Below are 72,089 nucleotides of genomic sequence, written 5' to 3'. Positions count from 1 at the left end.
GGAAAGTGTTTAAGAAAAAACGTTCAAAATGATGGTGATAATTCATTCACGGTGCATCAAAAACCATCATAGTTTGTCTTGTCTTATGATTTAGAAAAAATTCCAATTGCATCAATCCGATTTTAAATTCAAATAATTTAATGATCATCCTTATATTTTTCTGCCAAATTTCGGTCTCTTTCATATGTATAGAGATTTGTTCTTAAACCGTACTTTGATAATGTGGATACAATACAATTGTCACCGACAACTCTTCTTGACCCACCTCATTTCCAATGCTCGATGCACAAAGACCCTCTTAATCGGGTGGTCGTTTAAAAAATAAATAAAATGTTCATGCTTTGTAACTTAACAGTAGGCGTTAAGGAGGAAGGGTGGGGAATCAAATTCAAAGTGTTAAAAAAAGTTCCGAGATGGATTCAAAAATGTTTTTTTATTTGTAACCAAAGCTCAAACAACATTAGTTCAAACTTTGAGGTAGTAGCAAAATATGTAAGAGTCACTTCACTTGGACGACCTTGTGCCAACATTTTTTGTAACACTATGTCCATTGTATGGCGTTGTCTGCAGCAATATATCGAGCTCAAGCATACTGTAATATTAACTAAGATCGAATTTCAAACAAAAAAATGTATGGTTGTTTTCATAGACGTTAAATATTTGCTATATGCCAAGATCTCGTCTTAATCAAAATATTTATATTCAAAAATTAAGTTTTGTACCTAATATTTTTGCCATAGCTGTACATACATAAATAGGTTCTCTTTAATTCGTCTCATTTACCGAAAACGATCGAGTTAACCAAAATCAATCCACCTCGTAATTCGCGACGAAGATAACCTTCACTTTTCACCACAAAGACAGCCACCAACTTCGCATTTCAAAAATTAAGTTTCCACCACAGTACCTAATCCACCAAAATTAGAAGAATTTCAATCCATAGGTTTTCAAGAACCAAACCAACAACAGCAAACTAGATTTTGAACACGATTGGTAATGTTTGTCTTCGTAATCGTCGTGACATGGTAAAAATTTGGCACCTAGAGAGCAATTCTTGAGCTCGAATATTTCTTTATCTAGACCACCTACCTACATACTTTCTTAAGGTGGCGCTACAGTCCTGTGGGAACTAGGGCCTCACTAAACAAACTTCTCCATCCAGCTCGGTCCCTAGCTATATGTCCCCAGTTTCAAGCTCCAAGTTGGTCGAGGTCAATTTCCGCTTGTGCGCGCCATCTGATCCGCGGTCTTGCTTTATCCAGTCGGTATGGATTCGAAGACTTTCCAGGCCAGATCATTAGATTCCATGCGCTCTACGTGACCAAGACATCTTAGTCGTTGGACTTTTACTCTTCTGGCTGAGTCTACGCCGCGCCGCCGTTGTACAGCCCGTTTAGCTCGTCGTTCCATTTTCTCTTCTACTACTCTTTTCACTCGAAACGACCCAAGATGCATTCATCCGCTTTTTTGTATTTCATGCTTCTGCACATATAGGTCTTATATAGCGACACTTTGGTTCTTCAAGAGAGGGATTTGCTACTCAATTGCTTTCTTAGCCTAAAGAAACAGTGGTAAGCAGAAGTTATTCTTCGTTTTATTTCAGCAAAGTCATTGTTTTCTGCGTTAATAGCCGTCGTCCTTGACTACCTCAAAGTTACGTCTGTCGATGGTGTGGTAAGTCCTTTCTTGATGATAACAAGCACTTTGTTTTGCCCTCATTAACCGTTAAACCCGCCTCTGCCTCAATACTCACAAAAGCCCAATTGACATAACACTGAGTTCTTCCGATTATGTCATCAGCATATGCCAGTAATTGGACAGACTTTTGAAAGATAATGCCTCAAATATTGACGTGGGAGCTCTGGACTATTCCTTTAAGAACGATGTTAACAAAAATCGCATATCAGCGCATCATCTTGTCTAAAGCCTTTTTTGGCATCAAAAGGTTCACTGTTTCCAACCTTTATGGAGCAGCGTGAATTTTCCATGGTCGTCCTGCACAAACGGTCGAGTTTGGCAGGGATGCCAGGACTAGAAATGGCTCTATACAGATCTTCCCAGTAAATGCTGTCATATGCGGCTTTGAAATTTATGAAAAGATGGTGGGTGTCGATTTGACGTTCTGAGGTTTTTTTTCCAGGATCTGTTGTTATTTGAATATTTGACGACTATGGACTTTCCTGGTCTAAAACCCCACTGATAAGGACCTATCAGGTTGTTGACGATGGGCTTTAGACGTTCACTTATATAGTTGGTGCAGTTTTGAGGGTCTCCCTTTGCATAGTCTAGACCACCTAAAAAATAAATTTAAAAAGAGGCTGGGATTCAACCCACACTGATAACTTCCATTCCAAATTTGCGTAATTTTATTTTTTATGAAAAAACGGACTGTTGGATTTTTTTAGGCTTTTAATTTTTTGTACAAAAACTGTCAATCCGATTTTTTTCAAAATTTTACTGAATGTTAACAATAATATTTGTTGAAAGATAAAAGTAGTTTAAAGCCAATATCTACAATTTTTGAAAAGATATTTTAGTCGAAAATCAATTTTTATCACCTTTTATTAACTTTTTTTAAGTTTTTATTTTTTGTAAAAAAACTGTCAATTCGATTTTTCTCAAAATTGTACCAGATGTCCAAAACATTATTCTTCGTTAGACAAAATTGTTTTGGAGATGAAATCATAGGTGACACATTTTTTTTCAGTTTGTTTGATTTATAAAAAAAAAACCGTTAAATTGATTTTTTTCAAAAAATATATTTCTTTTATATCACGTTACAATATATTATACAATATTTAATTCAAGTCTCTAACGTTTTTTTTTTAAGATATTTAGGGTTAACCAAAATGTTCAGCTTTTTTTCAAACTGCTATGGTAAAAAAACCACCTACGCAATTTTCTTGAGAGCCCTTTCTGCATCTTTCTGCCTTATTATCTGTATAACAAAATTAATTTGAAATCGATAATCTCTTCTTGTTATTGAGCTATGGACGACGAAAAAACGTTGCGAACGTACGGACGTACGAACGTACGTACACACGCACGCACAGACATCTTTCTAAAAATCTTTATTTCGACTCTAGGGACCTTGAAACGTCGAGAAATGTCAAAATTTTCAATTTCACAAATCGGACCTATTACAATAACTTCCTATGGGAAGTTAAAAATTAGGTGCCACAACAGTCCGAAACCATCTAAAGTTCAGAAATTTAAAATTGTGATATAGGAATCATTTTCTTTGAATAAAACCAATTTAAAAAAAGTCTTATGGTTTTGCAATCATTTACATTTTACTATTTACCTATTTATCATATTGAGTTGATGAGTAATAAATGTTTCACACTCTTTTAGTTAAAAGCTTTCAGATCAACATATAAAACTAAAAGGTGATCAATAGAAACTTAAGCGATATAATGGAGTTTATTGTCAACAATATGTTTAAATTTTGTGTGAAACATAAGTTGCTCACAACTTAAAATGTAAACCATTGAAAGAAACTTCCTTCCTTGATAAAATTGTTGACTGCATTGACCCACGTAAGCGTTGAAACTTTGCTTTCAACAACAATTGATAAGAAAACCTCAGCACAATGCAAATGTGAAGGTTTTAATTTTGATGTTCGAATAACAAATGAAGTAAACATTCATAAGTTCTCTAAAAGATATTCTTATTTGTCACTACAAAATATAACTCAAAAATATACTTCTATCACACATATACTTATATTACACATTACAAAGCCTTAAGTAACTTCACACTTCTTCACGCCTACACTTAATTACAAAAAAAAACACTTTGATTTCTTTCACAGATTGAGAAATAAATGACATACGCATGAGTTCAATGATGTCATTTAACTTTTTATTGAAACACAACAACTCTGTTTTATCTGAACACAGTATTTCTACAGATAAGACCACCCACTATACTCTTTTGTTTTAATTTTCAATTTAAAATCTTTTCTAAACGAAACATTGCTTTTTCATCAATAATAGAAAATGTTGTATGTGGGGATATAGCTCAGTGGTAGAGCATTCGACTGCAGATCGAGAGGTCCCCGGTTCAAACCCGGGTGTCCCCTTTAGGAAGTTAAAATTTTTTAAGTGTGCCAATTGTCGAAGAAAAACATATTATTAATTTTTAAGGTTTGTTTATACACAAGCAGATAGGTCAAGTAATGGGAAAAAGAATTATATTTAATTTTACATTTTGTATCTGTTTTTATTTTAACATTGTTTTGAATAAAAATAGAAATTATGCATTACATTTCGTAAATTAAAATAAGAAATCATTCACCTCAATTATGAAATTCATATTTAAGAATCGTATAAGTATTTGCAGTTTGCATTTACATTAACTATAAACGAACAAAAAACTAAATTTTGTTTTCTTTTTGATTTTGACTTTGCGTTGAGAGAGAGCCGTATATACAACTTACTTCTTTCATAATTTGCTTTTCAATTTCAATTTCTAATTAAAGTTCGAAAACTTTAAACGTGTGAAATCAAAAAGAAACTTTTTAGAACCATTAACATGTTGTACGCTCATGTTTTTCTAGTTTGTATAGATATAGAATCAAAAATCAACATAAAAAAGCTTAGAATTTTTGAGAGGAAAATTCTGTGGATTTTCAAAAGGACTTCAATTTGATTGATTATACACGATAGAAGCACTTTAACTACTCAATGAGAGATCAGAAATCAATTCTCTGAAAAAAGAAAATGCATGGACTTTTTACATTTAAAAGTAAGCAACAGCCAACACAACACAGTACAAAGCTCAGGGATCAAAGGAATAGTACATTTGAGCCAGTATATAGGGAATGATACGATGATACCACTCAACTAGGGGATTATTCACTTTTCGAATCTATGCAGGTTTTAGGTGTGTGATGGCAAGGTTTGAGGACACTATCATCACAAAACAATCATAACCAAAATTCACCACCCTTAAACCTTACATGCTATGTAAAGAAATAGAATATTTAATTTATTATTATTGAGAAAAAAGTCTAACATATTATTTTATAATAATAAATAATAAATTAAGGGTTTATAATTTCACTAAAATTTTAATCTTTCAGTAAAATTTGAACAGATCTAAAAATTGTCAATTCGTAAAACAAATCTAGATCTTTAAAACGGACCTATTCTATTCTATTATGGAAATGTCGGAAACAAATATTTTTTCTAGATTTATCAAACAACTAAAAGTTATTAAATTTTCAACTAAAATGCCTTTAGAAAAAGAGGCTGGGACCACGATGATATTTTCACAATAGGGAAGACATAAATTTGCCATTTATTTAAAGTCAAATTTCTACAACCATATTTTGTGTTAATGTAATAAGTGTAAAAATATAACCATTTTTATTTTACTAGATAATTTAGTAATCAACAATTTTCTACCAATTTTACCAAATATCGTAGACGCCATTTTTCAAAAATGTGATTTTTATTTTCCATAAAATCATTATGTCTAAAATTGTATTTAGTTAAATCAATTTTCATCATTGGATTTCGAGATATTTAGAGTCAACTAAGATTTTCACTTTTCATCAAAAAAAAACACGCCGTGTAACTTCTCGAATATTTCAAGAGAAAACCGTTTAAACTTGAAGTTTTAGTTGCATAGTTTTCTAAGTTCTTTACATGAAAATTTCGCTAATCCTTTTAAATGACGTTAATATAAAGTTTTGAGTAGTTTAGCATTTAATTTTAAAGCCAAGTAAATACCTACATATGTGTTAGCTCAAGCTTTATATTTTCATAAGCGTTTTTACTTTTTACTCCATACTGTAAGTTCACAAGGGTTGATCCGCTCCTGCTTACAAACATCAAAAGCCGTAACAATTAAGTATACACATAAATATGAATCTATATTTTTGAAATGACTTTGATGTACAAAAAATAAAACAAATTTTAAAAAATATAAAAATGATTTCGTTAAAGAACCAACAAACCGCAGTATAATGTATCTCTCTTATGTATCTTTGATTTTACTTTATTCAAAGAAATCAAGTACAAGTCAACAAATCAAATAAACAAACAACAAAACAACAGACATATATGTATATATGTACTTGATGAAGGGTTCTCTGAACATCTTTTCACCTGCCAAAAAATAACCAGTGTAAATTTGAATTCAGACTTTACAAATTTTTCTTTATACGTCGAACCCACACAAAACCCGGAACAAAATATCCATTGATGTACGAACCCAAACCAATTTCCTTTCACTTAAAAAAAAAAGAAACAGGAAAATCGTGTCGAAATGTGTGAAGCTTGATGTTATCGAATACGTAAAGGTGCATACAATATAATATGCATACATTAGAGTGATTCAAAAACCCAAAAATCAACCTTATAACGAAGATCAAATATCAGTTAACAACACTGGTCGACAGAATTGCGTTTTTTTTCGGAAGCACAAACAAAACAAAACTTTTTTAAGGGATTGATGTGTCTTAAATTAAAATCTTGCTTTCTAAGTTTTTATCGCATTCCAAAAGTTTCCAAAAACGGAGTTAAGAAGGCTGAGTTAAAACTCACAATATATCTTAAAAATAAATTGTATGATGGTTTTGCAAAGCACAAATCTTTCTCTTCAAGAGACAATTTAATTTTAGTATCTTATTTAGTTTATGAAAATTCTTATAACTAAAAAGTATTTATTTGACCTTATATGAAGGTTTAAACTTTTTATTAAATACTTTCATAGTTTAAAAAAAAAAAGTTTTTGAATAAGTTGTTAGTGCTGATTACGATTTAAAACTTTAATTTACACTTATTTTTAAAAATAAATTTTAAAAACTAGATATAGTAGAACTATCTACGCAATAGATTCGTTACAAGATCAAAACTTACTTTCAAACCGTTTTGCATTTTTCTTTTGAAAACTTGTTTAGCATAAATGACGAAGCATTTCTTTCAGATTTTTGTAAGACAGGTAAAATTTAACATACATTTTTCGAATATTATATGAAATTATATAAATATTTCAAATAAATATCGAATAAAGGGATAATAGATTTCAAAAACTATCACGGATTTAATTTAAAATTACTTCATAAATTTAGATATCCGCAAAAAGCCTGTGTTTTCTTCGAGTTTTAAACGTGATGCATTATTACTGAAATCAAATTTGAAATAAAGCCATTAAAACCTATTGGAAAAGTGTAATTTTATTGTCAACAAGTGTAATTGACATTTATAAATCAATCTTAGGAAATGGCATTGTAACTGTCAATTACAAATACCATTGTGAATATCTGCCTTGAATGAAAAGCATTTATCATTTTTTGTTAATTTGCAGTGGATGAGTTGTAAAAGTTTTTCTTAATAAATTCAAAAAAATATTGATCCAATGAATGGAAGAGAACCCTGAACATACTAAAGAATTTTGCTTCTAAGCTGTTCTAATAAAGGGTGTTTTTAAGAGCTGAAGATCGTTGATATGGAATAGATCAAAGCTGGTTTTTTAAATGGACATGAAAATTACTTCATTCGAAAGATCTTCTGGTCTTCTGGCATTAAAATTTAATGTGATTTTTGGCAAATGACTGACAAGGATGGCTTCGGACTAGAGCCGGAATGATGGCAACCGGGGCAGAAGTTCCGGGGCCTCCACAAACGGGGCGCCCCCACAATAGAGACTTCAGAAAATATTTGTTTTAAACTCCAACTAGTAAACACTAGTAAACATCTTTTTCTTTAATATGTATTTTTTTGGGTGTTTTACCTTTACCTATACAGCCTACAGTACTTTGTACATACATGAAAGTATGTACTATGTATCATTGATCTATATTTGTTCACTCCAATCAGGCAATCAGTGAAATACAAAATCATATGACAATGCTGCAAACATGAATGGCAAATACAACTGGATGCAGGCTCTTATTTTGGAGAAAAATCATTTATCAGCGTTCGTACCTTGTTGTGGTCATTCTTTTAATTTAGTTGGAAAGGCAGCTGTTAACTCTTGTCCATTGGCTGTTAAATTTTTTGATGCAGAATTTGAAGACGTTTTTCACACCGAATTCTGATTGGAAAAGAAAAGCATCCAGTTTTAGTCTTGAAAAAGCTCAGCAAAGCTCGTTGGTCTTGTCGAGCTGAAGCTGCTAAAGGCTATGTCATCGGCTATTCGGAAATTGAAGAAGCTCCAACTAGCATATCTTCCAATAAAGAGCAAAAAAATAACGTGAGGAATGAAGCAACGTACCTTCTACAGAAGATGAGTGGTCTCGAAACCGCTTTGTTTACAACATTTTGGAACGATATCTTGGAGCGATTCAACGCTACAAACAAGATGTTACAAGACCCGAAAATGATTATTGGATCAGCAATGCGTGCACTATAACCATTTAAATCAATCGTGGAATCCAAAGGAAATGATTTTGATAAATACGAGAAAGCAGCCAACAAAAATACCCCATACTGATGACTACAACCACGCATACGCACCAGAACGAGAAATGTGGGGTTGAATTCTCTCGATAACGCACAAGACGCAAATTTGTCACCCAAGGAAAAATACAAAATATCCGCCTTCATCCTCGTGATTAACCAGTTATCCTTTTTTTTACTGAAAGATGCCTATGAAGATGTAATTTCGAGATTTGAATTCCTGAATCACATCAAGAAGATGGATGCTGAAAATTTGCACGCTTCCGCAGAAACATTAATGAAAGTTTATCCGGGTGATTTAGCGCCTAGTCTTGGTAATGAGATAGTTTTTTCATTGACTCATACAAAAAGGAAAAGGACCATAGAATAGATCAATCACCAGAAAGATTTTACTACCAAATTCTCGAAAATCAAAATTGCGGAGCTACATTGGTTTTGATGGTAACAAATTGCATATGAGTGCGCTTATTTTCAAAAATGAAAATTATTAAAAATAGTCCCGATGGGACAAGACCATCTATCAAAGCTCTCTCTCCTGAGTATTGAAAGTGATTTACTCCGAGAACTGGATTTCAACAAGATCATCAACGATTTTTCGGCGAAAAAAGATCGAAAGGCTTCGTTCGTTAACCCTAAAATTTAATTTCAGATAATTCTTCCTTCTGTTTATATTTATGTGTTTATTTAATAGTAAAGGAATCTACTTGGATTCACAAGAAATTATTTATTGAAAAACTCGAGTTAAAAAAAAGGTTACTTTATTTTGAAAATAATAATATGGAGCCTCTGCTCCTTTATTTCCCCGAGGCTTCTGGACCTTTAAATCCGGCCCTGCTTCCAACGTAGTAGTCTTATGTAAAGGTACAATTGTTTATGACTTTTTTGGCCGTGTAACCCAAGACTTTTGTCCTCAAAGTGGTCAATCGTTTCGGGCTCATCGGCGCCGTAGACTAGCGATTTTACATAATCCCATTGAAAATAGTCAAGGGATTGAAATTCCAAGATCATGGAGTCTATTTTACGACGTTTTCTTTAGTAAAACATTTTTTGCTCGAGATGTGTGAAATGTTGTTCCGTCTTATTAAAACCAAAGCTCCTTCTATAGCTGTTACCGTTGACTGTAACGTTTTGTTCAATATCGTTTTTAAAGAAGTACGGACGAATTATTCCACCAGTCCATAAAGAACACCAAATAGTCAGTTTTTGTAGACGTATCTGCGGCGTATTAACATACACTTGAGGATTTTTATCACTCTAAAAATGGCAGTTTTATACATTGATGCTTTCAAGTAAGATTCATCGCAAAATGGTTAGTGCCCAATACGAATTTCAAACAGAACCACTGCTTTCAAAATGATTTGCACAATTAAGAGCCAGTCTATTCATGTTCAAAATCCTATTTTTGTTACGTTGATTTCAAAACTTAAATTAAAGCGTGCAGTTTACTATTGTTTGATTTTGGAGAGTGACCTTTCTTATAAAAGATTAAAATGATAGTCTATTAATTAAAAATTATAATTTGGAATAGAAGCAAATAAAACAAACTTTAGCCCACGAATTTGTTATTTACATTTTTCTTAAAAAAAATGAAAGTCTGCAAAAACACTTCTAAAAATAAATGGCAATTAATTTTCGGCTCAAATGTCTTAAGAACTGAATAAGATAAGATAATAAAACACATCTAGTTTTATTTTCGGACATTTTTCTTATGGGTTATTTTCTAACACTTTCCTATCTGGGTTAATTTGTGAAACCTAAAAAATAGTTTTCGTTATGACGGGTGTTTCAAATGATAAGGTAGTGTAAACTTTAGTTGAAAAAAAAAGAAAAAACACATTTTTGGAAAGTCAAGAAACATGAAAATAGGTGAGTTATGAACGTTTTATGTTCGGGATCTAAAAATTTGTATTTATTTTCGTCATTGGCGGTAATAAAACTCAGCTATTAGCAACAATCTCAGAATTATAAAAACTAGTTTTCATTTTGACTGGTAAATGGCTAATTTATGTTTTGAATGATAATGTAGTGTCAAGTGTAGTTGTAGGAAAAGAGACGGATAATGTTTGAAAAGTGAACAAACATATGAAAAAAAGGGACAGCTGCTTGAAAATCTTATGGCTTGAATCTACATCTTTATATTTTCACAGGGTAACATTATATGAGTTGTTGGCGAAAATACAACGGCACTATTAATAATTTGGTAAAATATTGACAAATTTTTCTGTAACATCGTTCTGGAAAGAATTGCGAAAATACTCAAACGTCAACACCAGAGGCAAAAGATATCCATCCAATTACACAGATACGCCGCTGGTGATATTGATATAACTGGAAGAACAAAACGTGGCGTAAGTGGTGCGTTTTTGAGCATTGTGTCAGAAGCGAAGAAAATGGATTTAGTGGACAATGAGGTCAACACCACGTAAATGCTGTTATCATAAAAGGACATTGAATGACGATGTCTTGAACTAAACTTCAATATGGACAGCTATAACTTTGAGGTAATTAAGTACTTTGTCTATCTAGGTTAGGCACCTTTATTAATTCAGAAAAAGACATCAGTGATAAAATTGAACGGAGAATAACTCTTGCAAATCACTGCTTTACTTCTCTCCAGCATCTAAATTCACAATCTGCAAGACTCTCATTATCTCAGTTCTCATTTGTGGCTCTGAGGCTTGGACCCTATCAAAGAGAGATGAAAATCCTTTTGGTGATTTTTGGTCCCTTCAGTTAACACCATTTTTAAAGGCTATGCAAATTCTCTAAAGCGTTTACCAAAAATCTGGTTGCACTGAAAATTGAAGGCATTCTGGATTTCATTTGAATCAGTCTAATAAATACATATCACTTTGGTGTATCTCTATTCATAAGAACCTCCACAATATCTTTTTTCATGATACACCTCCTCATACATATGGCTCATGTACCTATATATTTCCCATTTAAGGACTCTTGTTTTGCATATTTCAAGGGAAGGGTAAAAGGATACAAAATATATTCTCATTTTCACATCATACCGACCGACAGACTGACACATGACACGACCCTCATGTGTCATTTGCATTGGAATACATAACATATTTGTATGATGAGTTAACGTTTGTTGGTTTATCCTGCGGTGTGGTGTGTTTGTGTTGTGCTACACGTTCGTCGTCGGCACATGGAAGTGACTCTATATTTTAAGAGACATCCTATGAAACTTGAAGGTTTAAGGTTAAATATGATAATGAAAATAAACATCAAAAATATGTGTAATAAACGTCCATCTGTCCGTATTTTTTTTTTTAATTTATTTATTTAAATTTTATTAGAAACAAAATTGTATTTATATATAATGTCACATTAAAGTATTTAATATTAAACATGGACACTGTTAGCTTTGTTTTTGTTTTTACAATTTTAGCTGAATGCTTAAATTAACTTTTGAAAAGGTGGTGGAATTCATATATTTGTTTCTTCTTCTTAAGTTTGCTTAGAAGCTTTAAGCAAACGATACCCTTAAAAGCAGCTCAAAATCACATATTTTTGATTATTAAAATTTTTAGTCCTTTAAATTTGTTTCATTTTTTCTTGTTCATATCCAAAAAATGGTTGCATTTTTTTCTAATTTAGCAACCACTTCAAAGAGATTGAATATGGAATACTAATTTTGGAGCACTTAAGTCCTCCATACAATTTATTTGACATATCACACTCTTTATAATAGTTTATTAATTTATTGCTTATTTTTTGGAACTTTAAAAAAACAATATGACCTCCACCACCTGAACTAATATTTTGGCAATTTATTTATTTTGATTTTAGTTTTATTGATAATGATTTTTTTTAATAATAATAAGTTTCAAAATCCAAATTTTTTGGACAATAATAATTTATTTTTATATTTTTTTTTAATTTATTATTAAGACGACTATATGCATTTAATGATATGACGAATACTATTGTGCTGCTCTATTTTCAACTTCTTGCTTGTTTTTCTGGTGGTTTTTGGAGATGTTTACTAAACTCTGGATGATCACTCTTTAAAAGGTTTTTGTTTTTGAAAGCACTGGCTTTAGGTGAAATATCCTTAAACTCCTTTGTATTTTCTTATTAGCATCGCCCAAACATCAGGATAACGTGTTTGTAAGAATGTTGTTAGTTTTTGAGCATTTTGAGCTTGTTGGGGTGAGCAATTGCGACAATTGCGAAGAATTACTTCGGGAAGTGCCGCTGAAAAAAAAAAGAAAAAAATATTTGTAAATGCGTTTTAATAAATTAAATGTAAACGATCGTGTTTTTAAATTGGTATAAGAGGCTTAAAATATTTGTTTGAAATTAAATCCAAATGAAGATTTAGAAAACGAATAGACACATTGAAAAAATACTAGAATTTGTATTTAATAATTGTATGTTTACTAAATAAAAATACTGCAAAGAATGGTGCAAATTTAATTGTTTAAAATGTTTGGGACTTTTTTAACTTCCCATAGGAAGTTATTGCAATGGGTCCGATTTGTCAAATTCAAAATTTTGACATTTCTTGACGTTTCAAGGTACCTAGCGTCAAAATAAAAGATTTTTAGAAAGATGTCTGTGCATGCGTGCGTACGTACGTTCGTACGTCCGTACGTTCGCTACGTTTTTTTCGTCGTCCATAGCTCAAGAACCAGAAGAGATATCGACTTCAAATAAATTTTGTTATACAGATAATAAGGCAGAAAGATGCAGAAAGGGCTCTCAAGAAAATTGCGTTTGTGGTTTTTTTTACCATAGCAGTTTGAAAAAAAAGTGAAAATGTTGGTTAACCCTAAATATCTTACGACCCAAAAACGCTAGAGACTTGAATAAAATTTTATATAATAAACTGTGACATGATCTCAAAGAAGTATATTTTTTGAAAAAAATCCATTTAACGGTTTTTTTTCTAAATCAACAAAACTGAAAAAAAAATTTGTCACCTCCTAAATTTAACGACTAAAATATGATTTCATCTCTAAAACAATTGTGAGCAACGGAGAATAATGTTTTTGAAATCTGATAAAATTTTGAGAAAAATCGAATAGACATTTTTTTTTTATAAAAAAATAAAAATCTAAAAAAAACTTTACTATAAGTTGGTAACAATTGAATATTAATTCAAATATCTTTTCAAAACTTGAAATTCAGGCTTTGAACTTATTTTATCTTATAAGAAATATTGTTTTCAATATTCAATAAAATTTTGAAAAAAATTCAATTTTTACAAAAAATAAAAACCTAAAAAAAATTAATAAAAGTTGGTAAAATTTGATTTTCGACTCAAATATCTTTTCAAAACTTTGAGATATTGGCTTAAATTCACTTTTATCTTTCAAAACCTATTGTTGTCAACATTCAGTAAAATTTTGAATAAAATCGAATTGACAGTTTTTTTACAAAAAATTAAAAACCGAAAAAAAATTAATAAAAGTTGGTCAAAATTGATTTTGGACTCAAATAGCTTTTCAAAACTTTGAGATATTGGCTTCAAACTTATTTTATCTTATAAGAAATATTGTTTTCAACATTCGGTGAAATTTTGGGAAAAATCGAATTGACAGTTTTTTTACAAAAAATAAAAACCTAAATATATGTATAAAAGTTGGTAAAACTTGATTTTCGACTCAAATATCTTTTCAAAAATTGTAGATATTGTCTTTTATCTACTTTTATCTTTCAAAAAATACTGTTGTTAACATTCAGTAAAATTTTGAAAAAAATCGAATTGATAGTTTTTGTATAAAAAATTAAAAACCTAAATAAATTTAACAAAAGTTGGTAAAAATTGATTTTCGACTCAAATATCTTTTCAACAATTTTAGATATTGGCTTCAAACTTTTTTATTTTACAGAAAATATTGTTTTCAATATTCAATGATTTTTAAATAAAAATCCAACAGTCCGTTTTTTCATAAAAAATAAAATCTACAAAAAATAGTACGCAAATTTGGTAAAATTGATACTAGTACATATAGACAAACTTTTAAGCAGGACATATCGACAGACGGGATGGGAAGTTATCAGTGTGGGTCGCATTCCAGCCTCTTTTTAAATATTTTTTCGTACCAATTTTGTTTGTTTTATTGGGACAGATTTCGCTACAAAAGAAGTGTGAAAAACGTAGTAAGACATTTGAAATAAAATGCACAACTGAATCGAACAAACTTCCTTTATTCAAAGAGTCTGTCTAAAAAGGTTCCTACATATATCAGATTTAAAAATATACCTGCAAAATAATTTTGTCTTCAAAGATATAAATGCCATTCCATTTGTCAAAAAAACCTAATTTTTTTAATTTTTTTGTTTGCAAATCGTTAAACCGGTTTTACTTAAAATATTTTTTTTATATATACAAATTTTCCATTTTTTCTTAAAAATATTTTTGTTACTCAGTTGTTTAGTGATTGAATTGAAATTCAGTCTGGACGCATCTTCATCATATATATTATTTCTTTAGCATGTCGCCCTATTTTGAATCTTATAAGGAACTAATTTTAACAAATCAGATGTCAAAACACATAGAATTTTCCGTAGACTATGCGAATTGTATTTTATTGAATACTAATTTATAATTTGTTGAAAAAACTTATCTTGTTATTTTAATAAAAATATGAAATACTCGAAAAATATTATGTGTATTTGAATGAACTTATTCAATACACTCCATTTTTTGTCGGTAAGCTAGTTTCATCCGAAGACACAACTCATCCTAGGACAACTCATCCCGGAAATAAAAAAACCTTGCCATATAGTTCCTGTACATCGCAAGTAAATAGAGGCTAGTTTGATAACATTCCTTTGAGACCGTTTGAAACTCAAACTGAAATTTTATTGTAATTCGACAAATTGTTTTTGATAAACTTTTAAAATCATACCAAAGTTGAAAGTTAAAAAGCTGAAATTTAGGATGAGTTCTGTCGAGATAATTCAAATGTAACACCGTTTATTGTAGATTAAAATTTAAAATTTTAAAGAAAAAATTTAGTTGGCCGCAAATGTCTCCATGTTCTTACAAAAAATTAAAATATTTTACGAAATAAATTCATAGTACCAAAAAAGCGTTCTTGATATGTAGTATGAATTTTAGAAAACTCCAATACACTGTTTTTCAAACAACAAATAAAAACTTACGGAGAAGTTTTTAAACTGTTAAAAATCGATTTTTACTCAAATATCTTTAAAATAAATTAAAAATTGTTACTGGTTTTAGTTCTTAAATTTTATATCATTATATTTGGAAATTAGACAATATAATGTAATATTTCGTGATGAATGTTCGTGTCCGTTTATTGTGAACTTTAGTGTGCCTCAGGGCATCCATCTAGGCTCAATCCCATTTATTATATTTTTAAATTGCTTGGTTTTGATCATAAGAAATTGGTGTGGTTGTTTGGTTCGACACTTTTTAGACGTGTTCAGATGAAATTTTGACCATAGAAGAGTATTAGCAAAACCACTACTGTTTTGGGTAAGATAGTAAATTGTCAAATACTTAGAAAATTACTATATAGTGAATTGCAATAAGTTCATCGTTATTACATTGAACATTTGTTATTAATTTATTAGATTTAAATCTCAACAAAACCGAATAAAATATTTTATTTCTATCTTTGCTTAAAGCGCCTATAAAAATTAAGGTTCCGAATTTCTGTTTCTGTTAAATTGCAACCTTCGTGTAAACCAAAATTGAATAATCCCTTAGTTCAACGGTATCAACGTATCATACTCTATAATGGCTCATGTGTACAATCTCTTTGATCCCGGACTTTTTTTCTGTAGAAAAGTGAATGCATTTTTTTGTGAGAGAGTTGATTCCTGATACGTCGTTGAATAGTTAAAGTGCTTCAATCGTGTGTAATCAATCACATTGAAATCCTTTGAAAATTCACACAATTTTCGTTTCAAAAATTCTAAGCTTTTATGGTGGTTTTATTTATCTGCGTATATTTACGTAAAACTAAAAAAAAATGTAGGTACAACATGGAAATGGTTTTAAAAAGTTCCTTCTTGATTGCACGCGTTTGAAGTTTCAAAATTTCAATTAACCGCTTTTCTGATTAAGGCAAGAAAAAATCAGCGAAGTCATCATTTATTTATTTAATCCGTTAATTATCTAACGTTATTATAAACTTATAGCTATTTACATAATTTTGAATTTAAAATTTTAATTAACATAGAAATAAATAAATACTATAACATATTGAAAAAGCTTTCTTTAAATTGTTTATATGCTGTGAAAGTGTAGAGAGGTTTATTAGCAAAAGTCTCTGAGAATAAGGAGGTGGTGTGAATATTTGGGAAAACGGAAGAAAACCAAGACAAAAACGCATAAATCATTTTTGGATACTTTCAAGTCTGTCAATATGGACTGAATAGTATGGTGCCCATATAACACAGCCGTATTCAAGTATTGGCCTGACAAATGATACACAAAGAAGTTTTAAGACGTAGGGGTCATAAAAGTCACGAGAAAACCGTTTAATAAAACCTAGAATGGTCACAGAACGTTAATTTATTGTCAAGAATAACACCTAAATCAGAGAAAACGGAAAGCTTACAAAGGGAGAAAGAATCTCATAAATAGTTATAATCTATAATTTTTTTTGCGTGTAAAACACATAGTTTTACATTTGTCAATATTTGATAAAAGTCGGTTTGTATTGCACCATTCCCTAAAACTATGAAGATCTTCTGAAAGCTGTGAGCAGTCATTAATTAAACTAATAGATTTGAAAATCTTAATGCCATCAGCGCATATTAAAACGGAGGAGTTTTTTGTAACGGATGTTATGTCATTTATATATAAGATAAATAATAAAGGACCTAAATGGCTGCCCTGTGGAATACCAGAGTTGACGTAAAATTGGTCGGAGAGTTCATTTCTGAATATAACGCTATAACTTCTGTTCTTAAGATAAGACGAGATCCACGTCAAGAATTTGTCGTTAAACTCTAAGGCCTTAAATTTATTCACTAAAGTCTTGTGACACAATTTGTCAAAGGCTTTACTGAATTCTGTGAATACGCAATCTACTTGCTTACGATCTTCGAAGGAGTCAAAGCAGAAAGAAGTGAAATGAATTAGGTTTGTAATTGTTGATTTATTCTGGATGAAACCATGTTGATTTTCACATACAATTGAATTACAATTAAAGCATAACATCTTACAGATAATGGACTCAAATAGTTTGGGAATAACGGTAAGTTTGGCAATCGGCCGGTAATTCGTTATTTCACTCTTAGAGCGTTTTTCATGAATCGAAGTTATAAATGCACTTTTCGTTCTTTTTTTCGATAAGTTTGTTAGCATGCACCAACTTATCTGTAAGATATGGTCGGAAGAAATCATGCCCGATGAATAGAACCTAAGTATTCCTGAAAAAAAGGAGGCCCTCTATACTGCATCAACTATAGATTTAGAAGAATCAGTCTGCTTAACATCGCCTACAAAATTTTCTCTGCCGTATTAAGTGAACGTATAAAGCCCATCGTCGTTATCAGTGTGGTTTTAGACCAGGAAAGTCCACAGTCGATCAAATATTCACATTACGGGACATTCTGGAAAAAAACCAACAACACCAAATCGACACCTGCCATATTTTCATCGATTTAAAGGCTGCATATGACAGCATCTACAGGGACAAGCTGTATAGAGTCATATCTAGTTTTGGCACCCCTGCCAAACTCGTCTATTTGAGCAGGATGACCATGGACAATTCACGCTATTCCAAAAAGGTTGGAAACAACTTAACAAACCCTTTCGATGTCAAGAAAGCTTTAAGAATGTTATTCGATTTTTTTAACATCGTACTTGGAGGAATAGTGTAGAGCTCACACCCTAACACTAGAGTCACTATCTTTTAGAAGTCTGTCCAATTATCAGCATATGCTGATGACATTGACATAATCGGATGAACTGATGTCAATGGGGCTTTTGTGAGCATTAAAACAGAGGCGGCAAAATGGGTTCAAAGGTTAATGAGGGAAAAACAAAGTACATGGTGTCGTGAAGAAAGGACTTATAACAACCACGTCTCGGTCAAAACGTCACCACAGCCGAAAGTTTGTCTGGTGAGGCTCTAGTTCCCACAAAACTGTAGCGTCTGTAAGTAAGTAAGTAAATAGAAAAACACATTTTATTAAAATACCGTGAAAAAATGATCCTATCTTAGACTTCTTCCATGTATTGGAAAATTTACTGTTCTTAGGGAAAGATCATAAATGTGAAGGTAAGGTGTTAAACGAAAGCATTTCTACACTTTTGTAATACTATCGCGAAATACAATCGGGACCGAATAAGAGGTCTTTGGCACATTTCAAACTTAATGATAAATTTTATGTTTTAACAGGGTCCAGATAAGATATCTATTAAAATGAATGTTGGTTTCGAGACAGCTTTAAAAGGGATGGTATTCTTTATTACGGAGTAGCTTTTGGAAGGTAAGTTTGAGTCCAATATTGGAAGTATATGAGCGGTTCGGTTGGGATTTGGAATTTTTAAGGTGGTATTGACATTTGTTCGTTTTGAGAGGGGGTAGAATTTTTAAGCATGCACTGAGGAGCTTTATTATTTTTTTGTATGTAAAGGGTGGTTTTTTAGCAATTATCTTTTTGGCAACAGTAGTTTCAACAGCTGACGCACGTCTCGTGTTTTGTTTTACTGTCAAACATTTTTAGTTTGGTTTTAAAGTTAACTATGAATAGTCTTACAAACGAACAAATGCTTGCTCTGTTAATAAAGTTCATCGCGCGTTTCTTCCATTTTATGGTCAGTTAGTCATCCCACTGAAGAAATTATTCATGCTATTACCACCAACACGCTTACGTAGATCTCGAACTGAAGAAAATCTATTAGCCAGTGTTAACGCCTACCATCAATTATCGATTCTTCGACGTTCGCAGCAATTGGGCCTCTATTTCTCAACAACGTGGAAATACAGCTGATGCAAGAATTGAAGGCGAACGACCTTCTGCAACGTTTAATTTTTGGTGAATGAGCTCTTGGAAAGTTGATCGAAGATCCACTTTTTTACCGAAAAATTGTATTCAGCCTCTAAGCTCATTTTTGCCTCAATGGGTACGTAAAAAATCAGAATTGTCGATTTTGTAGTGAATATCAGCCACAAGCATTGCAAGAGGTACCAATGAATCCAGAAAGGTCACAGTTTGGTGCGGTTTATGGACTGTACTGACGATTCAAATAAAGATTTACATAATGCATTTTTTCTGAATTTTATATTTTTCTGTTTTGAAAAACTTTTCTATAGCTTTTAAGAAATCACCCTTTATAAATCAACTTTTTTGAATACATAAGAAAAGTGGTGCCAAAAATTTATTAATTACGAAGTAAATATTAGTTTTCTCAATGTAAAATTCCATTGAACTCATTCTGAATGAGAAACTCAATGCTTGCTTATTTTATTTTATTGGTTTCACATTTAATCAAACATTGAATTGCTGTCCATATTTATGAAAATTTCAAATCTGGTAAACTAAACCAATTCATCTCAAAAACGATCGTAATTCGAGTGACCTACCTATCATCCTATTTTCTCTTCACAAATTATATTCCTGAAAATATACCAAATATTTTAAATCTCCCATAATATGTATCTATAAAAAGTTACATATGTTTATACACACATATGTACATACATAGGTATTTAATTTGATTTTACAATTTTGAAATAAAACACAACAAATTATTCAAAAATCCCATTTATTAATAAAATAAATTTCTAACTAAATTTTCTCTCTCTCTTACAACAATTTTATATATTTGTCTTTGGAAAATTTGATTTTCGTTCCTTAATTGGTTATATTAAATGTGTAAAATTGTAAATCCATACACGGATAAAATTCCTTAAATTCAAAATTTGTTTGCACATTTATGTGCATTTAAGAGTAGTTTAATTTTATGTTGTTGTTGCTGTTTTTTGTTCGCAAGGAGTTTCCTTAAATGGCAAGTTATGGTTATTGTGTTGTGAAATAACATTTTTCCCCAAAAATAAAATACTCCTCTGTTTTTCCAACAAAATAGTTTCCTTTTTAAAATAAATTATCCTCTCTTCCTTATAGCTAGTTCTGTAGAAAGAAGGATCTCTTTTTAAGCTCAGACCTATAGAGACTATACAAGATTCGTATATATGTAAGTATATTTAACTGCCTGTCTATAAAGATTGGATGTTAAGTTAGAGAACACACCAATTTGAACCGACAAAAAGGATTTGTCTTCATTCATCTTCCTTCCGTCAAAGTTGCGTTGTCGTTGCTGTTCTGTGTATAGCCTTGATGGCAATATCTAGGATATCCTCTATGGATGGATGGATGGATAGAAGTGGAGATGAAGATGCAAATGGAGAAGAGGAAAAATAACTCAACAATTTCACTTTCATTTTTACTCAACTGAGCCCATAAAGGTTCTTCAAAAATGAAGAAAAAAACAACAAGCATGAAGACCTCTCTCTCTGTATCTAACGTAGCAGGAGGTGGTGTATTTTGTATAGAAGTGTGTTTTGCTTTTTCAAACTTGAGCTAAAACACAATTTTCAGAATAATGTTTAGCTAAGTTTCTATGCAAATTTCAACTTTATATGTAAACCAATTCCCCGGAGTAAACACTTCTAGTTAATTGAAGGATCTTGCTTATTTCTATTGTACCTACAGTACATAGTATAAGTATGAAAATACGTATACAAGGTACATCTGCTCCTGCAGAATTATTGAGTCCTGAGGATACACTACACATCACCACAATACAATGGTTTTAAGTTTACTATATAAAATATATGTTTGTAAAATTGTAGATACAATTTGTACTTTTGAAGTGGATATCCTCTTGCGGATGCAGTTTTGTTTTTATAGCTTGAAAGTTTAATTGTAATGTTTTCATTTGTTTTGAGAGGATATCTCGCCAATAAATAAATATCAAGGGTTCTATAAAAGGGATACGAATTAATTTCCTTCCTTTTGATGTAGACAATGTTGATGCGTGCATCCGTTCGTCCTCGTTCTCGTCCTTATTGTCGTCGTTGTCGGCGTCGTCGTCGTCGCTTGTTGTAAAAACAACAAACTTTCAACTTGTAGGTATATTGTTGTTGTAGATATATGCATGTATTTTCAAGTATAAGAGTACATATTCAATGCACTCAATGGCACACTTAAAAATCCTTGAAAATAGGAATAAATATGCACAAGTGAATTTTGTTTCTGAAGTTAAATTGGATGACGTTTTTTGTTTTTGTTTTTTTTTCTGTTTACAAAATAAATTTTATTGAACTTCTTTATTTGAGTTGAGCTAACAGCAGCTATAAAATTTGAAGCATTAGAACTTCAGTTTTAGCACAGCTTTGGTTTTATTACTTCAAAACTAAAACAATATCTAATTAGTTTGCTGCATAGTTTTGAATGTGTATTTTCTGTTCTGCATGACTTGGCATCATTGTTCAGTGACAGTTCATTGTTTTTAATAATGGCGTATAGAGAAATTTAAAAATCAAAAGTTTTAAGTTGAAATTTAGCTTGATTCTGTCATTTTTTTTTTAAATTATATTATACACTGGAATTTAGAAAAAAAAAACACGGCTTAAACACTTTTTTCTTTAACTTTGGTCTCACCTAACAAATCATTTCATGTAGCTCGGTTTTTAGCTCCAAGTTGGTATAAATTTGCTCTACGTGACCCAGCCATTTTATGCATTTATTTTCAATCGTGAATTTCTGTTGAAGGATTGATCTTTGCAAAAATATCAATTTATGAACAACTTAATGAAAAAACGTTATTTTTAAATAAAATAAATAAAAATTTAAATACATAATAATTTATCATCCCGGAAGATTTTACTAAAGTTTAAGTAACAAAATGGTTAGTTTCACTTCACTTTTAGTAATTATCAAAATCCATAGAACTGTTGAGTGTTTGACATTTCGAATAAATATGTCAGTTACTCAATATGGGTTTGTTTGATTTGTTTTTTTTTTTTTTTCATAAACTTTCACTTTTCGACGTGTTCAGTACACTCTTAGGAATCAAATTGACATACATTTTTACATTTTGAATAGCTAGTAAATTACTGCTCGTGAATAAGTAAGTTTTTAAAATGTTGCCTCAATTTGAATTCAAAAATTCCAAAAGAAAAAAAAAGTGATTCAACGAGTTCAATCGAAAAAATGCACTTTCATATTATTTTCATATTGTACGTACGTATTTTTCTAGTTTAACAAAAACATACGCAGATATCTAAAACTACCATAAAAAGCTTAGAATTTTTGAGAGGAAAATTCTGTGGATTTTCAAAGGACTCCAAATTGATTGATTATACTTGATAGAAGAACTTAAACTACTCAATGACCAATCAGGAATCAAATCTCAAAAAAAAAATCGTACACATTTCTCATTTGAACAAAAAAAAAACAACAAACTAGCTAAGCACAACCCCGATACGTTGATACCATCGAACTAAGGGATTAACCAATTTTAGATTCCATATGGAGGTTGCAGGTTATGTGTGATGGCCTTATATCGTTTAAGAACTTAAACATCAAGTAACAGACTGAAACAGAATTTTAAAAAAATAAATTTTGTATGCATTTTAAGCAAAAAGAGAAACAAAATAATTTGTTCGGTATCGTGTATATAAATAATAAATTAAAATCAAACGAACAATACAATAATTATGAGCTTAGCTATTTATTTTGTATTTTGCTAAGTTTCTAAAAATTCATGAATTTACTAGCTATTCTAAAATTTTTATCGCTTTGCTAACTAGGAAACCCTTCATTCTCTTCTATTAAAAATAGTTCCATCTGAACATATCTAGTAAAAGTCAGTTTAAAAGAAAAAACAAATCAAACAAAGCCAAGTATCTGTACAAAAAATTGTATTTTTATTTTTCTCCAGATGGGAACCTCCCTTGAACGGCTATATTGTTTTTTAATTTTCTCAGGAACTCATGCACCGATTTCAAGAATTAAAAATAAAAAAAAATTGTGTGGCGCAACAATCCGTTGAGAACTAGGGGTTAGTGACTTACAACTCTTGACCATTCCTGTGTGCGAGTAATGTTGACAGGAATGGAGTGGACCTTCAGTTTTTTAAGCCGAATCCGAACGGCTTTTTTGAGAAATCACTTTTTCATAATAAGAGTTACTCTTGGAGAATTTGTCAATTCCTCGCAAGAGGCAGTACCAGTGAAAAGACTTAAATGGCATAGACGGGGATCGAACCCAAGACCTCTGGCATGACAGTCCAACGCACTAACCATCACGGGTACTAGATTTCACTAATTATGCATACAAAATACGTCCTTTTATTGTCTAAAAAATACTTAATGATCAAAAATAGAAACATTTTTGTTTTGAATTCCTTAAACAGTATTACTTTTTGTTTCAAAATTCTTTATCTTGAAAACGAGTCTACATTTTTTAATGAAAATCAAATTTAAAATGTTTATTAATAGACAAATATGTTTAAACAAAAAATGGAAAAATTGTATATAATTGCAGTCTGGTGTCTAAGATATGGCTGGCAAAAAAAAACTTCCCGAACGTGCGGAAGTTCCTTTTATTTAGGTTTTAGTGACCTTTAGCCGTAAAAAAGAGTTATCATTTTCAACTCGACAAATCGCGCCGATTACAAAAACCTTAACATTCAGTTAGGACAAGAATTGAAGCTGATCGACACCCAGCAACGTTGTGTAGTTGCTGATTGAGTTTTAATGGCCACTATTGGAAGATTGATGGGGAAGACAGTTTTACTTTCAACTAGATTGCGCCAAGTTCCCAAAAAAGTTTTCTGAACATATAATTTTTCCAAAGATGTGATCATTATTGGACACCGAGATCTTCTGATTTAATAACTATTTTAGGCGGAGCATATGTAAAATATAAGGCTTAAGACGATACTCCATCTTTTTTTTTTTTTTTTTTTGTATAATTAGCAAACACTAAAAGGGTTTTTTATACCTTTAATATGCCAAAGACACAGTGTGAGCATTAGGAAAAGAGGGAAGGGTTGGATAGGAGGTGTCGGTGTACATTGGTTTTAAATTTCTGAACATTGCAATGACAGGGAAAGATAGAGCGTGGCAAGGCGTTCCACATTCGCGTAGTACGGCTAAAAAAAGAATCTCTGTACTTCATAGTACGTCCGAAGTTGGGCTCAAGGGTAAACTGATGGGCATTCCTAGAAGCGCGATTATTACGGTTAAATTGTTTAAGGGGAGGAATGCAACTGGCTATTTCACTAGAGCATAGTACGTTAAAATAACGGTAAAAAAGGGTGAGGTAAGAAACCTTGCGTCGATGTTCGAGTGATGTAAACGAGTTGATGATGTTAATGTCACCAATCATTTTAAAAGCTCTTTTTTGAATACTGTCCAAGAGGCTTAAATAAGTTACTGGAGCACCAGCCCAGAGATGAGAGTTATATTCAAGTTTCGGAAGTATATAGGTTTTGTAGATTGTAGCCAGATCAGACGGAGAAAAAAATGTCTTGCAACGTCTCAAAAAACCTAGACATCTTGCGGCATTTTTGGCAACATCGCGTATGTGATCGCTCCACAATAGGTGGTTGCTGATGCACATTCCGAGGATGTCAAGATTTTCTGTTTCGTTGATGCAAGTGCCACTCATAGATAGTGGCAAAGACGGTTTATCTCGCTTTAACGATGCAAGACAGCATTGCGTTTTCGAAGCATTAAATTCCACACGATTTTTTATTCCCCATTGTACAATACTGTGTAGGTCGGAATTTAATGAGCTAATCATATTTTGCCGTTGCAGTTTCACATCCGAAGAGGAGGGTTGTGAGTCTGGAAACGAATATGAAAAGCTAAGAGTGCTATCGTCAGCGAAACAATGTATTGGATTAGAAGTAGCAGACAGGAGATCATTTATAAAATTGAGGAAGAGGGTCGGAGACAAAACGGAGCCCTGGGGCACACCAGCGTTTATTTTATGAGTTTCAGACTTGAATCCGTCTAAAACAACTTGTATTGAACGGTTCGAAAGAAAATTTCTAATCCAACGAAGAAGAGATTCGTCGATACCGAAAGCACGCATTTTCGATAAGAGAGCAAGATGCCAAACTTTATCAAATGCCTTTGAAATATCAAGTGCAATAATCTTACTTTCTCCAAAACGATGTAAAGATCTGTTCCACTGTTCGGTGAGATGAACCATGAGATCACCAGTGGACCTATTGCTACGAAAGCCGTATTGCCAGTCATTAAGAAGCTTCCGTTCCTCAAGATATTTCTTAAGCTGATAATTAATCAGCGTTTCCATGACCTTAGAAAGAAGGGACGTTAGTGCTATCGGTCGGTAATTTGTGGGAAAAGAAGATTCGCCTTTTTTTGGAATTGGCTGAACAAATGCAGTTTTCCAACTACTCGGAACGAGCCCAGAAGAATAGGATAGATGGAAAAGCTTACGCAGTGGTTTTGCTAGCGTGGAAGAACACCTCTTCAGAATAATAGCGGGGATACCATCTGGGCCAGCGGATTTATGAATGTTGAGATCTTTAAGAACTCTCGCCACAGTTCGAGTACGAAAAAAGATTGGTCCCATAGAATCATTTACGCGTTCAAGAACTGGGGGAGTCATGACACTATCTGGTAAGGTGGAATTTTCGGCGAACTGCCTTGCAAATAAGTTGGCTTTATCAATAGAGCTAACTAAAGGAGTGTCATTGACAACAAGCGTAGGAATCGAGGAAGAGGAAGAATTCCTCATGTTTTTTACAAAAACATGATTGATCGGTTCAAGGTCTTAAAGATCGAATACGTAACACTATTCAGGTTATTTAGCCACACATTTGTCACTATTGTAATATTAAAATGAAACCTCTTATTGGAAACTCTATAGAAACTTGAAAAAGTTTAGCTTTTCTTGTTAAGTATTACTTATTTGAATTATGATATTTCATTTAATTGGTTAAGGTAACATGATTTGTTTTGTTCCAAAAATGTTCAGACGAAAAAAGTCACATCAATTTTGCATAACACTAAAACAAGTTCAATATAATTTATTGAATTCAAAAACATCCTTTGATATCAAATATATTTGTCTACTCTTTTGATTTTAAATCTTTATGTCAAATAATACATCTGATCCAAGTTTCTATAAGATAACACTATTTTAAAGGTGGTTTTATAACTGTTCTTCTAAACAAAACATACATCAAAAAGGTCATCATTTTTTAAGGATTGTTTCATTTTTTTTTTCAATTTTACTAGGTTGGAAATTAAAGAATACCCTGAAGTTTCGTATCATATGTTTTGATCTCCCATCCAAACCCCCTGCCCACAGGTTTTAAAAATCCATTTTACAAAAGGCAATAGGGATATTTTGGGGGACTTTTGACGTGTTGCTGTTTCCTGTTTCGATTCCAATCAAAAATTTCATGAATCAATTATTTTGATGTTCCGGTTACATTTTTGCTAGAGTTCGCAGACTATTTATGATTTGTATCCAATAACGTTCTTTTTAGACTCTTGGGTCCTGGAAACGTCGAGAAATGTCAAATACTTCTAAATGGAGAGTTCATAAATACAAATTTAAGTAGCTTTCCAATGGTAACAACTTAATTGTTTTAGCAAATATTGAATTCAAGCTCCAATTATGGTGCAGAGTCCATCTGTTAAATATTAATTGAAGTTCTGGTCTATATTTCACTCCCAAGTTAATTTATTCCACTTCAAATAAAGTGCATTATGTAGCACAATTAAATCATCATCAATCAAGCAATCAATTTTCACCACAATTTGATCTAATTGTAGATAGTTATTGGTACACCTGCATAATATCTAACCTCAAAACTCACTCAACCTTTTACGTTGGTAGAAGGTGTGTCATGTCAAAGTGTGATCAAACAATAACTAATTGCAACTAAATATAAAGTAAACTTTCCTACACCAACACAATCGATGTAAAATTGTACGGTCTGTGGCTTAGTCTATACTCAACTTGCACATGTATATAAAATATCTAGTAGTTGTTGTCCTTGAGCCTTGACTCTCTTAAAAGGAAACTTCAACTCAGGTTAACCAATCTTACAGGGGCTAAGTTATTTATATACATATTTTAGATATATAAGGTAAATCAGTTTATATGCACCTGGGAGTGTGTAGTGTAGTACACGCCATCTGAAAATTTGTCTGCTTATGATGGCTCGTGTGGTAACGTGACTTGATATTACACCACCTCAACAAAAAGTATCCTTAAAACGCACATAAACTTTTCGCCCTTCCTTATGCTTCCTTAAACTTTGGTTATGACAAGAAATGTAAATATGTTTAGTTTACCTTTTATAAGTGCACCACATAACATCACAGCATAGCACACTTTAAGCCCCTTATAGTATTTTTGGAGCTTATAACTTCTGGGACTATACACAAAACACTTGTTAGAAAAGATACAACGTTGAGTGTTATGGTGATGGGGATCGAGAATTCAGGACTGGGGACTGGGAAACATGGGGGATGGGAGACAAAAGTTTTTGAAAGTTTTTACCAAGGCATGTCCCAGAAATGCACCATACCCATTACACAGCACATCCTTCTTGCAGACAAATTCATATTTAAGTTGCTATTGCTATAACTTCATCACTCGAACTTGTATATAAGTTGAGGTACCTCCTTACCTAACCGATATGCTGCTGTATGTACAGTACAGTGGAATTTTGAGCTTCCTGGGCGGTTTCTTTATATTTATTGCTCTTAATCCAATCTAAAACCTTTGAAAAGTTAAATTACTTTGCATGAAAACAAAGTTTTGCCCATCACTTGCCTACTGCCTTACCGACTGCCGACTGCCCATAACACGAAACATCCTTAATTACATTTTGCACGAGTTGAGTATAATTTCTCTTTATTTTGCAGGTCCTTGTTCTATATTCAATTTTTCTTGTTTAAAAAATAAAACTTATAAAACTTCATTCGAAAGTTTCGCATTGATTTTTCACTTAGCTTTAATAATGTCATCCATCGTCATCATCAGTATGGTCATTTGAAGTATCGCTTTGCCTCGCAATTTTTTTATTTTTCCTCTCCTCTCATACTCCCTTTCAATGGGAGCTGGATTATGGAAGAGTCCTAGTGCCGGTAAAATGGAGTGGGCCATAGGACATGGAGGATTAAATCGATCCTATACTTCATGGCAGATGCGGATGCCAGCGATATTAAGCTACGAGTATTTTAATGGGAGAGGAAGAAAAATTTAAAATAAAAAACGGAAGCAATTTGATGACTTAATGAACTGTTGCGGTTTTATTATGAAAACCGCTAACTAATTGACGCTTTATCAGTGGGTTCGTTTTGGTTATGGTTTGGCTTCGTTTAGTGGTTTTTGTCATCATGAAAGGCGGGGATTTTCTAGGATTTCAACGAGAGAAAAAGAGAGATATAATTATAACAATCGGTTCGTGGTGATGAAGCATTAATTTATCTTTACTATATCAGTAATTGCGGTCAATTGTGGTTTTCAATAGAACCATCATCATTTCGAATATCACTTTAAATAAATAAAAAGACGCAAACTGCATTCATTGAATATTTGTATGGTTTATTACATTCATAATTGAAACACAAGTTAAATATCTTTAATTTCCATAAGTTAAAAATATATTAATTATTATTATTATAATTATTACGTGGCGATGTACTTTTTGCGAATTCTACATAGAAAACATTGAACAATACAATTTACTTCATCGCAGACAAAAGTTTATTAGCGGAAAGTCATTCAACAATAAACCATTGATAAGAAGTCTTAAATCACTCAAAAGTTTTCACTTGACTTTTAGGAAGTGCCTTAAAGATGAATACTAGAAAACATAGAAAACAAAAAAAACAGTGACCAATCTACTGCAGATCAGCTTTAAATTCTTCAATGTATCAGGTTTTCTATAATAGAGACTTGACAACTTTAAATTTAATTTGTGAACGCACCCTTTCTCTTATGATCAAACTGTCATTGTCAATTTACCATGATATGAAGAACGTTTACAAAGCTGATACAATGGCGGTGCATTTTAAAGCTGTACTGATAGTTGTATACTTTTAGCTATGCTTTACAAGATGTACACTTGTCATCTAAGCTTGACTCTTTAATTATACTAAGAGAACTTGAGAACATTTTTCGTATTATGAAGAACGACAAAGCTCTGGGGAGTGATGACATTCCAGCTGAGTTCAATAGAAATTGCAACAGAACAACTCAAGCAATACATTGTGGATTTTTTCGACTTGATCAATAGCAACAAGATTTGCTGTGTTTAAAAAAGTTGATGCCAGGTAGGTTAAAAATGATAGGGGAAGATTTTCTCCACAATTTTATATCTTAGACTTTCAACTTGGATTCAAAGCAACAACAAATTCAGCAAATTCCAAGCTTTTTTCCGTCCTGGATCATATTTTTGTGTCATTTGACACGGGCCATAAGCAGGCATAATGATGTAAATGTTTTACATGAAATTTCTGGCGTCATCAAGTAGAGCTGTATGGGAGGGTACTTAGTTTTCAGAATGGTTTGATGCATCTGCAGGTGTACCGCAGGGATGTATTTTGAGTCCTATTCTGTTCACGTGGTACATTGATGATTTAGCTGATATTCTACGGGGTGCGTAACTTTACGGCAGATTTCATAAAAGTTGGTGCTCATATCAAATAATCGCTTTTCATTTGAAAACGAAATCATGATCTTGGAACGACAGACAAGAAGACTACGGAAAAAAACTTGGCAACTTAATAAAGAGCGAATGAATTTGGTGACCGAATTCAAAAAACCTCGATATATTATTACCATCAAATTTAAACTTGAGCAAACATGCCAAGCAAAGAACCACTGAAGGTAAATTAGCTATCAACATGATGTGGTCTAAATTTTTCTCCAATCAAAATATTGATCTTGCCTCTGAATATCGATCTTTAACGCTACTTTCAAAATGTGTATGTGTTATGTGTAAAAATGTGCAGGTATTTGGGGTCAGTCTAATCGTAAAATTTGAAGTTGTTCCAAGACATTTCTTTAAGAAACTATTCAATTAGCCAAACTCTACTTCAACCTATGCCATAAACGTATAATCAGGTTACCTCAAATTTATCGGCCATGATAATTATAGTAGTCTTCATAGATTAATTGACTTAAGAAGATCACTGAGAACCAATGCTTAACTTTCAAAGAATGGTGCCATCTTTCGTTTCGCATGACATCGCACTAAAGTTGGCTGTCCATTTGAGAGTAAACGTATTGCGAGTCGTTCTTAAGCTTAACTACGGATAAATCATTTAGCCGAAAGAGTGAACCAAAAGGAATACAAAAAAAGGAAAGCTAAGTCAGATAATGAAGATTCTCTCAAAGCAGCCTTAAACATTTTAAAAAGGGAATCGGATGAGTATGATATTTTTGGGGAATATGTTGCTCAATAATTACACAGCCTAAAGTTCGGATATCTGACGATGATGACTCCCTTTCACAATCTTCTACAAGCTTTCAATATTCTCAAACAAATGGTGATTCTACATCATCTCGTCTGGTCAATTAAACTTTTCGAACGTTAACTTATCAGGAGGAAAATCAAATAAAACTTCAGGAGAATCACCTGCATAGATCATACAATTAACTTTTAGTTGTTCCTTCTACCAGTATACACTGGCGTACTGGTAGGGCTTCCCTTAATTGGATATCTTAAATATTGTGGGTCCAACGCTTTGTATCAAAAATTCAATTTCGCTAACTGACAATTTCGAAACTGTTGAAAATCCTCAATTTGAAATTCTCTTGAAGTAGCACACCCCTCACCGAATTGGTTACGACGATCTACCTACGGTTTAACCCAAAATTTGTTTTTTCTTTTTTAAGAACAGCGTAAGAACGCATGGCCAACTGATAATATGCTAGCAGAAGAAATCTATAAAGTTGGCACGATTATGAGAGTACCTTCAGCAAGAAAACTCTCAATATTCTAACAGAGAGCCCGCGATATCAAAATTTCTAAAATTTGGCCCTCAAATGGACAGTCTTTCGAGAGTTTTTCTTGAGAGTTAACTAGCAGAAGTGCTCTTAAATGGACACGCACATTATTGTTATATGAGTAATGTTTGTTAACTAGAGCATCATCAGCATCAAGACTGTTCTACAAAAGCCTCAACCATCAGTCTATCTACTTGAGAAAGTTATGCCAATAGTAACTGACCACTCATTTCAGGTGATAATCATCATTTTTAAAGCAAGGGTTGAGTTATTAAATTTAAATTGTATACCTCATAGAGCAGATCTTTAGCAAACCCGTAATCCATGAAACAGAAAAGAACCTGAAAATGTCTTCCATTTTAAGGCTTTAAATATTCTCTCGCAGTTAGTTAAATAAAGAAAATATATCTATACACCTATCTTGTCAATTCATTTAGTAAACTCAACATTTTAATCATGGTAATGTACATGAATGAGTAACATCTACAAACTTGTCTATCGAAATTTGGAGCCAACTTTAAGAGCGTTAAATCCAATTTTCGTTTGTAATTCTCACCCCAGCTGACAGAAAGTAACAAGAGCAAAACTTTGAGACTGCAAATATGTTGTGTGATGTTGACCTGTCAGTGAGACAACGGGCTAGTCAACGTGTCGAAAATATAGTTGTGATACAAATCAGTCAATCCACGGCTTTTTTAATAAGTGGAAATCGCTCAAAATACACCCAAACAAGATCAATCTGACTCAAAACTTTGAAGCCGATAGAATATTTGAAATGACGTACATACGTCCTCCGAACATTAAACTAGCTAAGCAACAACAAAACATAGAAAACATGCTTGATACATTTTTATTTGGCACATCTTATTCAGAACCAATAAAGGTTCAATGAATTCTTCAGGAACTTTAACTGGTTAATATGCTTCCTCGATATTGACGTGGATTACAGCGCAGATATGGTTACAAATTTAATTCTGTGTGGAATGAGATTTTACCGAATAAGGTAAAATCTATCAAACCCAAAGAGAACTCATGGTTTAATTCGAGCCGTAAGGAGGTTCTGAGGTTCAGAGATGTAAGTTTCCGTTGTTATAAAGCCAACCCGACTGAAGAAAACTGGAATAAGTTCAAACAAGCTAGAAAAACCTGTAATGGTTATATTTTGCATGATCAAAAATTAAAAAAAAAAAAATACTACAATGTCCCAAAGGTAGTAGAAACTTCTGGTCATTTGTAAAAAACGTACGAAACACCACGTCATCCTCGGTTCCAACAATGACACTCCATATGTAAGCTCGATTGATAAAGCCAATTTGCTTGCAGCACAGTTTGCTGTTAATTCGACGCTACCGGAAAGTGTCACGAGTCCTCCTGTTCTTGAGAGCGTAAATGATTCTATGGGGCGAATCTTCTTTCGCACTCGTGCAGTTGCAGAGTACTGAAAAACCTTGACATACACAAATCCGCTGGCCCGGATAGTATCTCCCCAATTGTTCTAAAGAGGTGTTCTTCAACGCTGGCAAAACCACTGCGTAAACTTTTCTATCTTTCCTACTCTACAGGTCTCTTTCCGAGCGGATGGAAAATAGCATTTGTCCAGCCTGTTCCTCTAACTATCGTCCAATAGCACTCACGTCCCTTCTTTCCAAGGTCATGGAAACGCTGACTAGCTCAAGAAAAAAGAACGGAAGCTTCATAATGACCAACAGTATGGCTTTCGTAGCAATAGGTCCACTGGTGATCTCATGGCTTATCTCACCGAACAGTGGAACAAATCGTTACATCATTTTGGAGAAAGTAAGATTATTGCCCTTGATATTTCAAAAGAATTTGATAGATTTGGCACCAAGCTCTCTTATCGAAAATGCGTGCTTTGTGTATTGGTGAATCTTTTCTTCATTGGATTAGAAATTATCTTTCTAACCGTTCAATACAAATTGTATTGGATGGTTTCAAGTTTGAAATTCAAAAAATAAATGCTGGTGTTCCCCAGGGCTCCATTTTGTCTCTGACTCTCTTCCTTATATTCATAAATGATCTTATGGCTGCCCATTCTAATCCATTAAACTGTTTCGCCGTAGACAGTAACCTCAGCTTCTCATACTCGTTTCTAGACTCACATCTTTGCCCTTCGGATGTTGAACTTAAACGGCAGCGTATAATAAGCTCATTTAATTCTGATTCTTGGACAGCATTGTCCAATGGGGAGTCAGAAACCGTGTAGAATTTAGTGGCTCGAAAATTCAATGCTGTCTCCTGTCGTTAAAGCGTAACACACTCCCGCTGCGATATCTATGAGTGGCACTTGCATCCAGGAAACTTATCAACTGTCAGTACTCGGTATGGTTATCACAGATCACCTTTATGGAGTGATCATATATTTGATATTGATTTCGTGCGTACTGTCAAGTATAGAGATTCTTTCTTAAATTGCACATCGAGAATGTGTTTTTTCCTTCCATTTTGATGTTCAGAACTTTAATACCAATGTGCACCGGTATCTCCTTTTAAATCCTTCCCTATTTTTCAAATGCTCGCACTGTGTTTAAATATAAACATATAAAGGGTACTACTAACCCCTTGAAATTAAAAAAAAAAGGTAGTAAATATTATTTGGCAATAAGCCAAAAATCATAAGAATTTTTTTTAAGTTTGAAAACATAAACACTATTTCCACAATAAAAAAAAAACATAGAAAACGGTGCTTAGAAAATTCGCATTAAATGTAACTACTAATCAAGTCAAAATTCATAAAAATATCCTTTGAAATAGAAGACTTTTTATCGTTTTGCCAAGAGCTTTTTCTTAGTCAATATTAATTTAACGAAAAAGACTCCAAAAACATAGAAAGCAGTCTGGACACTCTTTTTGCCTTTTTGGAGTGACATTATTCAATATTTTTTTGTTTGTTTAAAGTTAGAGTTAATAAATAGAACATTTTTAAACAATAACCTAAGTAGCTTAATTCAGGTTTGAAAACATAGAAAACATGGCACGATAAATTCGAGCTTTTTAAACGGTTTTCATTGTGGGTTCTAATCTCGTAATAGACAACAAATTAATAGAGTAGTAAAAAAACATAGAGAACATTGAACAATAAATAAGTTAATGTAAAAACGAAGCAAGCGGAAATTATCAAAAAATATCATATCCGATGTAAGAAAGTTTGTCTAACAACTTCCAATGGAAAATGTGTTCGGTTAGCATAAAGTTTAAAAAGTAGCTTACAAAAAAAATAGAAAATATTGCATTGTTCATTTGAAATAAACACAACTTATTTTTAACAACTTTCAACGATTTTCCGAAAAATTCTTCTATTGGTTAAGGTTACCAATACAACAAAACATAGAAAACATTGAATGACTTGTTAACTCATTTATGACTACAAAATAAGCTACAAAATTTACTCAAATGGGAAAACAATTAATTTAATAAAATATTTGTTTTAATTTTAAGCCACACAAAAACCATATTCTTTGTTAAGTACTTTATTTTATGATATCAACTAAAAGTAAAATTAAACATTTTGTTCTTTATTTGAAGTTTCCTTTTGTTAAAGGAGCCAAGAGCCTGTATGCATGGCTCTTTTTGTGCTGAATGAATCAAAGTTCTACCTTAAAACCTAACAAACAATTTTTATACAATATGTATTTTAATTTAGATTCTTTGCATTTCTTGGCACGTTGCACGTCGTTGTCGTCGTTGTCGTCGTCGGTCGCGATAAAAAGTTTGAGCGAAAATAAAAGGATGAGGAATATCCTTGTGCTAGTTTTTCATACACGATATTTACCTATGAACAGGGTGAGCCATATATAGCAGTTTCTTTTTGAATCACAGGTTCTTTTGAGAATGGCAGTTCTATCCGCTCGAAATCTTGACTAAAAGTTAGTTTCACATTGAAAAATGTTAAAAACTTATTTTATATTTATATCTAAGTGCTGTGTAACCCATGTTTTTGCAAAAAGTTCAAAAGATTGGTCTGCTTGTTCACAACACTCATGGTCTCCAACTTTTTGTTATTGAAACTAAGAACATGGATTTGGAATAAATTGAGTCTTTGAGTCTTTTGTCTTGGTGTTGTCATTAGCAGCCTTGGACCTTGGTTTAACATTTTTTGGACTTTTGTTTTTGGAGGAACGGTGAAAAAAACGATTTTATTGCAACAACCCGCTAACAATTTAAGCACTTAAGGCCAATACCATCGCAGCAATCCGGAACCTTAGGTCCGAAAGCAGTTAACGTCTTGTTCCATATTTAATGCAGGAAAATTATGTTTTTAAATTAAACTTGAATCTAAACCATCCTTTACTATGTAACTTTAACTGTGCCAAATAGTTTCAAACTTTAGAAAGACATGTATGTACCTTGCCTACTTTCCTACGTATGCATTTATATTTAAAAGTTATACAATATCCACGACGCACGACTAGATGCAATTTTGTTAACGACGGATATACACAGTATTTCCCGCTTAAATGCACTTACAAATTTGTTAGATCTTTCGTTAATTCTTCAAGACTTAACAATGTTTGAACAATTTAAATGTAGCATATAAATTATTCTTTTGAGAAATGTCAGTGTCAAATTTGAAAATGAAAACATATTTAAAGGGAACTGTCATTTTAGTTATCAATACCTTCAGCAGTGCTGCCCAACTTCTGTCACAATCGAACACAAATTTTGAGTGACTTTAATTTTCTAGCTTCCCTTTTTTTAAGGAATTAAACAAGTAATTGAAATAAGTGTTGTTCAATAAGTCGCTTTAATTACAAATAAAAAATGTTTGAACGCAATTTTATCTGGCAATGAAGTAAAAAAATGCAATTAAATGGAGGATACTGTAGTTCGCTCTAGTGTCATGTCAAGAAACTTTAGAAAATACTTTCTTCTAAGAAAAAACTTACACAAAAACACCATTTTTCTTGACATCAACAAATGAACTATTACACGTTAATTCTAAACATTTTTCTCTTTTAAAAACTGTCCCGTTTTTTCACTTTTCTAACTTCCATGTCCTATATTATTCACTTCACTAACGCATGTGTGTATTGTATTTTCGAAACGAAATACAAAAATCGCAGAAAGATTATCCACTGAATACATCAACTGGTGTAACTTTTTTTCTTTTGAAATTCTTTATTTATTTATATTTATTTTTATTGAGACAACTTGCAGCTTTCAAAACTTTCCTAACTGAATAATGTTTCTTTTCATACCAAAAAAAAATATGTATATAAAAAAAAAAACTAAGAAAATTTGAACGAATTGTGATTGTGAAGGCTTGAGTATAGGAGGATTGAGAATCTATTTGGTATCTATGTAGTTTTGTAGGAGTTTCCAAAGAAAGTACTTCATGGATATTATTCTTTTTCTTCTTCATCTTCTTTTGCTTCACCCAAATAAAAGAGGATATTTTTATTTGTCGCATGAGGGTAAGTGAATTCAAGTTGAACATTGAATTTATCCTTTATAAGGTTTAAAAATAAAGAAGAAAACTGAAGAACTTAAGTCGAACATCGAACAGAAAAAAAGGAAAAATCTGACACCAGGAGCGTTGGGATTTTGTTTGACAAGTTATTAGGCACATATTGAAATCAAGCCAGTGGATGTAGGATTTTATAATAACAGATTTTATTTGGAGGAAACCGATATTTCGGTAGCTGTCATTTTTGAAGCAGTCATTCTTTTGACATTTGACAAGTAAAAATACGATGTAACTATAAATGAAATAATCTTTACTTCATACAACTATAAAGCTGAAGGGTTTGTTTGTTTGATTGTATGTTTGTTTGTTTGTTTGAACGCGCTTATCTCAGGAACTACTGTTTCGATTTGAAAAATTCTTTCACTGTTAGATATCCCATTTATTCATTTTTTGATTAAAGCTTTTAGCTATAGGCAACTTCATGCTAAGACAATACAATAAAGAATATTTAAAAATCAGAGATTTTTTCCTTCTAGTAAACTTTCAATATGTGCGCTGCGAAAACGGTTAAAGTTTTGCATATTAATCAATATTGTATGAAAGAATTATTTAACTTAAATATTTTCAAAACTTATAATAGAGCGGGATCTAGATTTATTTTGACAGGACTTTTACTGATGTAATAAGGATAATGCAATAAATTAATTTTTTTTTAATTTCATTCATTTTTATTAATATCATCATTATTATGCTTCTGTACTTAAGTAATGCTACGAGTTTCAGCTAGTTTACTTCTAAAGATCTAGTTTATAAGTCTGTAAAGTTTAGTTTACACAAGAACTTAAACCGGTCGATCACTAGCAAAGTCGTATTTTCGATGATTGGGTCCTTGAAATGCATCATAGAATTTTCAGTACAAATTTCATCTTGGTGATGATTCCCATTTTTACCTCGAAGGCTATATTAATAACCAGAAAAACCTCTAAAAATCTCAGAATGACTTTCAAAAAATCTCCCTTTCTTCATTTTAGGCTAGTGGTAAAATTGGACCTCGGTTTTACAGTCGGATTTCATGTTTTTATTTATGTAAGGTACCGAAAGGTATTGATGTGAACGATTTTAATTTATAACAAGATTGAGCTACGAGCCACACAAGCAACGAAACAGTCAAAATTTTGCAGGTAAAGTTTCCTGACCGTGGTATTTCTAGAGGGCCGCACTTATTAGCTGCGTGAAGTTGTCCTTGCCTAAAATAGAGCCTCAATAGTGTACAATTTTTGGAAATTGTTTTCTAAAACTTTTCTCCAGCCGTACTGATTTCTGCGCGACAGTTCTTTGTATCTGCTTTCCCCCACTGCTTGCCTCACAATTCACCCTTCCTTCATCACTTTGATCTTCGTATAATTGATTCCTGCTATGTTTTTTAATGGAGCTAAACATTGGAGCTACTATTGGGCCCGAAAATCCTCAAGACTCTTAGGTTCCAGTTACAGCTATCATTGGTTTTCATCATTAAAAACAAACGTTGGAATTTTTTTTACAGGTTGTTTATAACTATTATTAAAAATTTCTGTCATTGGAAAATTTTTTACTGATTTAAAGCCACAGAACAATTTTTACTGAAAGAAATCTGTCATTGGAATTGTGTAAAATTGGAACAAAATCAGTGGAACAATCCGTTTCACTTTTGACCATAAAAGTGTCAGCTGTTCAGGCAAATGAGTTTCCGTCCGCCACAAAATACATTTCTGTGTGTGATTTCCGATCGATCAATATATAATTTTCATTTCTCAACAAAGGGAAACAAAATCAAATATCGATTCGAACATTTTTCCGGATCGATTTCAATGATAGCTATAACTGGCCCCTTAGAAGTCATCATTTAACCGTATCTGTGTCTTTAAATGTTCTGCATCCATAAAGCAGAACGCATTAAAGATTGAAGCGAAAAAGTCGTACAAAATTGTACCTCCATATTTTGGACATTATTCCTAACGAATCCTGTGCTTTTCTGATGCATGTATGTCCTGTTAAGTTACTTCACCTCTTTGAGTGAATATTCCAAAATATTGTATAACTTCTATCAACTCTTTTAGTATAATAGCTGAGGGCTAATTTCTGTCGCGAAAGCAAAGCTGTAAGTAGTCTGAAATTAAAGTTGCAAGTAGTCTTTAATAATTTTGATAACAGAAATGTACGTCTGCCAGCACATAATGGCGGCGTTTCCGAGAAAAAAAGTGGATCAAAAGTAAAGACAAGTAAAGTAAAATGCCTTCGAGTCACTCATTTCAAATAATTTTGACAGACATGAAGGTGGCTTCATTTGTCTTGCAGAGTTCATTGAAATCGTTAATGAGTTTATGAGTTGCGTACAATACTATTTATCAGACAAAATTAACAGTATTGGTGAGAGTATTCAACCTTGCCTAACCCCACTTTGAATTGAATTCATGCCTTAACTAAAAACGTGACAATTGTATTCATCAACCTTTATAATAGCAATCAATTTACCTGGAATGCAACTTGCTCCAAATCCAGGAGAAGGACATTGGAGTCAATACACCACGAAAATAACTGCTCCTTCTTGAAATTCACACAATTTAATTTCAAAACTCAAATCTTATGTGTCAAGGCCTTTAAATGACTAGATTCACCCCCGATTTGATATTTTTAAGTGTAGGTACTTTAAGAACACTCTTTCAATTTTATGTTAAAACGTTTTCTCAGAAAATCTAAAGCAACAATTTCAATTCAAGGTAAATTGAATAGGTAATGACGCAATGACATTATACAAGTACAAGTATCTATATAAATAGGTACAATCTTTTGGGGTATTTTTCTGCATATGGTATTCCCATTTATTGAAGCATCTTCATCTACATATCCTGAAGCAGATTTTATTTATGAAAAGAATATTTTCTCCTTTACTTCTTTTTTCTTTGGTTTTATAAACCAGATGTTGCAGAGGGAATCATACATAATTTCATTATTGTATTATTTGAGAACATTTGCAAATATGACGATCGAAAGAATTGATATAACATAATAAAAAAATGTATCCTTTTGGAAATACAAAATTATTTACTTAAGCTTCGATGAGTTGCATTATTTTCAAAACTCTGCTCGTTTTATTAAAAACAAAAAAAAAATCATCGAAAAAATATCCAGACAACAAAATTCTTAAACAGAAAATCATTTCAAATTAAATTAATTTCAAATCTTTAATCTTTAATGAAAATGAAAAGACGCGCGTTGTTGAGCTCTGAAATCCAATAAGAAAAATAATTGAATTTTGTTCCCTCCCATTTTTTAAATTCAACATCAAATTTGTTTTTCGAGAGTAATTTTTCAATCAAATACACAATCTCATTGAATATAAGGAGTAAAGCTTAGGTATAAATTAAGTCAGGAGGATTAATGACTTCTTTTGGCAGTTTATTGGTCTTCGTCTTTTGGTGTCTGTTCTGTTATATGCGAAGGAATTTATTTTAGAAGGTGAAGAATTAATTTAAATTAGAACGATGATCTATTTAATTTTATTTTTGCGTAATTCGATATAAAAGACTTGAAAATAACATCAATTAGGATAAGAACGAATTTTTAAATTTTTTTCTTACCAGAAAGTTGAAGAAAATTTAATTAGAATTTCAAATTTTGATACACAATTTAGGGAAAATAAAAATGTCAACATTAAAAGTTAGTCTTTTGTGTCGCTGAATGTGGAATGAAAATTTAAAGGCCATATGGGGATTATTAGAGAGATGGGAACTACTCACGAGGACTCAAATATGCATGTTACTTATAACGCATGAAGCAGAAGGAGTACAATTAGATGTAGTTTGTAATTTGTTCGAAAGTAGTTTTGGGTATGTAAATAAGTTAACACTTGTTACAAAACTTGATTAGAATAATAATAGATTAGGAAAAATAATGTCAGCATTTGAATTCAAGAGAATTTTGAACACCATATTGTTAATTTGGTCTTATGTAAGGATAATTCTTTTAAATTGTAGGTATGCGAAGGTGAGTGAACATAGTTTAAGACCACATGTGTTCAAAATTTTGATTTATTTTCTGAAGCTGGCATAATTTAATTTCAATAAGTATTTTTATTTCATGATTTCTCTAAACTAAGTTTAACATTTTCACATTCAACGATTTAACTCATAAAGACTTTGCTTAAAATAATTTACTTGATATTTAATTAAACCCTTAAAAGTTCAGATAAGTTTTAAGACTATTGAGCATTAATTATAACTTTTGAAACCATACAAACTAAGTCTTGTTAACTTCCCGTTGGAAGTTTTTGTAATCGGTCCCATTTGTCGAATTGAAAATTTAGACATTCCTCGACGTTTTTTTCGTCGTCCGTACCTCAAGAACCAGTAGAACTATCGACTTCAAATAATTTTTGACGCAGGAAGGACTCTAAAAAAAAATTGATTTTGTGGTTCTTTTACGATAGCAATTTAAATACATGGTGAAAATTTTGGTTAAATTGTATATTATACATTTTTGGAAAAAATCAAATCAACGTTTTTTGTATTAATCAAAAAAACTGAAAAAAATATTTGTGACCTTTAAAATTTTACGAATAAACAATTATTTAATCTCCAAAATAAATTTGGTGCAACGAAAATTGATGTTTTCAACATTTTGTAAAATTTTGAGAAAAATCGAATTGACACTTTTTCTACACAATATAAAAACTTGATAAAAGGTAGGTAAAAATTGATTTTCGACTTAAGCATCTTTTCAAAACTTTGAGATTTCGGCGTTAAACTAATTTTATCTTTTAAAAATTATTGTTTTCAACATTCAACGATATTTGATAAAAATCAAATTGACACATTTTTACAAAAATTAAAAACATACAAAAATAAATAAAAGTTATTAAAAATTGACTTTCTTCTTAAAATATTATTTCAAAAATTTTGATACTGACTTTAAATTAATTTTATTTTATAAACAAATATTCGCTTCAAACTTATTTTATCGGACATAAAATGTTGTTTTTGCCATTCAGTAATTTTTTTTAAACAGTTAACAAAAATAGATTTTAAAATCAAACTATTTCCTCATATTCAAAATATTGTTCGTTATTTTTAATTTTTTAGAATAATTTAACAGATAATTTTTTAAACCCTTCAAACTTTTAAGCAAGACAAATCGACAGACGAGATGGAAAGTAATCAGTTAGGGTCGCATCCCAACCTCTTTTTTTAAATTTAAGTTACAAAAATCAACAATTACAAACAAATAATTGTAACTTTTGATTGTTTTTATGGGGTAAGGTCTTTTTGCTCGAAATCATAACGCACAAATCCTAAAATGTCATAGTGCCCAAAATTGGTCACAAAGCAAAACGTTTTTAAAAAATCACCAATCGCAAATTCGTAACACTCAAATAAATGCCCAATTTAATAGTTTGGCTCTTTGTTGCTTTAAATCTTAAAGGTCAAAACAAGCTTCCTATTCCCTAAAAGCTGAAACGATTCTCTCAAAACGTTCATATTTTTTTTTTTTTTGAAAATTAGTTACATTTAGCTATAGCACAAATTAAGCTTAGATGCGACCTATACTAATAACTTTTAATTGTTGAGCTTAAAAATGTTCAAGATATACTTTCAAAATAAACAAAATATTAATTTTAAAAATGGTTTCGCGCAAGCATCTGCCGCAGCTGGCTCAAATAAATTTCATCCTTGAGCCCAATTTAAAGTCCATTTATCGTATTTATTTGGTACATGTTTTCTTTCAAGGCATAAATCATCTTCGGCTTATCTAAGTTGACAAATGACTTCCCATAACACCACAATAAAATATCCCCAATGTAAAATATTCAGCAATTCTTAGCCAAATTAAAAATTGCTATAACTAACAGCTAGAGGGGTGCTGAGCTACCTGAAAGGGACATCTCAGAAGAATTGACATGCTAGATCGTCAAAGCTCCTACTGAGGAAACTGCATAATAGATCGCCGATCATATTCAGGATCAGGCTTTGTCATCAGTAAGCAGCCTTTTCTTGATAATCCCAACAGCACCGAATGGTCGCATTGCCTTCGACAAAGGCCATATAAATGGTGATCAGTGGTGCAAGTAGAGAAACTGTTTTCCTTCTGAAGTTCCTGATCTAGTAAGGTTTTTGAATTTGAATAATAACAATCAAGGTTCAACAAAGCTATTAAAGAATCCTGTTTTCCATGCTGAGATTAGCACTCTTCGTAACTGAAATCCATCTCGCTATTGAAACCGTAATTAAGCCTCGGATAATTAATGATAACTCGTTCACGAGTTTTGGCTATTGTACCCGTACAAAAATGGTTTCTGGAATGTGAGGACGCTTCTGGACGCAGGAAGTGATGGTCCGCACAATGCCAACTTCCTCCAATTAGAGAAAGAATTTTTGCGGTACAGGAAAGATATCTTATTGTGACCTCAATACCTTAGCATTGAGGTCACAGCAGTAACAACAACGGGTTAAGGCATGTGATGGGTGCTCACGGAGTCGACAGTTGCAATGGCAATGGTGAGAGGTTCATTGACTTCTGCAACGCCAATGGCCTTGTGTTTGGTGGCACTATGTTTGAACACAAACTGTGTCATAAAATTAGCTGGGTGCCGACGGACAGGCAAGGGTCTTTCAACCAAATTGATCACTTCGCCATTAGTCGACGCTTTAGAAGTAGTCTCTTCGATATCCGAAACAGACATATGACTTGCCCATGACCACCACTTAATAATAGCTACCCTAAGATTGCATACAGCTACAGTTCGAAAATCCAATGGAATAACACGAGCCCCCAAAGGATCCCACGATCCTTCAACAATTCAGGACCACCTGTCTCACGAAATGAGAACAATCAGCAGCACATATGTACATGATTACATCGAACAAGAATGCTGTGAAATATGTTTTCATTTCAGATGCTGACAGAATATTCGGTTGGAAAGAAGGAAGGAAGAAATGAGCTGGAGTCCTCGTACCACATGAAAAAGAGAGAGGTTCAACGCCGTGTGCGCCGTGACAAGGGTATTTACATCAACACATTGGCAGAAGGACCGTTTACAGAATAAACAAAGAGCTGGCCGGTGCACAAAGCTCAAAGTAACACCTGGTGAAAGAAGTAGACAATTCTGTGATAAGTTCGGTGGATAAGCAAGTCAGAAGGTGGAAATTCATTAACTCATTATTGAACAGTGTATTGAACACCACTACTTCTGCTGTTGATCGACTTCGAGAAGGCCTTTAACAGGGAGTATATCTGGTTAGTTTTGCGGAGGAGAGGAATCCCAAAAAACTAATTGATATTATTAAAGCAATATATGACGAATCCAAGTGTCACGTTTTGCACGATGATTTGGAAATCCGTATCGGAGTCAGACAGGGCTGTATTCTGTCGCCAATATTGTTTTTGTTGATGATAACTGATAAGCGATGTAATGCGCGCAGCTTTTTCAGGTAACGAAGGAATCCAATGCACTTTGACATAATATTTAAAGAGCTTGAATTATGCGGACGATTTTTGCTTACTCTCTCATAGAATCATGGATCTCCATCAAATGACAACAAGTATGGAGAGAGAAGCAGAAGTTGTGGGGCTGAAAATTAATTCCGGCAAAACAAAAATGATCAGCCTCTGGACCCGACCATACTCTCAAATAAATATTTCCTCGCAACCGTTGGAAAAAGTGGAGAGCTTTCAATACCTTGGAAGTATTGTCTCCATCGAAGGCGGGGCCAAACAAGACGTCATCGGCAAAGCAAAAGTGGCGTTCGGTATGATGTCGAAAATTTGGAGGAATAAGTCTATCAGCTTAAGAACAAAGTTATGATTGTTTCGCACAAATGTCGAATCTGTGCTTCTTTATTGATGCAGGACTTGGAAGGTTACTTCCGCCATTGCAAGAAAGCTGCAAACCTTCGTGAATAGATGTTTTCGTAACATCCTAAGGGTTTTCTGGCCAAACTGTATATCAAATGAGGTCCTTCATAGAAGAACAGGCCAGGAACCTATAAACGCTATAATAAGAAGGCGAATAAGTGGCAATGGATTGGACATACGCTTCGAAAAGGTAACGATTGCATTGTAGGCCAGCAATTCAGTGGAATCCGCTCACACAAGAAGGAAGAAGAGATGGACGACGAGAAGCACGTGGCGCAGGATAGTCGTGGCGGAATCAGCGTCACTAGTCAAAAGTTGAAGGGAGCTAAAACATATCTCCGGAAACCGTACAGGTAGGCGCGTAAAAGGTCTGAGGACCTAAGTAAGAAAGTAAGTACCACTTAAAAAAATGTAAGACAAAATTAAATTGAGGTCCATTGCCTCTTTTAATTAAAATATCCTTAACGTACAGGCACACACAGATATTCTTCTAAAAACGCTGTATTATAGAAACCTTCATATGTAACTAATTACAATAACTTCCAATATTTAAACGTTTTAAATTATTTAATACAAGTATAACAAAAATAATTAAACCGTGTACATATTTCGAAATAAAATAAAATCAATTTTCGAATAAATATAATTTTGTTTTTACATTTTTTAAACGATTGGCTTAACCCATTTTCAACTTAAATTTTCAAGAGAAAATACTGCATTAAATTATAAATAAAGCACTTAACACGAAGATTTACACTTGACAGAAAATCACTCATATATTATTCAATGTAATATGTAACGTGACCTACAAAGAGGATTACGATTCGTGACTTTTCCAAGAACGACATTGTACACTTATGTTCTGCTCTTTTATTTGTAACATGCATTGACTACATTCTTAACACCCATTTCAATATCTCAATCAATTGTTTATTTCCAATAGACCTGCCTTCTTATAACCCCCAACACCTTCACCATCATCACCCACCTTCACCGCCCTCACCGCTTCACGTCTATCATACGAGGACTTTATGGTATATGAATGAGGATTTTACCAGAAAAGCGGATTTTTTATTCGAGGTGGGATGCATGTCTCATGTTTGTTTGTAATATTATAGGCAAGTGCAGAAAATACTGAGGCTGACTTACGTCATTTGAAAAATGCAAAAATTGTTGCCAGACACGATGGCTACGAGGACGACAAACACCAACACAATGACAAATATACTAAGTTATGCAAATGTACTTGAAACTCAAAAGAGAAAATAATATGAGAAAAAACACGTCTTAAAAATTCACCACAACACCTCAACCCATGAGAATTGTCTGGTGTAAATAGTGGCTCAAAATTCGTGTTATCTGTGCTTGGATGAGGCAGGATTCATACTCAGGACCTGAGGGGTGGACACTCCACGAGTATAGAGCTTTCGAATAATGCATAAACCGGAAACGTGATACTTAACTGATGCATATTTCCCAAGAATGCATGAATATTTTAAGGATCTACTGCATCCACTGTGTATCTGATGTCCTTACTAAACAAACGAAGAAAAATAAACCAAACAAAAAGAAATAACTGCACAGCACAACTTTCGAAAAATGTATTTCAAAAAAATAGCAAGCAGAAAAATATACATGATTAGGTATCTACTGGCGCTACTATCACTTTTCAAAAAGTTCGTGGCTTGTCTATGTAGAGCTGTAGCCATATGTAAGGAAGGGGGGCTATATTAATTTAACTAAAAAGAGGGGATGTGATTCAGGATTCAGTTGAGTGATATGGTAGGTATATTCATCATACATAAGGCGCAGCGGCTTCAGTCGTTCATATAGAATTTATGGAAACTATTTCATTCCGTAGAAACTACGAGCAGTACGTGCATATGAATAAATTTTCATTTTAGTTCCTGAATGATGTTGAAGTCAAATGAAAACCTAGGAACTATATAATTTGCAACTGCTGTCGTAATTTTGTTTTTTCTTTTTTGTAAAATGTTATTCGGAATTGAATTTCATGGATGGAAATTGCAAACGCTAAAAACTGCGCTGAAACGTCAATAACGCACATTCATTGCTTCATTATGCAAAATTTAAAATTAAAAAAACAAAAACATTTTATGAAACTAAAATCCTAAAGTTAGATTCTATTTACGAATTTAGTAATTTTTAATGGGGTTTTTGTTTTAAATATAAAACATTAAGGTATTACATTCCAAAATAAGCATTTTTAATTAGTGAGTTTTAAATTTAGATTTTAAGTTCACAAAGTAGGACAGCTAGTGCTGTTTTTTTTAAAACCATACGTTATATTTAAAGTTGCATCTGTGTTTAGCTAAAAAACTTGATAAATTAATATCATACCTTCGAGGAACAATTTAAATAGCTTAAAGCTCAAAAAAGATTGAGAAAAATATTAAAAATATTGTTATATTTCCAAATCTGTGTAGTCTAAGCTATCAACAATTACAAGTACATATTTAAATTTAAAGCTTGCAGATTTAAGATTAAAAATTTGTAAAGAGGATTTGTGCCATATTTCGATCTGCTTAAAATAGTTCTAAGTGGTAAGATCCGTCTAAAGCTATTCGTAGCCTGACTCAGATTGAAATACAAACGATAAAGAATAGATGGACACAAAATCTTTCAGTTTAAAACAACAGATACAAAGCAAATACTTTCAATGTCCAGAAAAAGTTGAGAGATTTATCAAGGGAAGTCTTTAAGCATATGGAGGGGAAAAAAACGAAGACACAATTTTAAAAATCTACATTGAACACTTTGGCACCCATACAACTCAAGCATTACCTTCTTGTAGCACTTTACAATTGTATCATCGTCTACATCTGATATAGAATTATTTAAAACACAAGGCAAATCATTAATGAATAAAATAAATATCAATGGACCAAGGTGACTCGCTTGAGGTACACCAGAATTGACATGAAATTGACATGAAGGGTTACTTCTGAACATGACGAAATAATATCTATCTTTAAATTATGATGAAATCGACATAACGAAACGTTCGTTGAGTCCAAAATTAGTTAATTTATTAAAAAGAATTTCATGACTTAATTTGCCAAATAATTTGCTAAAGTGTGAAAAGATGCAATCGACTTAAGAGTGTTTTTCGACATCCAAAACGAAAAGTAGATAATTGTAATAAAGCTTGCTTCTTAAACCCTGTTGATTTTTACATATAACAGATGAACAATTAAAAGAAATTATGCCGCAGTTAAGAGATTCAAACTTTAATTCGATAAAAAATGTTTATAACTTTTTAATGGACTGTCGAAACCAATTTTTAGTAATTTAAGAAGAATTATTTAAACACTTTTATTTCTTATATACAAAAATACAAATTGGATGAAAGAAATTAATTTCAAGTCATTATCTTCTATTATTCACGAATATCGAGAACCAAACATCATTTTTTACCTAATTTGCGTATTATATTTTTCGATTTTGTTAGATTTTTAAACAAAATTTACTGAATTTTAAAAACCATATTTTCTGTGAGGTAAAATTAGTTTAAAGTTTTTAATTTTTTTAAAAAATATTTTTTGCAAGAAAACAATCAATTAAATTTTTCTCAAAATTTTACTGCATGTTGACAACAGTTTTTTTTTAAAAGATAAATTTAATTTGAAGCCAATATCTCAAAGTTTTGAAAATATATTTGAGCTGAAAATCAATATTTACCAACTTTTGGTAATTCTTTTCTTAGGTTTTTATTTTTTGTAAAAAAACTGTCAATTCGATTTTTCTCAAAACTGCATCGAATGTTTACAACAAGATTTTTTATAAGAAAATATTAGTTTGAAGTCAATATTTTAAATTTTTGTCAAATTGAAAATGTTGACATTTCTCGACGTTTCAAGGCCCCTATAAAGATGCCTGTGTGTGCGTGTGTACGTACGTTCGTACGTTCGCGACGTTTTTTCGTCGTCCATAGCTCAAGAACCAGAAGAGATATCGATTTCAAATAAATTTTGTTATACAGATAATAAGGCATAAAGATGCAGAAAAGGCTCTCAAGGAAATTGCAAGGGTGGTTTTTTTACCATAGCAGTTTGAAAAAAGGTGACAATTTTGGTTAGCCCTAAATATCGTACAACCAAAAACGCTAGAGACTTGAAATAAATTTTATTTAACATATTGTAACTTGATATCAAAGAAATATATTTTTTGAAAAAAATAAATTTAATTGTTTTTTTAAATTAAAAAAACTGAAAAAACAAATTTGTCACCTCCAAAATTTTACGACTAAAATATGATTTCATCTCCAAAAAACTTTTGTGCAACGGAGAATAATGTTTTTGACATCTGATACAATTTTGAGAAAAATCGAGTGGACAGTTTTATAAAAAATAAAAATCTAAAAAAAAACATTTGTAAAAGTTGGTAAAAATTGATTTTCGACTTAAATATCTTTTCAAAACTTTGAGATATTGGCTTTAATTTACTTTTATATTTAAAAAAATATTGTTGTCAACATTCAGTAAAATTTAAAAAAAATCGAATTGATAGTTTTTTTTTACAAAAAATAAAAACCTAAAAAAAATGTATAAAAGTTGATAAAAATTGATTTTCGACTTCAATATCTTTTCAAAAATTGTAGAAATTGGCTTTAAACTATTTCTTTTTTTCAAAAAATATTGTTGTTAACTTTAAGTAAAATTTTGAAAAAAATGTAGTTGACAGTTTTTGTACAAAAAATTAAAAACCTAAAAAAACATTAACAAAAGTTGGTAAAAATTGATTTTCGACTCAAATATCTTTTCAAAACCTTGAGATAATAGCTTCTAACTATTTTTTTCTTATAAGAAATATTGTTTTTAACATTAGGACAAATTTTGAGAAAAATCGAATGGACAGTTTTTTTACAAAACATAAAAACCTAAAAAGAAAACGTATAAAAGTTGATAAAAATTGATTTTCGACTCAAATATCTCTTCAAAAGTTTTAAACATTGGCCTGAAACTAATTTTATCTTATCAGAAATATTGTTTTCAACATTTGGTACAGTTTTTAAAAAAATACGAATTTACAGTTTTTTTACAAAAAATAAAACTCTAAAAAAAAAACAATACTAAAACTTGGTAAAAATTTACTTTCGGCTCAAATAGCTTTTCAAAAATTAAAAATATTGGATTCAAACTTATTTTATTTCACAGAAAATATTGTTTTCAATATTCAGTAATTTTAATATAAACAACCAACAGTCCGTTTTTTCATAAAAAATAAAATCTACAAAAAATAGTACGCAAATCTGGTAAAAATTGATACGAATACATATAGACAAACTTTTAAGCAAGACAAATCGACAGACGGGATGGGAAGTTATCAGTGTGGGTCGCATCCTAGCCTCTTTTTTTAATTGTTATGCATTTGCTTTAGGGTCCAATTTTAAAACAAAGGAGACAAAAAAATGGGTATAACCAAAGACCAAGAACAACAATATACAAATTTTGTAATCAAATGTCTTGAAATGTGTGTCTTTACTTGAAGTCTTTTTATCTATACTAATATTATATATGGGAAAATTAGTTTGTTTCGTTGTTTGTTTGTGTGTTTGTTCGTCCTTCACGTCGGAGCGGAGTAATATTATAACATTATTTGTTTTTGTGGAAGTAGTTAAAAGAATGGGAAGTGTTTTAAGCTACATTTTACCGCTGTTAAATATAAATCATTTAACAACTTATTTGAACAGTTCTTTAATAACACTAATTGGTAGCACATTATTAAATTCTATCTGTTTTTGGGCCTACCGTGCGTCGTTGCCTAAACTAAAACACTAATAAAAATGTGGGATAGGCCGTACAAAATATATGCTATGTGACAGTAACACAAGATGTTTGCAATTTCGTACAGAGTAATTTTGAACTTATTGCAAGTTTTTACAATGATTTGCATAATAAAATAAATGAAGTCCAATTCTCTATAAAAAAAAAAACGATTAAAGCACTAAGAAAATCATTTCAAGCATATTGGATGAATTCAAAGGAGATATAAAGGCGTATTTGTCAACAGACACTGTCAAGGACTCATAACAGATCACTTTATATCTAGTAAAGTTTTTTAAGTCACTTGAGCTTTTTGATTGTGTGCCCTTACATATGGTCTAACTGAAATAAAGCGTGTCAGTAATGCTTACGTTAATCGGCGTTTAAAAGGGTAAAAATGTTATTATTCCTTGAGTCCCAATAATTCCTACAGGGTTACCAATCTAATTTAAAAGGGTTCAATTTCCCAAATACTTAAAGTAGTGGGAATAAATCTAGAAAAGACAGATGGGGGACCGTCTCGAAACCTACCGCGTGCTGTTGTCATGTGTTCTTTCTGTCTGTTGTTCTTTCTCTTCTGTATTTCTGTCTTCTATTAATGACTTGAGTTGTTATCACCTTACATAGTCTAGTCGCTGAAGGTGCTATGTTCTCTACCCTGTACATTTATGTGCTAAGTAGTGTGTAATGTAATGTAATGAATCTAGAAAAACCGTGCCTTATCTTTCTAACGATAGAAAGCTTTACTTTTGGTTTTTCTTCGTTTCTTTTGATTGTGGAAAGCTAACCAACAAACTCATGTATACTTGCCCCGGAAATGTCTCTACATGATATTTGTCTAAATAGTAAGTGAAAAACCTATGTTCTTAAAAATTTAATTAAATCGCCATTAAAAGCCGTTACGCGAAAACCATTATGATTCGGGATGAACAAGTTCCCTATACCTGAATGGTCATCACCAATTTTGACCATTCTTAACGGAACACACTGTACAATTTCGCAAACAAAATTATAAAATTGCCACTTACAATTTTAAAGATAAATCTTTAAATTGCAGATATATTTTTAAATTTAAAAATGTATTAATTATTTGTTAACAGAATATTTAGATACAGGAGCAAGTTTTTTTTAATTTTGTTTCTTTATCCAAATTTACTGACAATTTATACCAAGTTTACTTTAAGTAGCACTGAACATTCCTAAACTTCATGAGAATCCCAAAAAACAACGTTCTAAAAAGCACTCCCGGAAGACTTCTCAGAACCAATATTCATCATTTTAGGGATGCAAGACTTTTTTTTGTAAATTAAAGAAGTTTTCGTATTTCTTTTTTCGAAATGTGATTGTGAGATTGGAATAAGCTTAAAATGTATTAAGGAGAACATTTCGAGGAAAGAAATATCCCAAAGCCATCAGCGTTACGTAAATTTCAAAGCATATATATCTTCTTACTTTATCAAATTGATTTAGTTTATATTATCTCCTTCGTCGAAAGTGGACACAATTCACACAAATAAGCTACCCTGTTACATAAATAATTGATTTTTATGTACTAATATCTTGTCTCTTGAAAATGTGACAAGACGCGTAATCAATCGATTAAAAGGTTAAAAAGATTATGAGAATATTTTAAGTTTTCCATCAGAAGAGGAAACTGTTTGCTTTGATGATGTACATGAGAAATAAAAACCATCCCTTTAATTAGCACCAAAGTCTGAAGTATTTCTTCTTTTTTTAAATCGTCTTCAATTAGAGAGAAAGCAGCTTACTTCTGCTTCATCTAAGACCGAAACCTGAGAACTTAGAGAACATGGTTGAACATTCAACTTGCCATAGGGATTTTCTAACACAAATGTGTAAATGTGAATCACAAACCAACCAAGTTGGAGGTTCGTATACTCAAAAATATACTTCCTTACTCGAATGTCGATTTATTGGTAGCAAAAGTTGTTAATCCTTCAAAGAACAGAAACAAAAGCTAAAATGTTAGGTTTTAGGAGTGTAATTACCACATCAAGGACGAGTTGTTAAATACATAGTCTGTACCATTTAGTTCACTAAATTAGAGGTAGTGCAATTTTAAAGATTTATAATAGAGAGAATCTCAAAAGCAGTAATTACGAAATCTAAAAACTTTTATAAAATGAAGATTTAAGGGATTTTAATAACTAAGCTTTTGTACAAACAGACCAAATAGGTGGTTTAGCATTGGTTTTAATGATCTAAAGTTTTCAGTGATGACATTAACTGACATTGAACAACCCCAGACCTCTTAGGCGCCAATTATAGCTATCATTGAAACCAATCCGGAAAAAAAATGAATCGACATTTGACGGTGTTTTCCTTTGATTAGAATTAAAAATTATACTGTAAACGACGTTTTCAATGATGAAAACCAATCATAGCTATAACTGGCGCCTTAGTTAGTTTAAAATCGGTCTTATTTTTCGAAAGGGTTTTCCAATATCCTCTAAGAAGACATTTGACAAGTTAAAACTATGCGAAGTCCTTTTCGTCTGGAAAAGTAAAACTGGTGATGTCCAGAATTGATACTGTGTGGACAAAATCATTTAGCTTGTCGATTTTGCGCCCATCTTTGGAAATAGACATTTTACAAAGAACAGTTTTAGGTACATATAGTTCAGTTAAAATAAGTATCGTATGCGTATCTTAACCAATTTGGTCACTTGAATGCATTAAAATTATGTGCATTTTAATAGAAAAATCTTCTTCAATGGTTAGGCCCATTTAAACCTCCTCAAAAAAACTCATCAATTAGAAAAACTCTTAATGAGAAGAAAACTTATTCGAACAAAAACTTAAAATATAGAGCAGGAAGTCAAAACGACAAAATAAACCCATGCAATTAATGTTCCAAAAATATAAAAATGCTAGAAACTTTTTCTTAATTAAATTAATTTGAACTCCATAAAATTCAAGCACTTATAAAAACTAAATAAGAACATTGAATTTATACGAGTATCTAAATATCTATCAACCCCATCTGCTTATATATTTACTCAAATATATCTATCAAAACACCCTTTTACATCCATCCCATTTCTAAAATGGAATCGGAGGGCATTGTGAAAAATAATAAATTTATGCATCATCTAACACGTAAATAGAAATAACTGATAAATAAATAAAATGGTTTTATTTCGAAGAACGTTATAACAACCAACCATCGCGATGGTCGTTAAAACGTGACAGATATTGCTCCAGGGTATTTTGATAGGCGACTCATTTGGTTTCAAAATAATTTGTGTTGCTTTCGGGCGACACGTATAACAAATCATTTTTGTCATCTATCTTTTTGTAAATCCCTAACATAATGTTTTTGTAAATGGGTAATATTTCAAAATATGGAAATTGCGTTTAAATTGAAACTTTTTTTTTTCGGTGACATATTTCATGAAGAAATCCATTTTGTGTTAGATTTGTTTTTACCACAGAACCATTATTTTTTACACAAATGGTTTACATTTGAAATATATTTTTAAAGGTTAGTCCATTCAAAATGTTTTGAGTGACCCCATTTGAATGAAACCCACACTTTATTATTATTCGATAAAATCAATTTGGTAAATTTATAAAATTTTCGTTTAGCCAAAAATGTCTGCCTACAAATATTAACGTTCTTAAGCTGGCCATACACAACAAAGCCAAAGGGTATGTCAAAACTAATTTCAAACCTATATGATTGAACTCTTTAAGACACTTAAAGTTACATATTTCGAACTCCAAATTGTTAAAAATCCCATAAATCGGACCTCTTCAATCACAGGATTTCTCAAACGAACCATTTGGATTTCTATCAAAAAAAGTACTGAGAGGCAACCCACGCTGATAACTTCCCATTTGTCGATTTCTCTTGCTTAAAAGTTTGTAGGTTTTCGCGTTTTGTTAAAAAACATGTTTCTTGAATCATTTTATTGCATTTATGATGAAATAGTTTGATTTCAAAATCTATTTGAGTTAACCAGATATTCAGTCGAAAACCGATTTTTACCAATCTTACTATTTTTTGTAGGTTTAAATTTAGTGTGAAAAAACTGATTGTTGGATTTTTATAAGAAATTTACTGAATGTCGAAAACAATATGTTCTGTGAGATTAAAACAGTTTAAAGCCATTTTTTTTAATTTTTGAAAAGATGTTTGAGTCCAAAACAAATGGTTACCAAGTTTTAATATTATTTCTTTAATTTTTTTATTTTTTGTAAGAAAATTGTCAATTCGATTTCTCTCAAAATTTTATCGAATGTTGACGACAGTATTTTTTTAGGTTGGAGTAGTTTGAAGCCAATATCTTAAAGTTTTGTATTGATATTTGTGTCGAAAATCAATTCTTAGCAACTTTTATACATTTTTTTTAGGTTTTTTAGGTTTTTATTTGTTGTAGAAAAACTGTCAATTCAATTTTTTGTTAAAATGTTTCCTTATGTCTAAAACAATATTTCTTATAAGATAAAATAAGTATGAAGTCTTAATTTCAAGTTCTTGAAAAAGATATTTGAGTCAAAATTCAGTTTTTACCAATTTTGAGAATTGTTTTTATAGATTTTTATCAATGAGATTTTTTTCAAAACTTTATCAGATGGTAAAAACATAGTTTTTCGTTGCTCAAAATTGTTTTGGAGATGAAATCATATTTTAGTCGTAAAATATTCGAAGTGAAAAGTTTTACAATTCATTTTTTGGATTTATAAAAAAACGGGAGTTGGATTTTTTTCCAAAAACATACTTTTTTGGAATCACGTTTTATATATAATATAAAATTATATTCAAGTCACTAGCGTCATTGGTTCGTGACATATTTAGTTTTAACCAAAATGTTCACCTTTTTTAAAGTGATATGGTAAGAAAAAACCAACCACGCAAGTTTCTATAAGCATTTTGTTAGTTCTCAAAACTTCACCACTATAAGAAATTAATTTTCATATAATTATATTCAATATTGACCGTTTAAGGGTGCGTTAACAGTGAAAGCTAAAGGTTGTCAAATTTCAGTATTAAAATTCTTTATAAGACATTGATGGGTAAACAATTTTGTACCGAAATAGTTTTTGTGGCAAAGAAACAATTAGTTTAAAAAGAAGGCAATGTTATTACAAGTAGAATTACACGCCTACAGCACAAAATTTATATTACATACATTTACATTTATTTGACTCTTATGTTTTTCCGTTGAAAGTTACTATAAAACTTGTTTATATTAATTTTTGATTTGATTTTTTAGAATCGAAAGAATACAATAAATATAAGTTATAAAACTTGAGAGCAAAAACATACATTTCCTAGAATATACCTATGCACTGTAAATAAAATCATATATGACTCTGGATTCTACGAATTCTAGAAAATGTTTAATATGAATTTGAGCCAGGAAGTTTATTGTTTCTCTCTGAAAATTCATAAAAGCTAACAAAATGTTTTTGCCAACCTGCGGCTATTGTTGAAATTGAATTCAAGAAATGACATGAGTATATTATTTGATTTAGTTTTGTTTGTTTTTTAAATAAATTAAAGACAACAAATTGCATTTCTTTTAAAATTTAGTGAAGAGAATTACCATCAATTCAGTTTTATACAAATGGAGTGATTTCTGAAAAAATACATTTTTGAATAAACTTTATTATAGAACAACAACAGATGATGATATATTTGTTGGCACAAACTTTTTTTTAACGTTAAAAATCAGAATCAGAAGTAAGATTTTCATTTTCTTGTCTTTATTTTTGTTGAAGACTTGCCAACATTTTATTCTGAAGTTGTACTACTGTTGATACGGACAAAATTTGTGTAGGTCTGTACAAAAACAGTGAAAGGCGTAAGCTTACACTGAAAAATGAAAAATTCTAACCAACTTGAAAACATTTACAATGACATATTACAAAAACTTGATAGCCATAAGGATCTAGGCGCAATTTTCGATTCTAAAATGAATTTTCAAATCACATAGACCATGCGATCTCAAAAGCAAACTCTATGCTAGGGTTTGGTTTTCGAAATTCAAAAGATTTCGAAGACTCCTTTACATTAAAAGCTCTTCATTCTAGTTCAGCCCGACCACATTTAGAATATTGTATTGTTATATGGAGACCTTTTACCGCGTCTAGCATTCGTCGTATAGAGAATGTTCAAAAAAGGTTCACAAAGTTTGCCCTACGAAAACATTTGGTTACTCAAATGTTGCATCTTATGTGACGAGGTGTACTTTAATTGATCTAAAACCTCTTGCTCAGAGAAGAAAATTAAACTCATAGGCCTCGTTACTATGATTTTTTAAATGTTCCTTAGAACAGTACTCCTATTACAGCTTGCATGGATTTTAATGAAAATAATATTGAAATTGATTTTAATATTAAAAGAAATGTTTTGAAACTTAAATTAGTAAATTTTCTATAATTTTATAAGTAAATTATGTATTTTATTTTATGTTATGTTTCATAATTATTAGTCTAAATGGAGTATGTAACTTTTAAGACCAATAAATAAATAAATAAATTTAAAAAAGTTACTCTGGTGTTTTTTTTAGGAGAAGTGTTTTCTTAAAAGTCACTGATTGAAAAATACTCGAATATAGAAACAAGTATTTCCGATTTGTAGGGGTTTCTCTTAAGTAGATTTAATGCTGCTAGGTACTTGAAACTTTTGATCTTAAAAATGTATAAAACAATGAAATCATCTACAATTTGTTGTTTCCGTACATAATGCTTCCAAAGTTCTTCAACATCCTGCTTTCTGTGGTTTACAAAGAAAGACAAATTGTTATCGAAAATAACCCTTTCATTATCCCCTTAACAATATTCAAAATAAAATATGAATATCTGTATCTTCCTTGAATACTAAATAGCTTTCCGCACACAAACCAAAAAATGACAACCAATTTGTAGATCTCCTTTTAGAATCTCATATAATCACTCCAATGAATTTATTGCCCAATTTATATTAGGTCAGGTTAAGGTACCGCGTTCACCAGAAATCCTTGTGATATTATAAAGGAGACACGCTAACACAATACATACAGCAAAATAGAAGAACATTATTGTTGTCATTTTGTTATTGTTATTCCAAAGGCAAAACAAATTATATTCAATCAATTTAGTTATAATATGTACGAGTAGCTTGTAGTCTTAGGAGAAATGCCCGTCACGTATACAATTTAAGTTAGTGTTGTTGTGGTTGCCCTCAAATTGAAAAGCTTTTTGGTTTACCCTTTTCTATAAGATAAATTATATCCTTTTGAACGGATGATACAATAAAATATTACCAAAACTTGAATTTATTATCTTATGTCAACTCGAAGAAATGTATCGGATAAATAACTAATTTATCAAACTTTCATTAGTTTGTACAAACTGATTTGTTAAAACAAATAAATTGTTGATCCTGCTTTTTACCACCTTACAATACCTCATAGAGATGGGCTTCGTATAGTTCAACCAAAAACATTTCTAAGAATTGAAAATTCAAAATACCTTTCCCCCAACAATCTAAATAACTGCTTACTACTAGCCACATACTCGTATGTATATGTTTTCAAGGCATATTCAAAAATAACTCGCATCCCTTTTTAGAGAACATGAAGCATGTGAGCTTGTTAGCCATCATCATTTACCATAGTTGCTTGTTCGAATCGAAACATTCATTCTAAGTGGGAATTCTTGTTTGCTATGACCAAGGAACACCACCACGAACATATTTCTAGGACAGCTCCGGAAATAGTTTTGTGCAAATAAGGAATGCACAATGTCCTGTTCATGTTCATGTTCAATTCACTTCAGTTCAGTTGAATAGTGGCGCTCACAGAAGAGAATGTTTTTGTCATCAACTTCGAAATACAACAAAATTCCAACACTTTATTTTTAATTTCATGTCAATGTCAATCATTGAACTCACGATTGTAAAATTCTCAGAAATTCTTCGTGCAAATGAAAAGTTGAAAGTGGCTTTTAAAAAATTTCAATATCAATTGGAATAGTTTTGCCAAGGGAGGTCTTTTAAACTATTGGTGGATGGTGCACAGAGTTTTTCAATCAGAGGTGAAATTTAATAACAAAAAGAGTTTGTATAGTCATATAATATTCAAACCTGTTTTGTGCCATTAAAAAAAATATAGTGTAGTTTTTACTTGTCAAATGTCATAATGTGGGAGAAATTATAAATGGAACTCACGATTTTTTTTTATAAAATTACACAAATGGTCATTCTTTTAACTAAATTTAGAAAGAAAAATATTTAGTTTTCTTTCATTTCTCAAAAAAATTAACAAACATAAATCAAATATTATACCCATGTTATTTCTTCAATCAATTTAAACAATAGCCGCAGATTGTCGAAAAGTTTTGTTAGCTTTTGTAAGTTTTGAGAAGAAAACATTAAACATCCTCGTTCAAATTCATGTGTGCAGGAATTCTAGGAATATTATAGAATCCATTTATTTACAGAGTCATATAATGATTTTATGTACAGTGCATATGTATTTTCAGGAAATTTATGGTTTCACTCGTGTAGTAAAAAAAAATTAATTAAAAAGATCTTACCTTAGAATTGTGCATTTTAAATTAAATTGAAGTGGACATTCTAGACACAATTTCCAAATGACAACTTTAAACATTCACTGTGAACACAACCTTGAACTGTCAATGTCAAAATATATACTAACAAAAAAGTTTGCTTATACCTTCCAAATATTTCGACAGAGTTAAATCATAGGTGTCAAATAAATTAAACCATGGACCTATTTCAACAAACACTTTTAACTTTGCTTAGATTGTATTTATTAAGATGAAATACGCCTTTAACAAAATTGGTACCGTCAAATCCTCTTTGGAAAAACTTTTCGTTAATTCAAAACTATCTTTTGTTAAAATATCATTTCCAATATCGAAATCGTATCAAGTATTAATTATAACAACTTTGTTGGAAAACTTTTTGTTAAGAATATTTAGTGAGTGTCATTTATATTCTGTTTTTATTCTTAAACATACTTTTGAGGTTTTTTCGTAGTAAAGGTTGAATGTAGGTTTATTATTCCATTATTTTATAAATTATTATATTATTCCATAAATATTTCATTAAAAAAATTATCGTAAAATATACGATAAACAACTCAAAAAAGGACACATGTAAGCGCTTCATTAATATTTGTTTTTTTGTTTTCTTTGCTGAGTTTGACATTTGGCCCCATTAACTGTCTGTCTGTAGTACCCGAGACATGATGGTTAGTGCGTTGGACTGTCATGCAAGGGGTCTTGGGTTCAATCCCTGCCTGTGCCACCTTAATTTTAAAAAAAAAATTAATTTTCGCGGGTACTGCCTCTTGCGTGGAATTGACAAATCCTTCAAGAGTAATTCTTGTCATGAAAAAGTGCTTTCTCAAACCAGCCGTTCGGATTCGGCCTAAAATTGTAGGTCCCTTCCATTCCTGACAACAGTACTCGCACACAGGAATGGTTGAGAGTTGTAAGCCACTAGGCCCTGGTTCACAACGGACTGTTGCGCCACCCCATTTGATTTGATTTGAACTGTCTGTCTATTCAACAGTACAGTTAAAATAAAGTGTTCACTAGCTGTTCGCATACACTTTTAAAATAATTTAATGTATGATCGTTTGGTTTTATTTAAAAAGTTAATCATGGGGCGCAAAGGAAAAAATGCAAGCCTTGAAAAAAAACCTTGTTATTTTTCACCATAATGAAGGTGAAACATACACAGAAATTGCTAATATTTTAGACATGAAGCCAAACACTGTCGGTGATATTGTTCAGAGACTTAAAAGAGAAGGAAGGATTGAACCAAAGAAGCAGATGGGTCAACCTAAAAAGTTAACAACGAAGGAAGAACGGCTCATAGAAAGAAAAATTAGCGCAAATCCTCGTTTAAGTGCACCAAAAATTAAATTGTGGAAGAAGTGGTAATGGAATGCAAGAATAAAATATCTGCATTAACGGTACGCCGAACCATCAAGACAAATGGCTTTAATGGTCGTGTTTCCCGAAAAAAAAACATTTATCAATATGCGCAACCGGAAAATTCGGATCAAATTTGCGAGGGAACACAAAAACAAGAATGCAACTTGGTGGGATGATGTAATATTTTCTGACGAGAGTAACAACAACCTCTTTGGATTGGATGGAAGAGTTATGGTGTGGCGCAATCCAAATGAAGAGCTTAAAAGCAGGAACACAAGGCCAACAGTGAAGCATGAAGACGGGCACATCATGGTTTTGGGGGGGCAAGAGGTATTTGAAATTTAGTATTCATCGACGGTATATTGAATGAGGAATACTATTTGAGGATCGCAAAAGAAAATTTAAGGCAAAGTGCTGAGAAAATGGGCATTTTAAGGAATTTCAAATTTTACCAGGACAACGACCCGGAGCACAAGGCTCGTGTTGTAAGGGACTGGCTTTTGTATAACTGTCCAAAAGTTATCCAAACACCTCCACAATCTCCAGACCTCAACCCAATCGAGAATTTGTGGGATGAGTTGGATCGTCGAGTTCGCGAAAACCCTTTCTCTTCAATAAGTGCCCTACATTAACGGCTTCAAGAAGAATGCAGCAAATAAGGCATTGAATATCTTAAAAAATTATAAAAATATGCCTAAGCGACTCGACGGAGTTTAATCCCATCAAGGGTATCCAACAAAATATTAAAATCAATGGTACGAAAGATTAATTAAAAAGTTAAAAATTTTATAATGAAATGTTATTTTTTAAGTTGTTGTATTCTTTATATATTTTATTTTGTTAATTTGCTATTTTAATTAAAAAATGTATATATTTTGAAATTATTATATACAAAATATTTTAAAGAAAAATTCGTTTTTAACTCTTTTAAACTTAAAAGTGAAAAGTAAAGTGTTTTAATGGAAAAAAAACAAAAAAAACGAATATTAATGGCACTCACGTAGAAGACATTTTAATTATGAAGTTTATTCAAAGCTCTGTTTTCTCTTCCAGAAATAATTCCTCTAGTTTAAAAATAAACTGCTGGTAATACTCTTAGGAAAATTTAAAAAGAATACAATTTGTTGTCTTTAATTCCTTAAAAAAAACAAACAAAAATAAATCAAATAATATACTCATGTCATTTCTTGAATTCAATTTCAACAATAGCCGCAGGTTGTCAAAAACATTTTGTTAGCTTTTATGAATTTTCAGAGAGAAACAATAAACTTCCTGGCTCAAATTCATATTAAACATTTTCTAGGATTTGTAGAATCCAGAGTCATATATGATTTTATTTACGGTGCATGTGTACATATATTCTCGGAAATTTATGTTTTTACTCTCAAGTTAAAATTAATATTAACAAGTTTTATAGTTACTTTGGAACGGAAGAAAAATGGTTATTTTTTAATAAAAGTTTAAAATTTATTAGTAGTTTACTTGTTTATTATTGTTTAATATTTTCAAATAAATGAAATATATGTTTGCTGTAGGCGTACAGTTTTGAAAGTTTTGTTATTCCTTAATAATAACTTTAACTTCTTTTTCAATTCCGAGTTTTTTGTCACAAAAAGTATTTCATTAAAAAATTTAATTTTAATATTGAAATTTGACAACCTTTAACTTTCACTGTGAACGCACCCTTAAACTCACAATATAAGAACAAAGAAAATGTTTATGACAACTTTAAAGTCGGCCACCCACAAAGGAGCCATTTGGTTTTTGGTTCCGAACCACACCAAGTCAATATTTCTTGGTGGATTTATAATACTGTAAAAATCCAAAGGGTTAGTCTGAACTATTTGAGAATTAATTCGGTAAAATCATGGGATTTTTAAGAATCTGAAGTTCCAAATATGAAACATTAAGTGTCTTAAAAAATTTTAACCATAGGTGTCAAATTAGTTTTGAACTGCCTTTGGGATTTGTTGTGGATGACCAGCTTAAGAACGTTAATATTTTTAGACAGACATTTTTGGCTAGGTGTAGTTTCATACAAATGCGGTCACCTGTTTCCTCATAAGAGTTTTCTCTTTATTTTTTGTAGTTATAGACTGAACTTCTTAATTAGAAGTTTTATTTTTTAAACTGTTTTAAAATTTAATTGTTAAATTGTAAGTTTTTTCTTATTCTTGTTGTCCACAATATTGTACTATGTGTTTTATATTTCATGTGCAATAAAGTTTCCCTGAAGAAGGCAGCAACCCCTGCCGAAACGTCGGAAAAAGCTAATGTAACAACCTTGTTTCAATGCAATGATCAAAGTGACCAAAAAAGCCAAAGGAAAACCTAATTTTTCCAATGCACATAAGTATATATTCATTGGGCAATACATTATCTTTTAATGTCACTTGGAACATTTTGAATGGACTAAACTTTAAAAATATATCTTTTTAAGAACACTTTTTTTAAATATAAACCATTAGTGTAACAAATTATGGTTTTGTGGTAAAAACAAATCTAATACAAATAAGATTTCTTCTTGAAATATGTCAAACACAAAAAACAAAACCAGTTTCAATCAAAACGCAATTTCCATATTTTGATACATCACAGGTTTACAAAAACATTGTGTTAAGGATTTATAAAAATGATAGATGACAAAAATGATTTGTTATACGTGTCGCCCGAAAACAACACAAATTATTTTGCAACCAAATGAGTCGCCCATCAAAATACCCTGAAGCAATATCTGTCACGTTTTAACGACCATCGCGATGGTAAGTTGGTTATTTCGTTCTTCGAAATAAAGCAATTTATTTATTTATCAGTTATTTCTATTTACGTGTGACATGATGCATAAATTTATTATTTTTCACAATGCCCTCCGATTCCATTTTAGAAATAGGTTGGATGTTAAAGGCTTTTAAATTTTGCGTTTATTTTTTTTTCTGTTTGTGTAATTGTTAAATTTGTTTAGATAGATTGTTATATATGTATGTATCTATGCATATATAAAAACATATCTATCATACCTATACATGAATAGATAGATAGATACAAATTCTATTTGTTTATTTAGTTTTTGTAAGGGCTTCGAATTCATAGATTTTAAATTAATTAAATGAACATTGCGCAAAATTCAAACAATGGATATAAATATATATTTATTTATCCGTCACATATATGAAATATATGCGAAAGCCATTCTGTTAAGATACTAAGCTAAAAAATATTTTCAAAATGTTTACTCTTTTCATCAACATATGCTATCTTTTAGCATTGTTCTAAAATAGCTACTCCGACTTCTAGTAATTTGCTAAATCTAACTTCTGACATTTCAAATCAAAAGGTGTGTTTTCTTGGTTTTAGTGGATGGACCGTTTTTTTTAATACAAATTTAAGCTTAGAATTTTTAATAGTAAATAAATTGCTAAGTATTTATTTCATTTTTATCTAGTAAAATGTTAAGTTAAGTTAAGTAATTGATGGTAATAATTTTACTTCAGTAATTTTAATTATAACTATTGACAATCAATAGTTTTATGTAGATACCCACACATACATTTTTGGAATTATATTTTAAAAAGAACAATTCTTGATCATTTATTGTCCAAAAAGTAAATTCAAAATCAATATATCTCATTTGTCAAATTAAGGACGTTTCAAGGTGTCTAAAAATAAAATCCATGGTTTTTAGAGAGATGTATTTATTGGTGATATCACAAAAACTCGTAAATATATAAACTTTAAATAAAAATGTTTTACAAGCAATAACATCAAAAAAATGAAGAATGCACTTTTTAATAAAAATTGTAGTAGAATCTTTAATAAGAGCTATTAAAAAAAAGTGAAAAAAAAATTCGAACAAATAATTTAATCGACTTTAAGAAAATTTTGTGTTGTATACATGACGTTTTACAGAATTATTTTACAAATATTTAACGAAATTTAAAAAATAATTGTATGATATCGGTCAAATCTATTAAATTAAGAATTTTGAAATTTTTGACGTTTCAACGTTTTTAGGACCAAATAAAAACAAAGAAAGATGTCTATGTGTTCCTGTGTACATACGTTCGAAAACCTTTTTCCATGGGACAAGTGTCAAAAACTATCAGAAATAGTAATACTAAAAGATGCGACAATTTGTGCTTGACCTATTACTGCTGTTTAAAAAGAGTGAAACATTTGGTTGACCCTAAATATATTTTGAACCAATAATGCTGGTGACTTTAATTAATGTTAATTTATACATTAAACGTGATTAGAAATCAGTAACAAAAAATTGAACAAAATTGGTAAAAACTGATGTTCGATTTTAATGTCTCGAAAAAATATTTCATTATGAGCAAAATTGTGTTATTAATGAAATGCTCTGTCTACTAAAATTGGTGAAAAAAGGTTTTCAGAAAAAGAGCAGCTACAATAGTTTCCGACAATGTGAATTACCTATAATGCGAATTTCTCTAAAATGTGAATCGCCAAAAATTTACATTGTCATCTCTATAATGTGAACTTCTAATTTTTCAGAGACTCCATAATGTTTCTTCTGTAAATGCTTGTATGTTTTTCTTATTCATGCATGCAATTTAAAGGTACCGGCTTACTGTTATTTGTCTAGACATATCTTCAGAAATGTTGAATGCAGCTGCAGGCTGGAGAGTTATGTGTGTATATTTTACATAAGTTTGTTTTTTGTTGATCAGTTCCGGGTTATCATTTAGATTTTTCGTTCAGTTTTGTTTTACTTGTGACTCTGTTATTTTAATTTTACTCTGGGTCCTTTTGTATGATAAAATTGCCTAAAATGAAAAATGCATTGTTGGAGTGGCTAACAAAATTAAAAGAGAACCACGTTCTAGTTTCAACAGATCTTCTCTGCCGAAAAACAAATCAGATTCATTTGCGATTAAAACAAGCCCGAAATTTCAAAGCTAGTTGGGTATATAAAATAAAAATTTAAGCAAAGGCATAGAGTTCGAACATCAAAAACATGCAGTGAAAAGTTGTCATGTAATAATCCATTTTTGGAAAAACTGCATGAAACAATACGAGAAATGTCTCTAATTTCTTATACTGGAAGCTTCTTCCTAGTACAATGCTCGTTTTGTCTGCTGAACATACAGCACCGGGAACAAAAACTAGCAAAAAAAGATAAACGTTTTTGGCCTGTATGATCACTTTGAAATTAAAATTTGAACCTCAGAGAAAATAATTTGGCAAAAGGGCACTATTGCTGCTTAACAATGCAACTTGTCACTCCAATTAAGAAAATCTAACTAGTTCTGATGGAGACATAACAGTTATTTTTTTCCCATAACCGTTACCGCTTTGATTCAACCTATGGATAGAAATGTTATAAATTTTGTCAACGCATACTACAATAAACGATTGCTTAGTGAAATTATTGCAACAGAATCTAAAGACTTTGCTGCTGGTATAAAACAAATTATCCTTGAGACATACTGTAATGAAACTGAAATAGTCTTGGGACCAACCACCCGCTTTCCCTATCGCTAAGTTCTTTAAATTTATATTTCCACGTGAAGAAAATTGGGAAGAAGAAGATTTAATTCCAATTTTACAACTACGAAGGACATTGCCTGAAACTCTGCTTCAAAGAGAGTTGCAGGAAATTAATGATCTTCTTGGAATTATAGATAGAAAACAAAACATTTCGATACAAGAAGTTAGAGACTGAGTAGTAGTAGATGAAACTATTGAATAATTACAATTAATTATTCAATGATGAAATTGCACCTGAACCAACTGAAGATATTTCGGAGAATGAATCCAACGAAGTCTCTAGCTCCTAAAATAACAAGCTCACAAGCAGTACAATGCGCATAAATACGCTGATTGAGTACTCAGATCAAAATGAACTGGACACAGAAACGATTTCCAAATTGCTGAAACTAAGAGCAGTGGTTCTCTTCGACAGTCAAATAAATTACAAGTTTTTTATGAAGAATTGATTTAACCGATTCTATTCATTTATTTTTAGTTTTTTAAATGAAGTGTACTCACACTTACTTGTATTTTATTTATTTATATTTTTTTTGAATTCAATAAATGTTTAAACTGTGATTTAAAAAAATATTTTGTGTTGTATTCAATGAATATAAAGATTATTTTGATCATTTTAATGAGAATTGAAAAAATGTCCAGTAATGTGAATAACTCTCAAATCTGAAAACGCCTTGTTTTATTAAATTCACATTATAGAGGGATTACTTTATTGAAATCAATCTTATTTTATTCATATGTGTGTTAATTTTGTTCCAAAACACTTAAACCTAAAAAAAAAAACAATAAAAAACTAAAACTGAAGTATTATGAGACCAAAGATATTGTTCTTAATAATAACTTCACAAAGGAAGTTATTAATGGGTCCGATTTGTCAAATTGAAAATTTTGACATTTCTCGACGTTTCAAGGTCGAAATACATTTTTTTTAGAAAGATGTCTGTGCGTGCGTGTGTACGTACAGATGCGGCGTTTTTTTCGTTGTCCAGCTCAAGAACCAAAAGAGATATCGCCTTCAAGTAAATTTTGTTATACAAGAAAATTGTGTGCGGTTTTTTTACCATACCAGTTTAAAAAAAAGGTAAACGTTTTGTTTAACTAATAATATCTTATGAACCAAAAACGCTAGAGACTTGAAATAATTTTTATATTATATATTGTAACGTGATACTAAACCAGTTGATTTTTGGAAAAAAGTCCAATCAACGGTTTTTTTATAAATAAAAAAAACATGAAAAAAAATTTGTCACCTCGAAAATCTTACGAATACAAAATGATTTTCTCTCCAAAACAATTTTGTGCAACAAAAAATAACGTTTTTAACATCTGGTAAAATTTTGAGAAAAATCGAATTGACATTTTTCTTACAAAAAATAAAAACCTTACTCAAAGTTGGTAAATATTGAATTTCGACTCAAATATCTTCTCAAAAATATGATATTATGGCTTATAACTAATTTTATCTTATAAGGAATATTTTTTTCAACATTTAGAAAAATTGATTTGACAGTTTTTGACAAAAAATAAAAACCTAAAAACGATACTAAAACTTTGTAAAAATGTACTTTCGACTTAAATAGCTTTACAAAAATTAAAAATATTGTCTTCAAACACTTTTTATTTCACAGAAAATATTGTTTCGATATTTAGTAGTTTTTTTTTTAATCCAGCAGTAAAAATTGGTAAAAATTGACGTCCGGTTGTAATAATAATGAATTACATAATTTTTGAAGATCTTTAAATGACATTTTCACTAATAACAAACAAAAATTATTATTTTAAAGTGCCCGATGTTAAAGTTATCAGTGTAGGCCCTATCACAATCTCATTTTTCACCAGAGGGACACGAAACAAGACGACGCGACGACTTGCGACGGAAATAAAAAAAGTTGACTTTTTATTCTTCAAAATTAAATAAATAATAATAATTAGAAATTATTAAAAAAAACACAGAACTCAGAAAAATGTATTTACAAATTTAAAAAAGTACGTATACACCCGTTGAACATTTCTGATATATAAAGTTTGCTTTCACATTAGTCGTGTTTTTATGATTAATGGTTTTCTATTTGCGACTTATGGGAAAGTGGATAAAATGCACAAGCTCGTTGGCAAATTGCATGACACATAGCATCAGCCTGGTCTAACGCCTTGGCTCAGACGTATTTGTATATTTAGCCAGTCGAAAATTCACACCAAACTATAGATAGGGTGTGACATTTCTTGGATTCATTGCAATGTGATGTGTGTCCTGAGTTCGAAAATGTTTTATTCAGAATACGTCTGGGTACGATTTGTGACTGAACCCATTTTTATAAAACTAAAAAAAATCAAAGCTAAATTCACAACTGATATATTTTCAACAAACTACTCGAAAAAACTTATCAAACTGTCAAACAGGACCCAACTTTTTACTTCAAGTATAATTTGATTTTCAATACGTTAAACTCGCTAAATACTTAAAGTCAAAAACTACCAACAAATATTATAGTATGTTTGCAGCCAAACTATGGATAAAGGAATGGAATTCAATCTCAATCATTCAACTTGACAGTTAATCTCACACAATGTGGCAGGTCCTAATTAGATGTATTGTCCATCAAGAGCCATTGTATGCTAGAAGTGTAATTAAACACACCCGAGTGTTTGAGGTTTTAGATTTTTCTTTAATTAAGCCATTCTATTATTAAACTGATATTGAAAGTGAAAATCATATTGCAGTTTCGTCACATTTTCCGTATTAAAAATTGGTGTAGGAGGTAAGCCAAAAAATAACGAAATTTGAAACAAGAATGATTAAAACACAAACATACAATTGTTGGCATGACACAAACAAAAACTCTTAATTAAAATCCTTTTTTATTTTTCATATTTTTTGACGTCAAGGTGTCTCACTGATTTTCCAAAACCCTTCCGAAACCAATTTTATCTAAATGATCAAAAGAAAAAGTTGAATAGTATTTGATATTGAACCCTCACGTTAAACGCAAACATTTTTTGACATTACATTTTTAAAAATTTGTTAATTTAAGATTGATTTAAAATCAATTTTAAAAAAGAAAGATTCAGAATTCCGGGTCTAAGTTATTTTATACAAAACAAACCCCAATTTTGTTTGTAAACTGTTATTATTCTTTTAGGTTTACAGGAGTTAAGGATATTGAATAATTTGAGTCTCTTGTTATTCTTTAATAGACTTTTTTATGTCTGGACTTGGCTATTGGCCTCGTTAAAGAAAAAGAAAAAAAAACTATTTGTATGTCTAAAGTTTTTCATCTTCGTTTCTATGTTAAACAAGTTTATGCAAATTCTAAAGGATACAACAACAAAAATCGCTGACATTTAAGACACAAAGGTTTCTGTATATTTTGTCCCTCATCTACTCGAGTTTTCCTGACAGAAATCTATTATCCTTAGATCACACACAACATAATATAATGTATGATGAGAATGAATGTGACAAGAAAGTTGCCTTCCGCATTTCCATCTTAGCCCATCTCCTACCGTTGCTGCTGCTGCTGGTGTAGCTGGCTGTCATCAATGTGTGACAAACCCTTATGGCTATTGAATGGTGCTCATTAGGAAGGATACAATAAGGATATGAAGAAAAAACCTTTTATGAGGTCATATATTTTTTTCTTTTTTCTTACGGCCTCCTTAATCCCAATAAATTTTGGGCTTTATTGAATGTGTAACAACCTACACAGAAATGTTACTTTAACCACACAAAAAAAAAGAAACTATAAGGAAGTAGATGCGTCGGAAGTTGTGTATTTTTTGGCCTGTATTTTACTTACCTTTCAATTGCCTGCCAAGTTGGTCACAAGGACTCTTTTCAAGGACACACATTATCTGCCGACTAACAATCACCTGGTTGTTTAGAAGTCTTGTAATATTCTTATCGTCCGAACGTATTGCCGCTGCTGACGACATTATCAAAAGAATGGACATGGTACCAGCCCAAACCATAATCGACGGCATCTTAATGGACATTTTATTAGGTTGTTTTTATTTTATTTTGTTAAGTGGATCCTTGTTTTGGTATTTTATTCGAGGTCAATTATAAGTAATTCACTTTCACTTTCAAAATTCAGTCTCTATGAGCAAAAATGGATAAATAAATAATTTATCGAAAGAGTCCTTAATTTTCGTGAAGAAATCGGAAGAGGTTTTTGTAAATTTATAGGTAAATTAGGAAACAATCACAAAGACAAGGATTTATTTTGAGTTGACTAAAGATTCGAAACGGAAAACACTCGATACTCGATTGATACGTTAAACTTTAGCTCCCAGTTAAAAGAGCTACTGTCACGTGCGACGGTTAGAGTTCTACTAACTATTTTGAAACACTTCTATCCGCAAACAACTGAAGTTGTCAAAGGACGAAATCCTTTTGCAGATTTTTTATTATAGTTTGAGAGAAAATGCATCCAGCCAGCCAGCGATTGCGCATTGAATCATTCATATATATTTTTATATAGTTGGAAAATCCTTTTTCAAAAGATAAACTTTGCAGAAATGAAAATGAGCGAGTCGTCTTCACTGATGTAAATTAGGAGAAAGTTCCTTTGGTTGTTATACGGTTATTATGTTTATTACGAAAATTATCCTTCATTATTACTGTTAGCTTTCATCATTCGCATTCCCATTCGCTTTCGAATGTATAATTCTACAAAGGAAAGAGATTCTGTATTATGATAATTTGTTTTTCATAGAGCCAAAGTAGGACGTATGCGGTTGTTTTGAGATTGAGATTTATTAAATTTTAATTAAAAGAATTAAATAACCTTGAAAGTAAGTTTGTGTCAAAAAGTGAGAATATAATTTTCAATAACTTTTCTGATGACTGTAGGTGTATTTTTGCTTTGAAAGTTTTGTTTCTGGTAGTGAATAGTTGTTGGAAACTTGTGGGATTTTGAGTTAATAAATATTGGAGGGAATATTAGAAGCCCGAAGATATTTTTCCAGAGCGGCAAAGAGGGAGCAAAAACATTTCATTCAGAGACAAAAAGGTGGTGGCACACCACGATTCTTCCCTTAGGCACATATAGAAAAAGAACAACTGCTACAACTACGTTAACACTCATAATTCGATTTGAAAAAGTGGGTTTTACAAACATACGTTATGTTGACACCTTTTCTAATGTTGTGGAATAGTTTTTGGGGTTATTTGTGTGTCAACTTTGTATGAAATTTGTATCCTATTTTTTAGAATCGGAATCTAAAGAATGAATTTTTTCTATACGAAGTAAAGATAACAACATTTATTTTAAAAATTCGATAGGCTCGTGGTAGTAGAAAATAGACTTGAAATAGTGCTTTCCAAATGCACTAAAAATACAATATTTTTGAATGAGTTTTATTTTTTTTCAGAAGAGCAGTATACATATTTCTGATTTCAAAAATTCAAATTTCCATTTTTCAAATTCAATATAAAATTGAAAATAGTATTATTAAACATTTGTTTCCAGTTTTATTATAAAACCTTATAAATATTTTAACTACACAAAATTGTGAAAAAATAAGTTTTATTTAAATATTCCTATCAAATATATCATTTTTAACAGAAAAAATATTGAGGAAAGACGACATGAACCAGATTTAAAGTTTAAAAAATAACACTCTTTTAAAAAAAAATATTAAATTTTCATTAAGAACATTGAAACAATTCTTAGGATCCGGTGTTAGGCCATTGAATAAAAACAGTTAAGCAAAATTATAAATAACGTAAGAAAAAAAGTTGTCGATTTAAATTATACAAAAGTCTACAAATAGTAGCATATTACAAAAGTGGTATAAATTTTAATGATTTTCATTTTAAACTTAAATATTTTTAAAACCAAGAAAACTATGATCTGTGTTTATTTTCACACTTTTTTCGCCTTATACAAAATATGGTTGTTTATATCATTTTGTAATATTGAAAAAAAAGCATTAAATTTACAGTGATCTTACAAAAATTAAAGCATTTTAAAAATACTACTAAGTTGATTTTACTTTTCATATATATCAAAAAAAAAAGCCTACAGTTCCATTTTGATTGCAGTTTATTAAATTGAAATTTAAAATTAAGGTTTGGTGTTTGGTGTTGAAAAATCCTAGACGCCAAATCAGTAAAGTGGTATCTTTTTCAAAAAAAAAAAAACCTATGAATTATATATTTTTTTAAAATATAAC

General features: G+C 31.2%; 1 protein-coding gene and 1 non-coding gene across 2 annotated transcripts; one reads left to right on the top strand and one right to left on the bottom strand.

The window, feature by feature from the left end:
* Nucleotides 1-4,012: 4,012 nt before the first annotated feature.
* On the top strand, nucleotides 4,013-4,084 carry Trnac-gca (transfer RNA cysteine (anticodon GCA)). The gene has a single exon. It is a non-coding gene; the product is annotated as a tRNA-Cys (tRNA).
* A 7,576-nt stretch (nucleotides 4,085-11,660) lies between these two features.
* Nucleotides 11,661-69,929, bottom strand: LOC129952236 (uncharacterized). The gene is made up of 2 exons (XM_056064728.1): nucleotides 69,710-69,929; nucleotides 11,661-12,626 (listed from the first exon to the last, which is right to left on the bottom strand). Exons 1-2 carry the CDS (start codon nucleotides 69,903-69,905, stop codon nucleotides 12,484-12,486), a joined length of 339 nt encoding a protein of 112 aa, XP_055920703.1. The 5' UTR covers nucleotides 69,906-69,929; the 3' UTR covers nucleotides 11,661-12,483.
* Nucleotides 69,930-72,089: the final 2,160 nt, after the last annotated feature.

This window comes from Eupeodes corollae, chromosome 3, assembly GCF_945859685.1.
Source record: "Eupeodes corollae chromosome 3, idEupCoro1.1, whole genome shotgun sequence".
Taxonomy (NCBI): Eukaryota; Metazoa; Arthropoda; class Insecta; order Diptera; family Syrphidae; genus Eupeodes; species Eupeodes corollae.
Note: the sequence above shows the minus strand (reverse complement) of the source record. Positions and strands in the feature narration are given on the sequence as shown.

Excerpts from the sequence above, each read along its gene's own strand:
- LOC129952236 (XM_056064728.1), bottom strand. The coding sequence starts at position 69,905 with ATGTCCATTAAGATGCCGTCGATTATGGTTTGGGCTGGTACCATGTCC. Across the intron at positions 12,627-69,709 it reads ACTTGGCAGGCAATTGAAAG|CGGCACTTCCCGAAGTAATT; the intron begins GTAAGTAAAATA and ends TTTTTTTTTCAG.